The sequence below is a fragment of the Melanotaenia boesemani genome, chromosome 17 (genome assembly GCF_017639745.1).
Source record: "Melanotaenia boesemani isolate fMelBoe1 chromosome 17, fMelBoe1.pri, whole genome shotgun sequence".
Classification (NCBI taxonomy): domain Eukaryota; kingdom Metazoa; phylum Chordata; class Actinopteri; order Atheriniformes; family Melanotaeniidae; genus Melanotaenia; species Melanotaenia boesemani.
In genome coordinates this window covers 14607917-14680005 of record NC_055698.1, presented here as the reverse complement: position 1 = coordinate 14680005, position 72089 = coordinate 14607917, and the positions used below count along the sequence as shown (strand labels likewise).

General features: G+C 38.5%; 4 protein-coding genes across 5 annotated transcripts; 1 reads left to right on the top strand and 3 right to left on the bottom strand.

Moving 5' to 3' along the window:
* Positions 1 to 7816: 7816 nt before the first annotated feature.
* Positions 7817 to 13799, bottom strand: sla1a (Src like adaptor 1a). The gene is made up of 8 exons (XM_042011299.1): positions 13648 to 13799; positions 13087 to 13180; positions 12701 to 12800; positions 12445 to 12531; positions 12128 to 12231; positions 9800 to 9931; positions 8853 to 8982; positions 7817 to 8776 (listed from the first exon to the last, which is right to left on the bottom strand). Exons 2-8 carry the CDS (start codon positions 13154 to 13156, stop codon positions 8575 to 8577), a joined length of 825 nt encoding a protein of 274 aa, XP_041867233.1. The 5' UTR covers positions 13157 to 13180; positions 13648 to 13799; the 3' UTR covers positions 7817 to 8574.
* An 18147-nt stretch (positions 13800 to 31946) lies between these two features.
* Positions 31947 to 38310, top strand: ccn4a (cellular communication network factor 4a). The gene is made up of 5 exons (XM_042011478.1): positions 31947 to 32219; positions 34150 to 34438; positions 35391 to 35645; positions 37367 to 37560; positions 37665 to 38310. The coding sequence occupies exons 1-5, from the start codon at positions 32151 to 32153 to the stop codon at positions 37962 to 37964; spliced, it is 1107 nt and encodes a 368-aa protein (XP_041867412.1). The 5' UTR covers positions 31947 to 32150; the 3' UTR covers positions 37965 to 38310.
* ndrg1a (N-myc downstream regulated 1a) lies at positions 38264 to 50113 on the bottom strand. 2 transcript variants are annotated; one of them, XM_042011475.1, is made up of 16 exons: positions 49966 to 50113; positions 46549 to 46623; positions 46101 to 46136; positions 44400 to 44505; positions 43973 to 44093; positions 43626 to 43688; positions 43462 to 43522; positions 42843 to 42929; positions 42672 to 42728; positions 42450 to 42553; positions 42268 to 42324; positions 42125 to 42176; positions 41616 to 41663; positions 40452 to 40487; positions 40075 to 40126; positions 38264 to 39835 (listed from the first exon to the last, which is right to left on the bottom strand). In XM_042011475.1, exons 2-16 carry the CDS (start codon positions 46603 to 46605, stop codon positions 39576 to 39578), a joined length of 1197 nt encoding a protein of 398 aa, XP_041867409.1. In that variant the 5' UTR covers positions 46606 to 46623; positions 49966 to 50113; the 3' UTR covers positions 38264 to 39575. The 2 variants fall into 2 exon arrangements, with proteins under 2 accessions (XP_041867409.1, XP_041867410.1); XM_042011476.1 differs by lacking the exons at positions 46101 to 46136; positions 46549 to 46623; positions 49966 to 50113 and adding an exon at positions 44804 to 45212.
* An 18513-nt stretch (positions 50114 to 68626) lies between these two features.
* si:rp71-45k5.2 (uncharacterized protein LOC560783 homolog) lies at positions 68627 to 69675 on the bottom strand. The gene is given in 5 exon segments (XM_041966971.1): positions 68627 to 69247; positions 69345 to 69375; positions 69377 to 69400; positions 69402 to 69436; positions 69520 to 69675. Coding segments are annotated over 5 exon segments (867 nt in total).
* Positions 69676 to 72089: the final 2414 nt, after the last annotated feature.

Genomic DNA, 72089 nt, shown 5'->3' with positions numbered 1-72089 from the left:
GGCCTCCTTGCCAGCTATTTTAAAACCCTCCATTCTTTCCCTTTTAATCACTCTATTGTGCTGGTTGAGATGTGAAAGACCCAAAGCGTTCACCTCAAACAGTTTTTCTGAGTAACACTAAAGTTGCTGTGTTAATCACCATGGAGACCTTTTTCACCTTTTTTTCTTTTGTCAAAAGGCTTCACTTTACAATGGATGCATTGCATTCCTTAAGTGCTCTATTTTTTTTATGCTTTGTCCAAACATTATCTCAGAAAGACTTGCCCAGGAAAGCACAGGCCAGTTTCAGACTTGTTAACTAGAACAGTCAGTTCTGGTGTGGTGTCATGCCCAGCTCTTCCAGGGTAAATTATTGCATCATAAGCTACATACCTTTTGGCTGATAGTCTCACTAACAGACCAATCAGTAGTTGTGTCTCAGCTGTGTCCATGGAGTCCACATTCAGCAGGTTCAATGAACAGAATTTGGTACTTTGTGAATTGACAGTCTCAAATGTTATATTTTCAGGTGGCATTACTCTGATAAACCTGTCAAGTAGTTATTACTGCAGCTTTCTGCGAGGAACTCAGCAGCCAAAAGGTGCAATCCATCATGTCAGAGCTTTTGTTATTTCTGGGCTTTTTCCAAAAGCAGCAAAGCCTCAAGTGCTGCGTGTCAGAGTGCATGTGAGCTCAGTCCTTTTAGTGGCTATGTGCTTTCTCAGAGAACTGTTTTACATCAAGTGGTGCAACCTTCCGTTGAAGTTGTAACAATACATTTAACAGGATGCAACTACTTAAATTACAAGCAAAACAAGATTACATCTTGAGCAAGCAATCTAAGTTCACTGTCACATTATATGTTAAATGTAGATATATTGTTTTATATTTGTCACTGGTGACAAAACAGAAGTCTGTTTAAATTTTTCCTTTGTCTGTTTTACCCATGTGTTCTGTAGATGTCGATTAGGTGTACCCAATACTGAAGCATCTGGAGATTCATTTAAAGAAGATATATATTTATATATGTATTCATATTGCATTCCAGTGAATGCACTCTTTACGTTCTCTTAGAAGAACTTTAGATTGTTGTTTCCAGGCTCAGTTAATAAGTTGTGGGTTGGATCAGGTAATCTACCAGAAAAAAAGATTACATCTGAAAAAACTGGAAAAAAAAAAAATTAAATAAATAAATTCTGCATTTAAAAATGTCGATGTTTTAGTGAGTGATATTCTGAAAGACAGTGAGTTGTTATATAATGGAAATAAATTAGATGACCTTGGTGGCAGGTGTTGTGTTGGGATTTTGCTTCTCCTAAAGTTGAAACACTCACATATTCTTGTTATATCTAGAACAACACAAAAATACTCCCCACAGAAGTCAGCATTAAAAAAAAGGTTTCCACACGTCATTGATGTTATCTCTGTTAGATCTCTGCCATAAAAAAGAAGGAAAAGCCAAGTAACCACGTCCTTCAAATTTTTATTTCCTACTTTTGTGTTACTTTCAGTTTTATTAATCATATATCAGCGACACAGCCATTATGAACACTCTCTGACCTGTCTGTCTTGTCAGAAAGCGAGCCAGTGAAAGTTATTTCACTGTCAGGTGCTTCTGACTCATTCTTGATACTTGCTTGTTCACAGTTGCTGCATTCATGCTTCTCAGGAGACAAATGCAGGGTGAAGGAATGGAAAGAAAGAAACAAATCTTTATGCAGATTTAAAGACTGCTTTACTGGCTTTTACAGTTTTATTATGACTGTGTTTACATCTGCCAAAGCAGTAACATTTCTGAAATGTGTCTTTTTATGGCACACTGAAAGGGACATATGCACAAAAGCTCAAAGTAGCACGCTACCATTTTGTAGCAAATGTCACAGTGTTTTCTTTCAACATTTTTTTTTCTTAATCTCTGCAACATTCTATCTCAAGAAATGGGAGCAGACATGGATTCCCACCAGATCACATCAGATGACCCCATTCCTTGGCAAAGATGTGGACCTTTAGGAGTTTTTATTTGTCATGAATCTTTGATTTTTATTTGTTTCCCCTGTCTCAGATTGGGTTGTGTGTATTGGCTCCATCTCCTTGTTCAACATTAAAGGCCATGTTCTCATGTACTGCTTCTGCAGCAAACACTTCATCCTGTTGACAAAACTCTCTGGGAGAGGTTATATGCAGGATTGGGTAAAACATCTAGAAGCATTCTTTAATGTATAATCATTTGTTAAACCCATATTCAGTTTTGTTGAGATCTCATGATTTGTAAATGTATTTTTTGTCTGTCAGTCTGTAGCTGCCATATTGTTGTTCACCCTGAGCAAAATAGAAATCTTCACTCTATTCAACACCAACAGGAAGTGGTCAAGAGTTCAAGTTAGACCAATGTGTCACATTTTGCACTAAATTAAGCTCGAAGTATCTTCAGCTCACAGCATGAGATTCTATGATAGGAAGTCAGCACCCTAACGGTTCTTAATATAAGTCTTAAAAGCAGAACAAAGTGAAGACAAACATTTAATAAGAATTAGCCTAATTTCTGTGTGATTAAAGCTATTGTTTGGAGAGGAAGAAGTTGTTTTGATTAAAGAAAGGCATTTTTGATCTAGCAAAGCAAACATTTATCTGGATGTTTTGCTGCTCACGCAGGAGTACTGAAGCGGTGAAGTCAGAGGTTTGGATAGCTGGGTCTTAGGCTGCAGGGGAGGATGTGGGAGATTTTAGGAACTTGATTAACAGAAAACAGAAATCTCCTTCCATCTCTTCATTTCCTTGACTGAGCCTCTTTTTCTTTCTGTTCTTTGATCTTATTCCTTGAGATGTAGCAAGGGACAGGCATTACCTGACCCTCACCCTTCTTGTTTTCATTTAAGCAGAAAAAGTAAGATCAGACCACTTTGTGGGAGTACTTTTCTTGGAGCAGATATCCCCTTGTAACATCAAACAAAAAACAAATGGAGAACTGTGACCTTCTACTCAATTTGGAATCTCATTTGTTCATCACAAAGCCATCTTGAACATGAGGTTTTCTTGTAAGACAACATACACTTCGTATCTGGTTGTGTTACGTTTGAGCTGCACTTCTTCCGCTCTGCACCCCACTGAGGGCTTTTTTTTCACCTTGCACACACCCAGATTTGTGTTGATTGGCAGAGTGATGAAGTATTATCTTTCCTATCTACATCAGTATTACTGTAAATGGCAGTATGATTTCGGGGAAGAGTTGTTTTTGTTGAATCTTTGCTGATGTAAATCTAGATTACCAGTGGTCAGAAGGTGAGTTAAAGTTTATTTTGAATACATTAGTCATCTTTGATGGACCACAATCCCCATAACTTTGTTCTCTTTCTGATTCTGAAAAGATATTTTCACTCTTTGCTATGCCCTAATGGTTAAATATATTTAAGCTAAAACTAACAGGGGATTCATGCAGGTGCAAAAAAGTTCCTTGCAGACATTTTCCCATGGTTTGTCCAGCCTTTTCTTAACAGGTTTCACAAAGAAAAACAGTCTGATGTGAGTGACTAATGCTGACCAGGCAACAATCTCAGCATGGTGCAGCAGTAGGCTACCAGATGTGTGTATGTGTCTGCATCACTGACTGTTCCTTTCAACACACACACACACACACACACACACACACACACACACACACACACACACACACACATGCACGTCCTTTGATTTTCTCCATTTGGATACTTGCAGATATTTTACAAGACTTTAAAACAAGCTAACACAACTGGTATACCATCTCTTAAATAGAAAAGAAGTGCTGATCTTGTTTTGACTGATCACACACAGTTGGCTTGTAAAGTTAATGAAAATATAAATGGCAAGATTGCCAATTTAGAGGGCACATGTTTGGGAAAGTAGACCAACATCCTGAAAGTATTCTTTGTCAGCGAGTTCTCTGTAAATGCACCCAGAGGTGTCTTACATGCTCTCATCTTTTCTGCAGGGCTGTGTACGTAGCTTCGATCACCACGCAGATGCTTAAAATTAGAGAAGCACATGCAACAAAATTTCCAATGAAGTGTTTACCACAACTTAAATTTAGTGGATGGTTTCTTAGAACTAATGCAGTCAAGACAATAAACCCCTGAAACCTAGGGCTGTGCATCTTCACAGGTCTCACGATCCGATTCGATTACCTTTACGATTATCTTGTGAACAATACGATGCAACAATGCATCGCAGTGCATCACAATGCGCTGCATCTTCAATTTTCTTTATTTTTTTGCAGTAATTTAATGTGTTTTGTACCTTCAGTCTTTCCGTAGTCAGTTTCATGTTCTCCGTTATGGCCAGAAAACATTTGCCTGTTAAGTGTTCTAGTTAATTGTACGGATGTTTGGTTTGTGTTGACATTGTTTACTGAGTATTTATATTACTTTGGTTTGTTTACGAGTTTTGCCAGTGTTTCTACGACAAAAACAGTGTGCACTCCCAACAATTACTCCTGGCAGTTGACCAGTCAGGGGCTCAGGGCGTAAGGGTCTCATCCTGTTTGCTTCTAGGCAAAGCTGATCTGAGGGCCTATGGAGAGGATCGGTATAAAATAAATAGGGTTTTGTTAAAAATGCTGGATTGATTCCTGCCCTTGTGGACTTACATATTAAAATAAATGAGTCTGAAATGATCATATTATAGCCACTTTAACAGGGGTTAGAAGCTGCCAGACACAGAGAATTGCAACTTACCTCAGCTTACTGTTTTAATAACGATTCTGCAGAACTTGCCAATAAAAATCATCCAGCCCCAGGGAAATTCATATAGTAACTACCTTTCAGGCCAAAATGTGCACTCTTTTTTATGAAACCCATTGATACTACCCGACTTTATTGAATTATCAAAAATATGAATGGTATATTCAGAAAAATCCTGATAGCAATTATCACTCTTCCATGGTGTTGTGCCAAAAATGATTAAAATTGCTAGTTATTCCAATTTACAAATCAGGAGACAATAATAAACTCTATCCAAAGTACTGGAGAGAATGGTCTATAATAGACTAAGCGAATATTTTTAATAAACAGCATATTCTGTCTAGTTCTCAGTATGTCTTCAGGAAAAAGAGCTCAGCCTGTATGGCTGTTCTAGACTTCATTGAAAATATTAACAATGCTGTTGAATTGGGAGATTGCATTTTTTTTTTTTTTTTTTTTTTTTTTTTTTTTGGACCTCCAGAAGAGTTTTGACACAGTTGACTTTAAAATCCTACTGTGGAAGTTGCATCATTATAGCATTAGAGGAACGATGCATGGCTGGTTCAAAAGTTATCTTTATGGTAGGCAGCAGAATGGGAGCATAAATATTCAAATATCTCAAAACAAGGATGTCAAAAATGGGGTCCCTCAGGGATCAATTCTGGTGCCATTACTATTTATACTAATGACTTTGCTAATTCCTCATAAAATCTCCATAAGATTATTTTTGTTGATGATACTAACTTGTTTTTTTCACACTCCAAAGCATCTGAATTACAGGAAATATGAAATACTAAATTACAGAAAATGGATATATGGTTCAACTGTAATAGGTTATCCCTTAATATCAGCAAGATATTGAAATTATATTGTGTTTAATTCTACCAAAAAGATGTACATTGCATCCATCTTAAAACAATAGATAAAGAATTACAAGTAAACTCTACTTAGTTCCTTGGGTCTTCATAGGGGAGTTCTTAAATTTTAAACTTCATATAGAACAATTAATCTTTTTTTGAAGATAAGACATTATCTTTTTTTAACCGCACTACTCACTCCATACAAAACTCTGTTTGAGCCACACATTAACTACTGTAATGTTATTTGGTGCAACACTTACACTTTCAGATAACTTACCAGTTATCTAAAAAGATTAGAAAGCCTCCAAAGGAAGATTATTCGAGCTGTGTCATGGTCCAGATACACAACCTTTTTTTCCATTTCTTTGGTCTCCTCCTATTAACTGAAATAAATTTATTTTGTAATACCTGTTTGATGCACCAAATCATCCATAAAACTAACTCTAGACTGTATGAGCTTGCTTCAGTTCGCAGTCCTCAGCACGAGTATGATCCCAGAAAGAAACATCTAATTACTGGGAAAAAAAAGAAGACTTAAAAGTACCAGCTTGTCCCTTGCATGCAGATCTGGAATGAGCTTGATGAGTTTAAAAGTTGTGAAGTCCATCTCCACCTTCAAAAAAAGGCTAAAAATTAAACTGTTTAGTTCTGATTGAGCTGCAACCATAGAACAACTAATCGATAGAAAATTAAATATCCATTATATTGCTAACTGTCTTATTGATTGATGAACGTAGTGATTGGGGTAATACACAAACAGAGGAAAGGGTTGAATGATGAAGAAAAGAACAGTTAGTTGCAGCTACATATAATTAACTACAATATATAACTATTGTGTCATACACTTAGATGTCACAAGCTTCTGTTGGTATGTATGGGGTCCATGATTGTCTAATGTCTGTTAATGTTCAGTGTAGTGTATTGTTTTGTTTTTGTTTTTGTTTTTTTTCTCCACACAATTATTTAACTCTCCTTCAGTTTAATATGATGACAACTTTGTATGTCAATATGTTAGGTATGTGAATAAACTAAACTAAACGGATGCTCCAGGGAAAACATTATGCTAGAATACAGGATGTGTTGCAGATCAGTTGGGTTACTTGGTTTATTCATAACAAATAGAATTATTTTACTTGGAAATGAGCTAAATGATGGGTGAAAGAACGAAGGAAGGAAGCGAAAAACCTCAATAAATCTTCTGGTCTACTTCATAAGCTGGAAAGGATAACAGCTGCAATTAGCGATGTATGTTTAACAGTGAAAGGCAGCGATTCACTGCGCTGCTTATAGAATGCCAAAAATGGAGAAAATAATCCTGAGGATGACGAAACGTTGTGTTTTAGTTAACTTGTTTGATTAGCAGAACTTAATGAGTAGTATGAGTACTACTGTGTACACTCTTGTGGAATTTCACGTGAATTCCTTAAACCAATTGAAGAGTTCTGACAATAATGACTGCTAATAAAGCTGGTAAAATCGAAGCTTTGTGATGCACTTAATCACTTTGACATGTCTGCTGTAAATTTGACTCCCTGCTTTGAAGCATTTGGGCCAAAGAGCGCCCTCTGTTGGCCGGGTGCATGTAGTGCATCTGAAGGGAATCGTTGACAGTTCTTCTTTACTCCACAGATGTCACGGATCTCTGTGTCTCAGCTTTGACTAAGTGTTTAATAAAGGAAATATTCTTAACTCCATGTCACAGTTTCCATCTGTTGTTAATGTAAAATATAAAAGGGGTCTGTTAATTCTATTTTATACGAATAACATGATGTTGGTTTAACTTTTTATTAGTAACTCATCTGTAAGTTCTTCCAGCTAAATAAGTGTTTTTAAATGGGTAAAATAAATATGAGGAAAAAGCTGCTGATGCAGCTGGGATAATTACTGTGCTATTATTAAATTTAATGTGATGGATTAAGACACTGCAAGACCAGTTGGTTCAAAATCCCAGAAAAGTAGTTGGAGACGTGACTGATGGGCGCCTGACATAACGAGGCTTCTGTACGTGTGGTCATGTGACTTTTAAACTGCTGAAGCAAAAAATCAAAACCGTGCTCGCAAAAACAGGACAGTTTTATACAGTTCAAACTTTTTTATATCTCAGATATGTTGTAGATATGTTGCTTTGTTGATTCTTTAATAAAGAAGTTAAAGTGCTTCATAAGGTTGAGGAGTCGAGCAGACGGAACAAGCAGCAGAGCATCACTGGAAAATACCCTAATCTTCCAATTTCAATTGATTTATTTTCTTCTCCCTGAATAATGTCTGTGACCCCGTAACCTATTTTACCGTTTCTTCACAGCTGTGGTTTGTCAATTCATAATGAAGAAACCGTAACCATAAATTACATTTTGTATTTGTAATTATTGCAGTTGTAACTGATCAAATCATATTCTGACAGACAAAATACACAATGACATTTTATGTGTGATTTTATACAGACCAAAGTTTACAAACTTTAGATGAATATGCACGGATATGTGCTTGTGCACACAAATTCTGACAGCTATCTTACACCATACTTACAACCCACTATTCACTAAGACATTCAACATATCAGCTTCATAAAGTGAATATGATTGAATGTAGCTCAAAGAAATTGTGCAAGTAAAGTTATATTATGGACATCAAACATTTAACATTTATTAACAACACAGAAAAATAGTTTGAGAGGCACATAAATTCATATTTACAATAATACTTCTATAGTACTGATAGGCTTTGTTGTTTAGCTCTGCGTGAAGCCTCCACACATCAAAAAGTGCACAGTCACTGATTTTAACTCCACACTGTTCCTGTTTATGATTTTATAAGTGAGTAGTCATGCTGTTTACATTACTGTTAAAATACTTCAAAGTGCTCACATCATAGCACACTTTGATGTCTAAGATACTTGGAACAGTGTTGGGTCAGCGCACCCCTCAGTCGACAAAGGGGATGTGTAGTCGATTTCAGGGAACGATCCCCACTTTGGGTCTCTGGTTGAAGCCAGTTTATCCATTTTTAAAACCCAGCTTCTGTTTTTAGAAGTCATCCTCATAGTCGGCGTTTGTGTGGTTGCTTTGGGGGGGCACATATACAGATTTACTTTTCTTCTTCCTGCTTTCAGCTTGCAGCTGTGTAGAGTTTTCATGGCCAGAAAAGGACAGGTAGGCAGCGATGCTGTTCCTGACACCGTAGCTCACCATGTTGTCACCATGGCTTTCTGTGTTGACCAGCTGTTTCCTGTAAAGAGTAAAGACAAGACATAAGTGCTGCACACAGCTTCTTTTATCAATGATGTTGTTAATCTCTCCCATACTTGTCTACTTTCTTCCAGTCAAAATTGCGTCGCATGACTACAGGTGGAGGTTGAAGACTTGGATCTGATGGCTCTATTGTGCCCGACAAACAGGGGGAGGTGAGCGAACAGCAAAGCCCATCTGCAGAGTCTAAAAATGGAAAAAAAAATAGAGGAAATGAAATACAGCATTTACTAACAAACACACATCAGGAATTAATTTGCATAATTTGCACTTAGCAGTTGCATGATTAACTGCTTGAGTAAATACACAAACCAAACTTATAAAAGTAGAGATGCATACCGGCCCAGAATATACCCACAATCAGAGATCAACACTGAAGCTTTTTTTAACTTGTTTTCGCATGAGTGGTCATTATCAGAGTATCTCATATCCTGTTTGTTCCAAAAATAATGTGTCAGTGCAGGAAATTTATAAAAGGTTAATACTGATGAGAATAACTTCTGTATTAAAGACGCCTTAAATAAATTTCCAACCTTAAAACTGGATGCCACACTCTGCAATGTGTAGCATACATTATGTGTATTTCTGGAGCCATTGCTGCCTAGCAGCATCCTGAGGATGAGAAATCGCACCATACAGCTTTCTCGTCCAGGATGCTGGACGAGAAAACACACTATCTGCTATAAACACACTGTCTGCCTTCAGTAGCTGATTTAGTGAAGAAACAGAGAAAGACATTATTGGAGGAAAAGAGGAAGATAATAGATAGACAAGAGTCAAGATAAGACTGTCTTTTAAGGTCTGGAGAGAGCTCACAGTACAGGTAGAATGCAAGCTGTCGATAGCCGTTGATAGCGGGGTGCGTCACTAAGAAAATCTGCAAAAGTTCTGTCTTATTTTCGCTAACTAAAACACACATGGTTGTCTGCTTGTAAATGATTCTTTGTTTCTCACACTTTTCTCTTTAGCTAGATTTTTATAAACTTGTGCTTCATTCACCTACCAGAATAGTGGTTGATCATATCTTCAAGGCACTGGAAAGTGAGTCGTGGGGAGATGTAGTACCAGCTGTTGTCCAGTCTGAATATACGATAATGCTTTACTGTCCTGTGCTTCACTGAGAGTGAATACAGACCTGAGGATATGATACACAACATTAAAAAATGACAATCTTAGATTAATAATTTATATACCAAGAACCAGTCCAAAGCTTGGACCAAGTGTGTCCAAACTTTTTTGACTGTTACAGTATAAACTACCTTGCATTTCACAAGGATAATTCCTAGTACCATAAATTAGTTTCACCACCTGAAAAGTCATCATCTACAACAGGGGTGCCGAAGTCCGGTCCTCGAGATCTACCATCCCGCAACTATTAGATGCAACCCTTCTCCAACAGACCTGAATTAAATGTCATCTGCATGTTTTTCAGCTCTGCAGAGGCCTGGTAATCATTTGATTCAGGTGTGTTGGAAAAGGGTTGCAACCAAAAGTGGCAGGATGGTCGATTTCGAGGACCGGGCTTGGGCACCCCTGCTCTACAACAAGAAGAACGTCCCAAACTCCACGTGGTCACATTTCTCCCTGCGCCCAAGAATACGTCAAACAAACCAGCTGCAAATCAATTTACTCTCAGTTTAAATGCATATTCTATTACAGCTACATGACCCTGTATAGAAGCATTTTAGTACTGGACTGACCTACATGCAGTCAGGATATTTCATCATCTGCAAACATTTGGCACACCTTGAAATGCTACATATGACTAATAAGTGCCAGGACCGTTGAGCAGCTTGAATTTTTCCAGTAGTGGTTAGTAACACGTTACTGTAACGCTGTTACTCCGGTCAGTAACTAATACTCTAATGCATTACTCTTTAAATAAAGTAACTCAGTTACTGTTACCCTATGGTGTGTTTGTCTGTTACTAGCTAAATTAATACATTTTGGCCAGCAGCTGTGAGCTTCTTCCTGTTTACAGCAGTAATGCAGCACAACATGGACAGTGTTGCAAAGTGCACTTGTTGGGCTTGTCCGAACTGGCACACTCCAACCCACACACACCCGCAACTTCACTTGACAGAGAGAGACAGTGTCAATGGCCCCAAATAACTCAGGAAATATGGAAATATGTAGTGCATTGAATGCAGCATGGATTTATTTTTTGAGCAGCTGTTATTTTAGTTTTTATTTTAAATTTATTTTATATAATCTGCTGGCCTGACTTAAATAAATTATTTTGTATTCGCGTTTGTTTTATATTTTGTACAACACTTTAATTAAGTTGTAAGGATATTAATGGGGGGATTTCTAAGAATGTTTTACAAAAGTAACTAAAAAGTTACTTTTAACGGTAGTACATTACTTTTCGGTGTAGGTAATCCACAAAATAACTGAGTTACTTTTTTAATGAAGTAACTAGTAATTGTAACTAGTTACTTTTTTCTATAACTGACACAACACTGATCTCTTTTCAGACAAGAATGGGACAAGATTCCTTCTCAAAGGTCCAGCAGCTGTTCTATCCATTTCCCAGAAATTCACACACTGCTGTTTAGAAAAGAAGCTGCAAACATCGCCCTGATGCAACTTTTATGATACTTGCTACTGCCGTCAAATTCAAAATGAGCTGTCATGTAAGTCAAAGAGACTGTACTTGAAGTACATTTAAAATAAGTTGCTTTTCATTTCAGTTGAGAAGATTTCACACAAATCATTTCAATTCTGTCTAGGTTCATTTCCATCATCGTGGCAATTTACCTTAGAGTTTGGTCCTTTATACATTTGTGATACACAAATGCTATAAAAGGTGTGGTAAACGTCAAGGTCACTGCTGTGGTACCATGTCAATCCCCTTCGCTGCCTACGCACTCTCTGGTATTGTATCATAACACATATGAGCACGACAAAGAAAATCTCAAATATTAACAAACCCCCATTCTTTCCTAAGTCTTTGAAGATTTGGAAACTATGATAGTTTGTGTTCCACGCTCATATCTGTCCGTTCAATTTAAAGCCAGAGGCGAGCGCTGTTAGGCTGAGCTTGTCTTAACAGGTTTTGGCCAGCCAATTGCTCAAGAGGATTTTTGTTTCCACATTTTGTTGTGAGATAAGCTAAGCAGTCACTGATGTGACTGAGTTAAAGCTTCAGTTCTGTAATTTTGTCTGTTTTAAGGTTTAGGGGTTCTTTTCAGTACTTGTTACCTTGCTCTTCTATATCAGGAAGTCTTTTAACATACATATAATTTCTTTCATTAATACTATACAGTCTCATCTTAACATGAAAGAAAAGTTTCTTGCATACTCTGCAGTCAGGTGTACATGCTCCTACCTCTCTCTGTGGCGCTCTCCCGCACCAGAAACGAGCCCACTCTGTTCCCAGGCAAAAGCAGCAGCTCTTCAGCCTTCTGCCTCTCCACCCCCTCAAAAAGCCAACTAAAACACAGGAAACATATGAGTCTCAAATCTAAAATTAAATCTAATACAATGCACACATCTGAGATCTTAGGTTACTAACAATTTCAGTTACATCCCATGCATTAGACAAATCTTAAAAAAAGAAAAAGAGGCACTTTATAATTTTTTATGGATCTTTTTTTTAACATTTAGGACAGCAATGGAATTTAGTTTCACAAAACTTTTACTCACCCGTGATAAACTTTGGCCACATGGCTGTTGGGTATATAGTTCTCCTTCCCTGTCTGAACAGAGCGAACTCTCCACCAATAAGCTTCCCTAACCACCCAAAAGAGACAGAGAGGAATTAACAACTGAACTTTTGTAATCACTTCTCTTAAAATTAAACTTAGAGCATAGAGTTACGTCTTTCTGTCTTTTTTTTACTTTATTTCCTCATCATTGCTGAAACTAAATTGAGACAAAAAAAACAAAAAAACAATCATACTGTGCTATGACTCGGAGCTTCTCTCCTATTCTGTAGATGGGCTCGCTGATTTCAGCAGAAGGGTAGTCCTGGAGCACCACCACTATATCATCGTCTGAAACTGGTGTAAGAATAACATTAACAGCATTTGAAAACACATAGAAATGCTGACACAAAGACATTGTGATTTTGGAATAAACAAAAATCCCCAAACCCGGAAATTGATTTCCCATCAATTCAATTTGATTGTTTGTTGTAATTTTGCTCCGGAGTTGTTATTATCTTGTGGCATGTGTCGTAAATATTATCAGTGAAATGCAGAAAATATGTAAGACTTGTTGCACTTCTACATATACTTGCACTACAAATGCTCATCTCCGTGTTATTTCGAATTTGCAAGATCTTACCTTTGCAAGTGCTGTCAAGGTTATTGTCGGCCTTGTTGTTGGAACTCACAACTCGCATCATATTCCCCATCCTCCAAAAAGACCAGACTCCAGTCTGAAGTCAGCGCAGAAAGAACAAGATAAATTCCTTTTTTTTTTTCTTTACTTTTATAACACTCAACTTCCCTCTGCTGCTGTATAATACAGCCTGCACCTCTATAAGCTGACCATTGAGCTATCTCATTTGACACATTCTGTGTAGATTTTGGGGAAGCTGAGGCTAGATGGTATCAGATTAAATTTTCCATTGCAGTGCCTAGTCTTTCGTACTGATAACTAAAAGTGATACTCTATAGTATCATGATATATTGCAAAATCCAGTTCCTAAACTGCCAAGTGCAGCTTGTCTCATGCAATTCATATTATAATTAGCAACAAAAGAAATCTGTCTGTGTAAATACATTTCAACAGATCCTGCTCAACTGTTGAGTAGCTAAGTCACAAAGTCTTCATTTAGCTTCCTTGGTGGACTAATAGTTCCATCCTTACGCAAACAGCAGATGTGTTAATGTAGACACCTACCTGTAGAATTTGTTGCTAAACACATGTGACGGCTTTAAGTGTGGCGATGGAGGTGTTGGCCCAAATGGGTCATGGTGACGGCAGCAGAGTCTGGTACGTACTAGGTTCGCGAGGCTTTACAACAATGACATGTCACAGAGTGTGGTGACAGTTCTGCGTCTGTCTGCAAACTTACTTCCTGTAATGAAATGAGGAAGAGGCAAGGCAAATGTACTGTTGAGACACACAGCAAAACATGCAAGAACTGAGTTCACAACCATCTTCTTCATGTAGTTATTGAAAGTAAGTAAAAGCGCTATTGTATTGTTATTGGGTGTTAAATGAAAAAAATCCCTAATTAATGTAAATGGTTTTCATTGTAAATGTTCCATATAAATAAGTTTTTTTTACCAAATGTCAGATGATTAAAAAAGTCAGTTTAATAAACAGGTGAAACATAACACTAATTAGTATTAGCCATACACTCTCAAAGCAATCATTTTTATTCCTGCAATATAATTAAATACTAAGCCAGATGTAAGCAGTGATGAGAAGTCATCATGGCAAATTGGTAAGTGTATTAGAAGTGTGGCTTTAAGCATTGAGAAGACACTGAATCCATACACCAATTTTGACAATGGTGCATAAAATGTGTGTTGCGATATGATCTCACTTCCTGTTGTGCCAATTGTGACTGTCTGTAGTAGACATTTAAAAAGTTCCAAAATGATAAAATTGCTGTATAGCAGCTCCTAAACGTATCTAGTTTACTGATTCACACAAACCCTTGTTATGTGTTTGCACGCTATAAATGAATATATGCAGTGCTCAGTGTTTTACTGAACATAATCTTAAAGAATGTCCAGCGTGTGAATTTAAACTGTAAAAAAAATCCAAATATTATTATTTGTTAAAGCTTAACGTATCAATATATTGCAGCACCCATAAGTAGCCATGAATCAATGTACCTGTTTCAGTTTTGGTACTACAAAATGTTTCTTTTATATATCTATATATAGAAAGATATTTTCTCATCTCCTTTTTGACAACTCTGCCACTGGTTTCTATTAGTCTCGACAGATAAACAGAAAAATTTGATAAAAATCCACATTGATCCAATGGATTTGGCAGATGGATTTGATATGGTTGTGACTAATAAAATTATACACCAATCACTAAAAACATAATGATGGTGCTCATGAATTTCTTGAGATCATGAAGGCATTGGATGTGATTGGATATGACTGCATGTCATGAAAGCATGTCAACATATAATGTACTGTATTCAACTTGACACCACTGTATGCAAGTGTGTTATAAGTGCTGGTCCCTAAAACTCAATTCATAGTTCATCATGTTATAGCTGGTGTTTTAGATGCCTGGTTGTGTAACCGTATTTCTCTGCTGCGTGTTTTCTATTCTCAAAATATTTTTTTATTCCCATATTAATATCTAGATTAATCTGATCCACACGATTAGGCCTCTTTCTCCTGCCACCTTCCCTTTATAAATGCAGGTAATGATGCAATGAGGAAAGATCAGGCTCATTGTTTAAGTAATTTAAATTTGTGCCACTATGGAAATTTTGAAGTTCAGACATACTGTATATCTGTTGTTGTCAGAAACCATTGCACAGTCAGTTCCTGCTGCTGGCTTCCTGATGGATATTTTTGAGTGCATGAGGAGAGAAAAGAAGTGAGATTCAGTCCTAAGAGCAAAATACAAATTGTAACACACATTATGTTCACATTATGTTTCAAGTGAATAACAACTAAAGTGCATTTAAACGAAAATAAACCTTTTTTTGGGTTAAACAGTTACTGTGGTTTGGTGGCTGGAGGGCAGTGACAGAACAGTTGTGGTTGCCAGGAAGGAAGGAAGTCGTCATTAGCTTTAGGTAAAAATAAATTCAGTCACCATGCAGCTTGTGTAATGATGGAGCTACATTTTATCTTTAAAATTTTGTGGTTTTTTTTATACTACTATATACTTTTATTTATATATATATATATATATATATATAAATTATATGCACTGCCTCTAGCACTGCATGATAGCACCTGGGTCCAACTGGACTCACAGCAGTCTGACTACCACTTAATTATGATGTCCTATCTTGTTTGAATTCTTGCTTGTGTTGTTCTTACTCTCAAATGTAAGTTGCTTTGGATAAAAGTGTCTGCTAAATGACTGTAGAATAGAATAGAATAGAATAGAATAGAATAGAATAGAATAATAATATGACTCATTGATGGTCTAAGAAGAACTAGATGCAGGTACCGCTTGTAAGTAGCACACAAGAAGGCATTGGAGGCTATATCCCATCAAAAGTCCTGTTACTAATATGGTAATTAATAAGCAGACAGTAACAATCTGTCTATCAAATGACAAGGCAACTATTCATTATATCAGCTGGTGCCAGCTCTCCTGTCCAACCCCACGACATCAGCATCTGTTATGTATTAGCATGCTAATGCTTAATTGAAGCTAGTTCCAGCCCATTATATCATATTAGGCAGCAAGACATTCTTAATTTTTGGGAGAAAATGTCAACTTCTTTTTAACTATGCATTGAAAATTGAGTAAAATAGTACTTAAAGGGACAAGAAAGACTAAGCAGGAAAATATACTGTTTAATGTCTCAATTGAGTTGTTCTCTTTTTGTGGCTTATTATCACACTTCTTCTGCTAACTAAGTTTGTGCTACAGTAAAAAAAAACAGTTGGGTAAAGCTTATTCAAAAGTTAGCACGTAACAACCCCAAAATATCACTAAACTTCTGCTAATTAAATCTGACTCAATCTAACTGGGGCAATGGTGGTCATGAAGACCCAGCATAACCTACCCTCACATTTTCTATAGTAAAGTGGAGAAAAGCTTAAGATACGATTACAAATGTTGCAGAACAGTTGATTAGTGATCAATACAGTTTTCCACTCACCACTGGTTTGGTATGCATGTAGTCCCCAGATTAATTGGAAAATATAACAATGTTGTTGTGAAATACAGTTTTACTGTGATTAGCATTTTGATGTTGATTACCCACACATCTCTACAGAGATGAAGTAGAAAGACTGTTGAATTGTAATCCTCAAATGATGTTCATTGGTGTCAAGTAAACAAAATATCAGTGACATGAATTTCTTCCACCATCAAGCAATGAAGCAGCAACTGTAAGACACAAACAAGGAAGAACAAAATCAAAATCTGCTAAATGCAACCTAAAAAAGTTAAAGAATGTAAAATACAAATTTAAAATGTTATGTCAAAAGTGTTTAAATAAGGCAACTGGTTTGTTTTCTTTAGAATATTTTCTTTCTTGACTACACAGTGTTTTTATTTTCTTTTTTTCTACTGAGAGCCAGTTCCTGTCACTGACACTGTCAAGGCTATTACAGGGAGTCATTAGCAGACATTACACAGGTAAACTCAATACACTCTTTGTTAGATGGAGATGAGAAACCTATTTTAGTTAAAGGAATTAATTGAGACTTTGAATTGCCTCCATTAATAATCGTTGTCTGAAATTGGATTATGCATTTGTTTATTTGTTAAATTACATAAATAGCATGATTCATAGTTTAAGTATAGCCAGGAATTACAAGATTTCAACTTTTTTTCATGGATCCGTGTCATGGGAAAATACAACAAGCAAAATGTCTATTAAGAAAAGTCACATAAAAGCACACTGACAGGTGTTGGCTGATTTTACACTGTCAGGAGCTTTCCTCACATGGATGATTGTTGAAGAGTTCAACAATGATTGATGTCCCAGAGCTGGTTTTATAACACATGTTGGGAGTTGTGAGCTCCAGCTTTGATGAGTCTGTCTGGGCAACTTGGTCTTTCTGTCTCTTAAAAAGATACAATTCTTGTCTGTGGTTGACTGGCCACTCACCAGAAGTTGCTGTGGCATAGCTTGGATGTGTTTTAACATTTCAAGGAGAAGTGACTCCCACACCCTCCGTCTAAACTTACTAAATTACTAACTGTAAGGAATTCTCCATTTCTTTTTTTTTTTTTTTTAGGTTTAAAGAAAGAACCTCTGGCAGTGATTCGAAGCAACATGTTGTTATAATGAAACTCCACTTTTTTTTTTTAAAACAATAGACATTCCACATGCCCGGACATGCAGTTAGGCAACATGTGGTTGCCGTGCTCTCACGGTAATAAGTAGTATCTAAATTCAGAAGTAAAACTGACCCCACTGGACTCAAAATCACAGCTCTGAGTTATTTACATGTTCTTGCAACTATTTTTTTTCTGGACATATTTTTGTCCACAGACCTGGAGTCAAAAATACTACAACAAAGAGAATAAAATGCTTCACCATTGCAGCTGTAATCATTAATGTAACCTGGTTACTTTGTGTGGGTCTTTCAGACATCTGGAGCATCTTATCTATGAAATCATCAGCAGACATAATCAGCTCTCCCTGCCTCTAACATCCATTTATGCGTAAGAGCTTTTCATTAATGTGCTATGGACTAATCCATGAAAAAAGCAACTGTGCTATTTATTTTTGCTTATTTAGTGATTTAAAATAATTATAATGATGGTATATTTTATCCCACTTCAGCAGAATCATTATGGTTACATAATTTAACAAAATTGCACTGAGAAATCTGAACCTGTGTTTGCGAACCACTTCATGTCACAGAGTTTGTAAAAAGAGAAAGCGCAGAACTGAAAATTTGTCATCTAACATTCCCTGGCAGTGAGGCTCCAGCAGAGTTCCTCAGTAAATCAACAGCAACAGCTTTTACACCTAAAAGCGTTTCCAGACTTGAAACATTCATTCCAGTCTGCTACAATAAATGAGGCCTGACTTAATGACTTTGGAAAGTATTACTCATAAGAATTACTTCACTGACATTACTGTGAACTGCGACCACCATTAAAAACATCCAGTTCTAGGCCATGGGATGCCACTTAAGTGGTGGCATTAAAAGAACTGACTGAAATGCTGTAAATTTAACAATATGGTCTGTGCAGAAAAAATGTGGCACCAATTATACTCACAAAAGAAAAATTCAAAGGTATTTTTGTTTGACTGTGTCATAAACGCGTAGCTTGCATTCTATTGTGCTGCTTTCATGTAATGAGTTGGCTGTAGAAATAAAGCAATACTACAATACTAAAGGTCAGTAATGGTTAGACACCATAAGATATTCATATTTATAATTTTGCACATTTTAATATTCTAAAAAGACAGTTTTTCTCATGCTTCACATTATCACACACCCCTTTCTACTCTGTCTAAAGGACCACATTTAGCCCCCTGTCACTTTAAGTACATTTTTCCACAAAGCTAAGTTTCCTCTGATTGGTTGGATGGCCCGCCAAAAATAAAAAGATAAATACATTAATAAAAATAAAAACGAAGAAAAACAGAAAAAGCTTCAACTTCCTCCCAGCTGAGGTTTGAACCAGCAACCCTCTTGCTATGAGGCCGCGGTGCTAACCACCACACCACCGTGCAGCATAGAGTTTTAGATATGGAGTGAGTAAAATTACCAGCTCAAGTGAGAAGCATAACTAAAAATGCTGGATTGTCAGGCAGCTGTGTGTGCGCATGATACTGAGAAACTGAACTTTCTGTTTTAAGAAATAAAAATGAGAACTATTTACAGCGTCCTTTTAATTCTCAAAGGGAGTGAGGTTGGCTATGGTGCTTCTGTATCAGTAAATGTAAAAGTTTTTTTGCAGTCTAATCCCCTGGTCTATACTACTCTGCAGCAAGTGAAAGTGCTAAGTGTCAGAGCAACATTCAAGCTCTGTAATCAGTGACTCCGTAAGTTCCACCTGTGTATTCTGCCAGCTCCGCCCTCAGCGTTCACAAGCACACTCACACATGCACACATCAAGGGAAATGCCAGCTTTCACATAGAGGGCAGAGTAACTATCAATTACCTTGCCAGCCAACCCTGTCAAGCCTATAATGACAGTATGCATCAGTGGCCTCACTTGTTCTGTTCAGCAGTCCAGATGGGAGTTAACTGTTTATTGCTGCGTCATCTTCCCTTACCCAGTCATTACTGAGCAGTGAGCTATTTTCACCTTGTGGGTATTCACTAAGCACCTGTAAAAGTTGTGTATACCCATCTACTAACATACATGAACACTGCTGTTTTTAAGACATGTTATATCCCAAAAATGCCTCAAAGCCAGCTCTAATTAAGAAGCTGATGCTGATGTCATCTTCATTGTGAGGATGTTTGCCAACTGGAAACAAAATGTGAGTGATGTTCAGCTATGTGGAATGTAATCACCATCCTGAGCAGATTGTGTCATGTTGTTGTTATGTTTATTGACTGTCTTAATGAAAGGGAATGTCTCGTCAAAGCAGTTTGTAAAAAATGCAACACACAGTCGTTTAGTTGAGGGCAGATAACAAATAGCCAATAATCTAATCAGGCAATCTAGTGAGAGATGAAAATAAGTTGAATAGTCACAAGTCAGTTGCATTAGTGTATAAGTCAAGCTGGCATTACATAATGAAGGAAATCTACAAAATGTATTAGTTTTCCTGACCTGGTTTTCACAATCGTTCTAGTCTTGCTGACACTCAAAACAAATTATTTGGTTTCCAAAAAGGAGCTAAAAAAACAAATCCTTCATTTATTGTCCATTTTTTGGGATTTTGTGAGATTCTGTCATGAATTCAAGAATGAAGAATACCTACAGTGTCACTCCTCCTGTGTGTTAATGCTTGATGAGAGGGAACATATTGAAATTTAAACTGTAACACTCAGTGACACAAACCTCAAACCAGACTGAGAGGTCCTACACGCCTAAAAGAATTGAGGAAGTCTCTTAAATGGGAGGTGTAAAGTCTAAAAAAAGTTTAGTTGCCTTTCCTGTCAGCCCATTGTTTACTATGATGTTCATAACTGTAGTACTCTTGAGTCGCTCTAAGCTTAACCTAGGGATAGGCGATAATCGATAAAATAGATTCCCACGTTTATGTTCACTTAAAACATCATCCTTGGGGTTTCATAGCTAGCAGTGGACTCAGCCCTCCCTTCCGCACCAGGACAGTGTTTGTCTGAAAACACTAACAGATATACATTTAAGCCATCATTCATCATTGAATTTAGCTTTGCATATAACAGCAGTGATGCAAAAGACAACTTCAGCCCACAAACTCTTGTTAGGAAACAACCTACATCAGGGGAATTATTTACAGTGGATCCCGTATGATGAGGATCCAGATGGAAAGAGATCATGGATGCAGTTGTGTAGCATGTCTCTATGCAAGATATGAAGATGTTAATACCGTGACAATTTATGTTATTTACTGTTTTTGCTGTCATTCATTCATATAAATAAAACACATTTTGCATGCAAAAGCTTTAAGTCAATATTGTTTTTAATAAGCTTAATATGTTTTTAAGAAGGAAAATGAAAGAAATCTATTAAAATAAAAAATCAGATTTGGTTTGAAAAAATCTGAGATTTAAATTTTAGGCTGTATCGCCCAGCCCTGGCTTAACCCAATGGCAGTGAACGTTTAGGTAAAACTGTGTAACTTTGAAGAGAAGAAGCAGTTTGTCCTTTCCTGAATTCATAAGAAAACACACCCTTGCATATTTCTGTGCACTCTAGGGTTTTGTTGACGTACAGCCTTACTGGGTCTGGTATGTCCACATGTTGCCTGGTGTCTAATTTTAGGGCTAATGTTTTGTAAATGCTGATAGCTTATTATTGACCATGATTTAGCATTTTCCAGAGACATGCAAATGCCATTTGTGGCTGCTTAGCAGATAAATGTACAAAGTTGAGCTTGAAAGAGGCCTTCCTTTCCATTAACAGCAGGGCAGGTTAAATGGCTGGAGCTGTAAAGACAATTTCTTGCAGCTTTGTAGACTTCGCTTTTACACATGCAGAAATGGTTTTGTAACCTGTGGGTTTTGGTTGTTTTTGGTTTAGTTCCTGTTAGTTTTCTATTTCAGTTCTTGTTGTGCATGTTTACCAGCTTTCATTTGGGCTTCCTTGAGTTTAGATTGATGTTTCTGTATTTGGGATTTATTTTGCTCTGTTTTTCTGTGTTCTATATTCCCTGGTCCTGCTTTCTGTTTTATTTTGTTCGCCTCTGGTTTACTCTGCTGTGTTTACTTCCAGCTCTCTTCTTACTCTTACTTTCTGTTTCTAATTTTCACACCTGCTCTGCATTTGTTCATTAGCTTCCTAAATATAAATTATCCTTGGGTTCCTTTGTTCATTGCCAGACACATGCTACTGCCCCAGTTTGTCACTGTCTGTTAAGAGTTTAGTTCATTTTGTTGTGGTTTGAGTCCTTTGTTATCCAACTGTTGGGAGCAGCTTTTGTTTCTCTTGATAAACCATAGTTAGGTCCATAGCTTCCTACCTCATAGTTCCTGTGTTTCGGTTCTTCCTCTTCATTTCTGACCATAGATTATGACATATGGAGCAATGTGAAGGTCTGAAACCTGGCCAAACCTGGACAGGACAAGTCTTCTTCTTCTTTTTTTTTTAAACTTGTCCTGTCCAGCATGGTAGCAGCAGAATGATGGTCTGGCTGCTCTGTTGTGCCGAACAAATTTGCTTTGCCAAGGGGAGCTTTATGGGTATAAGGCTCCACTTGATAATTAGAGCTGACCGGAGGGGACAGAAAAAAAAGGAGAATAAGACTATGACCCTTCAATCCAACCTAACACCAGACAACTAACTGCTGCATCTGTACAGAATTACATCAGAGAATTTCCTACAGCTTTTACAGATAAACTAAACTGACAATCATCAAGAGTTCCTTAAAAAAATAACCAAGACAGCAACAACATGTATCACAACAACAACCAAAGTACCGGAAACACGCACACACAATAAAACCCTAAACAAAGGTATCTCTTAGTGTATAAATCCACTGGACAACTCAGTGACTGTGTCAGCATGCAGAGTATGAGGAATGAAGAGTGAGCAGAGATGAGTGTGACCGTGCAGATGTGACCACACCTCTATGGAGGACAGTGGGAGAACTCAGACTCATGACACATCACCCCCAGGCCCACCCAGGCCTCCCTCACAAGTGCATGTAATCCCTCCCTTCCCCACATACACACCTATATTCTTGACCACTCCCACTAATCCTGACACACATACACACATACGCGCGCACACAGCATAAACACACACAGACACAAACCTCCCAGTCTCACCCCTAATGCCCCGATGATGCCCCGAATCCCACTCAGCCCCCTTCCAACCCCTACACCCCTCCTGCCCCCGGGCCATACCCTGGGTCCCGGAGTGGCAACCAGACACAAGGGCATGCACCAACCAATGCCGTGGCAGCACATCTGGGCATGCCCAGAACCAACCAACTCCTCCATCCCCAAGGGAGGGGGCCACATCCAGGCACCAGAGCCCAGAACCCCCACCCACCGACCCAGGCCCCAGCAGTGGCCTCTTCGCCATGAGGCAACCTCAATAGCAGGGGGGTCTGCTTTTGGGGATGCCTCATGGTGGTGGTGCATGGTCACCACAGGGCTGGTCTTCTCTCTGAATCTTACTCACTTTTAAAAAATCCTTTCAGCCACAGTGGCTTCAAGATTCCTTTTAAATTTCTCAACAGATGGAGTAGCTAAGGCTACCTGGAGTTAGGCCAACTGCAATCTTTTATCTTACCTTTTTCCCCATTTGTACTTGCTACCATTGACTTGATAATATCAGAATAGGGCTAAACACCTGCAAAAATGTCAATGATTTAATACATAGCTAATTAGGAGATTAGTTCCCTGTGTGAGGGTTCTTTTTCTTTTTGGCCTGTCACATGAAATGTATTAGAAACAAGCTTGATTGTGCATTGTTATGTCATGGAAACCACTGCCTAGGCTTAAAACCACTTCCCAGTTTAATCTTCTGTGACTAGTTTGCAGTGTCATGCTGAAATGCAGACTGAAGTTCTATTGTGCAAAGTAGAAGCCATTTGTGACCATAATCAAGAAAAGCTGTCATCTTTTCTGAGTGACAGTGAACTAAAAAATGGGCTGAAGAGTAATCTGTGGTCAGATGATTCAAAATGTGAAAATTATGTCCATATTCTTAGAATGAAGAGAAGAGAGACCATGGAACTGAAATCTGGAAATCTCCACCAGTACTGAAAGATACATGTTTCAGAGCAAGATTCTCCCATTCAGATGATGGGAGAACGTTGCTCTGAAACATTTACCCATAATTAATTATGGGAGAATGTAATAATTATTAGCCATGTGGTTTGCTGAATATTAGATCTCTTTCATCTCCAAGTTTCTGTTAGTCAATGACCTGGTTGGTGATCATTAAACTGATTTATATTGTCTTACCTGGCAGCAGCAGGAGTTTAGTATTAATGTATTTACTCCACCTAATTGTTTGAATTTTCATTAACTACAGGCTGAGGAAGAGGTGTGTATCTTCGGAAGCTATTGATCCATCCTAGATCTAAGATTAGTTATAATTCCTTTGAATATCTGACTCCCATCCAAAATGGAAATCAGAGAAGCAAGTTGTGCTAGCAGTAATTTATAATCCACCTGGACCTTACTCACATTTTCTGACCGATTTTTCTACTAAACTAAGTTTTTTCTCATAACCTTGTTCTGTCTGATAATTTCTTAATAACTTTTGAGTTAACTTCACTTGACTGCATAATGGCTGAGAAGAAATTTCATTATAGCAGATGTTTGTCAGTGTTGTTACTGAATTTAATGAATAAATTTCATCAGTATTTCTTACAATGCTGTTTGTCACTATGACAGAGAACATCCATCTGAGCTCTACTCCTACACAGGCTGATTAACTTGTTGACAGAATGACAGCTTTAATGCATACAACATTAAGACTTTGTTCCTCTGAAAAAGAAGATAACCAGCCAGAAGAAGCTCCTTGGTTAAATTCACAGCTTCGAGCTTTAAAACAGACATCCAGGTGATTGCAAAGGGCATGGCATTCATCTGGTCTAGAAGAGTCTCACTTAGTCTGGAAAGAAAGTTTAATATTATAAAAGAAAGCCCTGTGTAAGGTTAGAACAGATTATTATTCATCATTGATAGAGGAGAACAAGCACAACTCCACCCCAAGTGGACAAGGCAGATGGCTACCCTTCCTGAGAAAGTTTTTGTTGGAGGTTTTTCCTTCTTGTTAAAACTGAGTTTTTCTTTTCCACTGTTCATGCATGTTCAAGATGAGGGATTGGAACGAAGTCAAGATTCAATGCAATATATTGGTTTTCCCTAACCAGGCTATTATTTATTATGAACTGGCTCATGTTGATTTGACTGTAATGTGCCCTGAGATGACATTGTTGTGAAGTGGTGGTATACAAATAAAGCTGAATTGAACAGAATTGAATTGAAGTGAATTGAATTGAATTGAATTCAGTTCAATTCAATTTAATTCAATTCAATTGTAATGAAGGTTGTACATATCGATGGCCTGCAGCAACGCTTAACATTTTGCTTTAATATGTACCCATTTGCAAGTTAGACTGGACCAGTTCTTAGCAGCAAATAAAGGGACTTTAAAATGACCTATCCTAAAAACATTCTTTCTGTAGACTGAACCCATCCATCAAAACATGACACAGCCTCTAACTGGGACATATTCCAAAACAGTGACATGTTTGCTTTTCAATCATACGAGTCAATGTCCTGACAGAGCTAAATGAAACTCAAGCCAGTGTTTGGGTTGAATAATAGCCAAACTCATACTGAGCTGAAATGAATATGCCTCACCATGCTGCTGAATGTTATCATACACGCAGATACTATAAGACAGCTTTTGTTAAAAGTCATGATCTGGAGAACAGTTGGGATCTTGCAGCATCCTAAATCCCTCACTTCAGTTGCATGTCACCTCATGCCTGCTGACAGCCAAACAAACACTGTAAAAACTGAGTGCAGGCATGTTGTATTGTAAGCTGACCCAAAACTGCACTTAGCCATTTCCTAATTCATGTATGGAATATGAATCTTAACCTGTGCAGGAGTGTGTGCTTTATGTATTTCATATCATGGCTGCATGTGCACAATCAGATATTGTTTTACACAATCACATATGCCTAAAGGCTGGCCCAGTACAGGTTTGTGCTGTGCATGCATCGTGTATGAGTCTGGTCTTTACTCATATGATAAGGTTAATGTAATTTATAGAACTTCAATTTAAGTTTCACACAAATCTTTGTGTTATTTTGGGGGGATGGTAGCCTAGTGGTTACAGAGGTGGGCTTGGGTCTGGGGAATCCAGGTTTGAGTTCCTTGCGTACCAAGAGGGGTGAAGCACTGTGGGCCTCTCCCAACTGCTCCCTGGGTGTTAAAGCATGGCTATAAAAAAATAATACTGCCGTATTATTGTCTTTTTAAAATATTATATTCATTTCTTGTCATTTCTTTAAAGGTTTTATCTAAAGTTTACAAAGAAAAATGTGCTAATGTCTGCACCAACATATCAAAAACTGACACAAAGCAGAGAGAATAAGATAACAAGCTTCTAAAATACTGTTTGTGGACAGAAGATTTTGTTCTTAAACTTATACTTATTTCTATTAGCCTGCCTTGCAGTGTTTTCTGATCTGTTATGATGAGGGTGCTGGAAGAAAGGATTATGACGAAGGACTTTGATGGGAAGACAAAAATGTTTCAGCAGAGGTATAAATCCAGACTTACTGTCGCAGACAGAGGAAACGGGTTGCATGGAAAGAATATGTATAAATCATTTTAATCTCAAGCAAATTATGATTCAGGCACCAGTATGTGACTAGAAAACTCAGCATATGGTTGCTAATGAATAATAACATACTACTTTCCATGCAAAACATATTACACTAAGTCAGCAACCCTGGACATAAAACTAAAATAAAGGGGTTTTTTGGCAGGTTCATGACTCACTAAATGTTTGCAAAGTATGTTTTTCCACAACTACACAGAAAGTAATAGAAAATGGACACTTTTTTTTAATAAAGAACTCATTTCAAGAACAGCAAGTTACATCAAAAAGTTGTACTGTTTGTTAAAAAATCACATCAATATTTCATTCTCTCATTTGCTATTTATTGTACAATTCTTAATGGTGTTAAACATGGTAAAGCCTCTCAAATTATCAGTCAACCTTTTTATTTGAAGAAAAGAAGAGGTTTTATTATCAGTCAGTCTTTGTTTTTCATTATCATTTTCCCTCTTATGCTCAAATAGCCATGAAGAGGAAAGGAACGAGCCTGAAACCTGAAACCTACTCCTGCTCATTGTCCTCTGATCCTCCTGGAACATAATATTCTGCCAGTTTTTTCTTTTGTTTTTGTTGTTGTTGTTGTTGTTTTTTGTTGTTGTTGTTGTTGTTTTTAGCAAATAAATACCAAATCCGATAGCACTATGGGGCTGATTTATTTAATTCTACCATAAAAGTGTGAGATTGTCCACAGACATGACTGTTACTGACTGAAAAAAAAAATACAACTGATGGGACTTTAATGGACTTTTCTCTAATTATTATCTAATTTTATCTAATTATCCAATAATTGTAATTGTAATTATTTTACTCATTTTTTTCATGATGTGAAATCTTTGCAAATTTTCAGTCTAAAGAGGAAATGATTATAACTTAAGCTGATTTTGAGTAACACTCACTGAAGTTGCTTCAGACTTCCTGTCTGTCTCATGTTCATTCACAGTGACCTGTTTGTTACTGCGTGTTTTTTATTGCATGTTTGTTACATTTAATTTTAGCTATGAGCTCATTCCATCTGTTTAGGCCTAAAAAAGATTAGTCCAAAGCCAATTTTTGGCTGTGGCTACTTTTTTTCTGTTTAGTTTTGTTTAAACCCTGCATGTGTTCAGGTGATAAATAGGTCCATAGATATAAGTTATTCTGTATTGGATTGGGACAACACTCATAAATACTTCATGTGGATTCTTAAGGACTTCATGTTGGATTCTTGCATCCATGGAGCCCAGCAGATGTTTTCCCCGGTCCAGAAGTCTCAGACCACAGCTATATTAAGACAGTATAATTACTGGACCAGTCTGAGCACAGTCTGCCATGCCTCTGTCTCACACAGAAATACATACACTTGCACAAGACATTCATATATATTTAGGCACAACCCACATATGGCTCACTAGTTTATGAAGTTTTAAGGGACAGATTTTCAGTCAGAACAGTTCCTACATACCAGAGAGAAAACTGTTGAATTGTACCTTTGTCTAATTTGCAGATATTACTGTATTTGTCTTAATTGTTACTGTACGATCCAATAATTACACATAAACTTTCTCTTTTTTTTGGAGAAAATGCATACAGTATATTCATTGTTTTGCATTTTGGGATTTTTTCTCAGCAGGGAATATGATTTTGTGCTGCTTTGCTTTTATCTGTGCAGAAAAAATACAGTTTTAAGCTGTTTACAGTCCATAAGCACCACTAGCTACAAAGCACTGATGCGATGTTCAGAAAATGTTCCCACACTCTATGAAGCAACTTTTTTTTTTCTTTTTAATGTATCACCTCAAGGGCTTCTGATCGCCTTAAGGTGTTGTAAACTCATTCTACCATTCTAAGGGGGATTATCGACTCCACTTGACTTTGAAGCTCTAAGATTTCCAAAACATGGTTTGACTTCCAGGCTTCTCTGTCAGTTGAAGGGATTTTAATGAGGAGATTTTCACTTTGACCAGCTATGCAAGACTGGAGTCGAAGATGGGCAGCTCCTATAAACAGTCCTTCTTTCAGACTTTCTGCTCTCACGATACTACATTGTATGCCACAGTTTGGTCTTGATACAGATCACTGAGTCTAGGGTTTACTGGTAGCATTCAAGGTACATAGTCGATCAGTAATGGTTGTCCTCTTGTGTGATTTTAACTGTGTGCATACATATAAATATTCCAAGGTTAAAATAAGCAAAGTTCACCAGTAAAATGAATGAATGATCTCCTGAACCTTGTCTGTATTGTTCCACATTCTTTGTCTAAAGAATTTTGGGATGAAATATGCAGACTTTCATTATGGCATATGTCTGCTAAAGGCAAAAAACTAACAAACAAAAAGAAAATATTGTGTTTTGTACTGGTTTCCGTTTCACTTCATTAAGTATACTGTAGGAATATGTAAATCTCTATAGCTGTAACTAACCCCTGATGCTGTATCAGTGTAGAAAATGGAGAACATATGCAGACCTAAGACATAAAAGGAAGTTTCCTTTGCTGTGCAGTGGAGGACAGCAGGGTATTTACTGTACCAGAGAGATAATTTGTGACTGACAAGGAGGGGAAAGTTATGGTGGAAAACGACAGACTGAAAAGTTGGATAATATGCAGAAAATGACTAAATCTCCACACTTAATGGCTTAAAGGTTTTATTTTTTTTTTCCAAGACTGTTCCAAAACACTATCAGTCACTAAAGACATATTAAAAACACCACGTTAGTATTATATCTCTAAACACATGTTAGTGTTTGCATTTTATTCTTTTTGTGCAATTGAAGCATAGTGTGAATGAAGGAATATTAATTCCATACATACTAAATTTGAGTTATAAGCCTTTAAAAGAAAAATACAAGATTTTAATCCAATTCTTTGACCAGTCAGAACAGATGCAAATGTAAAAGAAAAATGTCTTCATCCTGCAACTGGATATGAACACAAGTCAAAGTTTAAGTCAAGATAATGCCCCGGTGGCTTTGATTCCTATTGGACAGTCTACATGGTTTTGTTTATTTTAAAAAGAGGCTCCAGACCTACTTTTTGTTGTTTAATCTATTTAATTATGTATATTTTACTATCTAATCATGTGTTTATTTATTTGAAAACTACCAATTTTTTTGTAACATTTTCAGTTCAGTTTTTTTTTTTATTAGCTGCTTTACCTATACTTTCCTACTTGTAGCTCTTATTTGTTCTTATCATTTTAGGTTTATTTGATTGTATACTTTTAACATTTTTAGTTCCATTGTTTCCCTTTGGGGATCCTTCATACCTTTGCCTACTTGGTCTGCAGGGTAGTTGCCATGGGCATCACTCATGTCTCAGTGGTTGGGGGTCCTGCACTGCAGCTCTATAGTTGAGGTGTGGACTGCACTGTGCCAGCATCTGGGCTGTTCTTGTGGTAGCAGCCTCTAATGTGGGTTTAAATTGTTATTTTATATTCTTTTTAAAATTCAAATGTTGTTTTTATTATTTAAAGCACTTTGTGTTACTCCTGCATGATTCTACAGTCATTTACAGTCATATGAAAAGTGCTTTATAAATAAAATGTTATTTGATTAAATGTATAAGAACCTACTAAACCAATATGAGGAAAACAGTTGCCATAAGGATACAGTGATGTAAAAAAAGTTTTGGCCCCCTTCCTGATTTCTTATTTTTTTGCATGTTTGTCACACTAAAATGTTTCTTTAAATGTTTCTTTCTTTATTATTTAGAGAGAGAAAAAATCCAAACCTACATTATCCTGTGTGACAAAGTGATTATCCCCCCTTTTATCACACCTAAGTTCACTTTCAAGCCACACCCCTGGCCTGATTACTGCCACACCTGTTCTCAATCCAGAAACCACTTAAATAGGACCTGCCAGACAAAGCCGGTGTGTCATAAACATGCTAAAAAAAAAAAAAAAAAAGAAAGAAAGAAAGAAATCAGGAAAGAAATCAGGAAAGAAATCAGGAAAGAGGCAAACACTTTTTCACACCACTGTATGTCAAAAGAAAATGCCAAGGAATCACAAAGGAAACAAATGAAAAGCGATTGAATTATATTATTGGATATTAGATTATATTCATTTTATTTATTTATTTATTTTTTGTGAGTAAACTAGAGGTAGACTTGGAAATGACAGTATAGGGGAGAGGTGCGCAACAAAAAGATAAAGATGGAAAAGTTCTTAGTGAGAGAAACTGAACTTAAAGTGGGCTCATTGTGTTGTGAAGGGTTCAGGTCGCTCCAGTCAGAGGAGAGGAGGTAACGCTGCTCAGATCAACTCAGTGGCTGACAGCTTTCTGACAGAGATTAGAGGACTGCTGTAAATAATAGGGGTTCAGATCTGGGCCAGCTTGCAACATACCGATCACTCTTTCCCGTTCTCTGTTGCCTCTGCGGACCAAATTCTCAGTTTTGGTTATTTAGAGTGATATTTTCGTCTGCAGAGCAGTAGCTATGTTGGCTGTTTTCCATGCAGCTGAATAGCCGCATTAAGTGGAATTCTTTTGGTCCTCATCTGCTTCATCTCAGTGGATCATTCAAATTTCCATGAAAATGGAAGGAAAGCAAAGTAGCAGACTGTGATGACATCATTGATTTAAAGTGAACATCTGGGGGCCAGACAGAGTCCCAGCGCTAAAATAGATAGAGTAGTGCACAACCTGTAACATGTGGTTAAGTGACACATCAGCAACTTGAGGGGCCTGATCAGAAACTATCACTCATAAGCATTACAGTAATACTCCAAGCAGACATTAACATGTAGGTTGTCATTTAGAATAGGGAATAACACAAAAGTGTGTATTGCCCTAATGGGGATGACTATAAGCATGTGGTGTATTTGATGTTTCATAAAGTATTAAATGTTAGGGTGTGTCTCAAAACCATGAACAGATTATAAACCAATAGACCCCAGACAGATGTGTAAAATGACAGGATGACTTTAGAATCTTTTTATGAAGATGGTGTGTCTCTTGTGAAGTTTTGTATCTATATATTATGTGATCATTTCCAACTCTTCGTTGTCTTTATATCTGTTTATGTTTGTTTTGCAGTTCCTTTATGTTATTTCCGTGTCTTCCAAAGTCCTTTTTACTTTTATTCTATTTCATTATTTCAGTCTCTGTATTTTTTCATGTATTTTTTATCTTTCTAACTCTAACCCTCTTGTCATTTTGTTACATAACAAAACATAAATAAATAAATAAATAAATAAATAAATAAATAAATAAAAGGCCCTGGATCAAGGACCTTGTCTCTTTGCTCTGGTCCTTTTTAATAATCATTTGCTTAAAATAAGACTCATATTCCCATATATGACCTGCTGGTTTGGATTGCTTGGTTTGATTTTCTAATGACTTTATTTTATTTTTTTTTTATGACTTTGGCACAAGTTAAAGTTGATGGTAGGTACTCCTTATTTTTTAATGTGAAGAAGAGCAATGAGTAGCTTTGTGTGTTCTGTTTCAAGACTGAGTGGCTGGACCTACCCTTTAATCTTAAATTAAGCAGAGTAAGTGTCAGGGAGTCCTTCAAGAGAATCTTCCACGGATACGCCCTAAACAACACGGGTGCTCGCGCTGTGAGGAGGAGGAAGAAGAGGAGGAGGAGGCTCGGGTGAAAGTGGAGAGGAGGGAAAGCTAGAAAACTGACAGAAGTATGCGGGGCTCGTCCTTGCAGACCTGACGTCACCCCGGGCTCTTGAACAGTCACCTGCAGGTCCAGAAGCAAACAGTGCCGCGCGGAGGTGACAGCGCGGGGACGAAGATGTAGCTCACCTGCGGAGATCCGCGTGCTGCGCGCCTGACGGAACCAAATCAGTTCTGGATTCAATGCATGTGCGGTTCCTCACTAGTGATGAGCTGGCTCCTGTTGTGGATTCTGACAGCAACTGGGCTTCAACAGGTGGGATGGAAGAAACATTTATTTTTCCAAGCTGTGTAAGCTGCATTTTTTTGTTCCAATTCTGGGATGTAGGAGTTCAGCTATTAGGCTTTTATTAACAGGCAGAGCATAAATAGCTATCATTGGTATCAGGTTATTACTAAGCACATTACAAAAGACAACTGGAAACTTCTTACTGCTTTTTTTAAAATAGGGGGGTATTTCCTCTTTTGCACATCCTTCCACATATAAATGAGTTGCTTAAGTTTTCAGGTCTTGCAACAAAATGGTTTCTGCCACCTTGTGGTTATTTGAAGCAACGCTTCTCAAATTATTTCACCCCTGCCTCTCTGTCCTCTGTTTTGCATGAGTGGTTGGGTAAAATATATAGCTACATAAATAAGTCACTTGTGTTAGAATTTCAGCGATTATTTTATAATTAAAAATCATCATTAATGTTAGGAAAATTTTTCAGAATTTACAAAAAAGTAATAAAATATATGTCGTCCCCCCAAATGGCTTTTTGTGAATGTTTTATACCATATATATTCATACTTGTGATTTTTTTACTGCCTTTTCCAGACAGTGATTTTTTTTAAATACCATCTTGCTGAATTTAGTGACCAAAGATAAACTGTATCAAGGATGACAACTGCATTAGGCTACACCCAGTTTTCATAATCAACTTCTGAATCACCCACACCTCTCTGATCTGCTGTTTTCGTCAGAGAAATAATTTTGAGCTGACATTGTGTTTGCATCTTTTTTTTTTTTCCCCCCCTTCTCTCTTTGCCGGATGGCTGCAGGCTAAATTAACTCTTCAGAGGGATGGCTTAGTGGTGCAGCTATGATTAAAACTCATTTATCAGCATTAGCTTTGACACCATACAGAGTCATTATTAATATGACTATAATTCTACCAAAGTGCTATGAACAAGCTCAGAAAAATGACTTGGGTTATGATGTGCTTAAGATTATTAAGCATGTTTTCTCACAATTAACTGCAGATTGCATTTGTGTGTGTGAGTGTGTGTGTGTGGGTCTTTATTGGATCTAAAGCTCTCACCAAAGTATCCTACTACTCTGAGCAATCACCTCATGTTGCAATTTATGACCTTACAGAAAATGTTGGACTTGCAGTCAAATGTGCTTATTCTTGTCCAGACCACGCCCCACAGTTGTAATTATGATGGGCAGGGGTTTTCTCAAGAACACCCTGTTCTGGGAACAAGTTGGATTTGCAATCTTATGCATGGCTTGCTTTGAAAAATCAACTTCTTAAATAAAAAAGACAGGTTTCTTCTGCATCCCCCGATCAGAGCTAACCTCTGAGGACTGGGTTGTTTATGCATCTCCTGTGGCTTGTAGCAGTGCTAACATCTGCTTTTAAGAGCTGCAAAGCTTTTTACTGTGTGATCTTGGCTTCACAGAGCAGCTTGTAATAGTCAAAGCACAGAGGGGAAGTGAAATTAAGATTCACTGGCTGAATTTTGCAACTGTTCAGCACAGTTGCAGCTGTGTTAATTACATGGAAAACTTGACCCTAACATTTATTTAATAAGATTATCTACCCTGAGTGTCTTATTGAATTTATTGCACAGTGTGACCACACACATTAGTGATTTTGTAGCTGAAGTTAGCCCCTGAGGGATTTTAACCTGTTCAGATCAGTTGCTTAACATGACAGCTGTAAAGAAGGACGGATACGAAAGAAGTCAAGAGTAAGGATATTAGGGAGTAAAATATCTTGTGCAATAGAAGATTGTAATCTTGAACAAACACAGTACTGATGCCTGAAGAGTGGCACATTTATTTATTACAAAAGTACACTCATAATGTTGTAGAGAACTTTGCACATGGAAAAATCTTTGGCTATACTGTCAAAATCTTTATTTCAATAAAACTTTATCATTTTCTTTGGCTTACATTCTGTCCATTCTCCTTCCTGCAGGCCTACTCCCTTAATTCCACAGTCATGCCACCGGCTACCGCTGTCACCTCCCTACCTGCAGACCTGTATAATCACACGCGGTACTGCAAATGGCCCTGTGAGTGTCCGGAGGTTCCCCCCAAGTGCCCACTGGGTGTGAGCCTCCTCATGGATGGCTGTGACTGCTGCAAGGCCTGTGCCCAGCAGGTGGGCGAGGTGTGCAATGAGGCTGACACGTGCGACTACCACAAGGGACTGTACTGTGACTACAGCTCGGACAAGCCTAGGTACGAAAAAGGATTGTGTGCATGTAAGTGTCACTCACAACAAGAAACCCATAGTGAATACCATGTGAAGAAGAGTAATTAAAACTAGCATGTAGCTGGATAATAACAAATCTTTTAGGCATTATTACAATTAAACAAATAAAATGAAGAGCAAAACATGAGTTGCAAGAAGACTTTTGTGCAGCAGGGATTACATGACTTCAAAGTTAAGGATCAATATGTTCTGATGATATCTTCTTCTGGCATTCAACATGAATTTATCTGAGTGGAAAATCTCACTCTTCACTTACATTTTCCCTCTGCTGGTGTTGTGCAACACTTGTGCCCTCTCCTCCCATGTCATGCGTAACTAATGCAGCAATCAGCAGTGCATTGGATGGCACAGAGCTCAGTAAGTCGCTGTTTGTGAATCATGGGAATAGTTTTCCATTAAAATATATGCAGCAGGGCCTGGTGCAAGAATCTATGTGTCCTTGCATTTAAGGAACTTAACACTGTGCCTCTTTAGTAAAAAAAACAACTAACTTTTTAGCACCGAAACAGAGTTTGCACATGGTGAAAAGTGTCCTGAACTTGGACAATATATAGACCTGGTTCAGCCTCAGCACTTAAACTAAGATTGGTCAATCTGGGCATTTTCTGGGCCATCAAACACAATAATTTTTCTCTCCAGCCTGTTGGATTCTTTCATGGACACAAACCATTTTAGCTACCTGGATGAGGATGAAGCAGTAATCCTATCTTAACATTAAGATCAAATTCAATAACTCCTTTTTATTAAGTTTGAAATGTTAAGTTTTTGTCTAAACTGCATGAGAATACTTAGGTGCAACTGCTATTAATTGAATTGCATTGTAGGTTGTTCTTATTCTATTAGGTCCACTCCATCAACTAAGTAAACCAAAACATCACAGCCTTTTATGCTTTGACCTGCACATCTTTTTAACTTGATTGCTTGTTGTCCCTCTCTGCCAGATATGGTTGGAAAAGGCTGTGAGCATGATGGTGTCATCTACCGCAATGGTCAGAGCTTCAGGCCCAGCTGTAAATACCAGTGTCTGTGCGTGAACGGTGCCATCGGTTGTGTGTCACTGTGCACAGAGTTCCAGCCTCCACGAGTGTGGTGCCAAAACCCTCGCAGGGTCAAAGTCAGGGGTCAGTGCTGTGAGCAGTGGATCTGTGATGAACCCAAAAGAGGTCGCAAGACAGCAGTGCGACATGCCGTGGAGGGTAAGAATAGATAAGTAGATGGAGCACTGCAGTACAGTAATATATGTGTAAAGAAAAGGCTTTGTGAGGTCAACCAAGGAAAAGTTTTAAAATTTAGATTAATCTTGAATAGTTTAAATTAATCTTTAAATAGTTGTATTTTATCTGTCATTTTCCAGTAATATGGTAGAATTTAAAAACTAAAGCAGAAACAGCTGTGTTCAATCATGGCTTTCACAAAGCATCTGTGTGAGTAGTATGTTTTTTGTCCAGGAGGATCATGAGATATGTGTGTATGTGTGTGTGTGTGTTTGTGTGTGTGTGTGTGGGTACAGACCAAGCCTTTCCTGTGGAAGCCCTCATACTGTTTTTGGGTCACGTCCAGTTTCCAGTCATTTAGTACAGCAGTGATGTGGACGCAGGAAAGTGAACACCGTTCGAGTTGTGTTGCATAAAGGGACAAATGAGATCCAGATTGCTGCACAGACACAGTTTAACAACTTTAGTACACTAGTAACAGATGCTGCTTTTCTTTTTTTGTCTTTTTGTTTTGTTTTTTATTCTTAATCAAGACAAATGTTGGAACAATAAGAATTTTAAAGTAGGATTAAGACTCTGCAGAGTTTATGTGCCTGTTAATGACTTTCTAATTCTTTGTGTCCATTTAGTTCATTTTATTGAACGGCTAACCTTTCAGCACAACAAATTTACCACTTTTTTGTTTTTTCTTTTTGGGATGAATACATGTTATATCATACAGCCAAGAAATCCTCTTTGCTCCTAGTTTTCTAGGAAACGTGACACAAAAAACGGATCTTATGAGGACAGCCAAAGTTGACAACTCAGTCAATATTTAAGCAAATTCCTTTAGGGAAAACTAGTTCTGATGTGCTGGAATCTTTGTTAAATTAATAGAATGAACTTGTTGCCGGGCCTGTGATGGACTGGTGACCTGTTCAAGATGTACACTGCTTGTTGCCAAGAAGCACCTGGGATAGTCTCCAGCCCTTGGATGACCCTGCATTGGAATAAGCAGGTGTAGAGGATGGATGGATGGATGGATGGATGGATGGATGGATGGATGGATGGATGGTCTGGGGGTTTTATGGAGACGGTTGATGAGATGATGATATATAAATTCTGAATTATGATCTAGAACATGGTAGAGATGATTTGGAACAACGTATAGAAGTACATTACATGTTGCATTTACTGACCTTGGACTTCTGACGTTTACCCAAGGGAAGGTCAGGTAACAGCAAATATTTGTAGTATTGGCTCTTTCTGTTGATACAATACAGTAAAACCGAGCAAACTTCAGGCATAGTCTTGAATGGTGATTAATCATGATTAATTTGTAAGCTGTGATTAATGATTAAAAATGTTAATAATTTGAAAGCCCCAATATATATATACACACAGACACACACACACACAAAAAAGGAATAATTTGCATAAATTCTTATCAGATTTCATATGACGTATGATGATGCAATGTTAAATGTATCATACAGTCAATAAGCTTAAGTTATTAATCTTCAACCATTAAGAAGAGTGAAGACTGACTTGATCCTAGAAGAGAGCATAATGCTTTAATGTCTGCACCTCACTTTAGAGGTAGAGATGCCTCAGTCAGGTTTGCTTCCACAAATTCTTATTGACTATTGTGATTACTACCAACAGAACAGAACATTTACACAATATGATTCATCAGCCTTGCTTTTCTGCCTTTGCTTATCCAGCTTTCCCAGCTGAGACCAGGAGCTGGCACAAGAACTGCATCAGTCAGACTACCTCCTGGAGCCCATGCTCTAAGACCTGTGGCCGTGGCCTGTCCTTGAGGATCTCTAACACCAACAACCAATGTGAGCTCGTCAAAGAGTCCCGTCTCTGCAACCTGCGGCCATGTGAGGTTGACATTACCGAACACATCAAGGTTGTTAATTTGCACCTCCAGCAGTTACATAAATGGCTCTATTAAAAACGTCATCCTAAAGTCCTCTTGCCTAAATCCTAAACTTGAAGTCTTTTTCTCCTCAGCCAGGCAAGAAGTGCCTGAATATCTACAGGGAAGATCATCCTTCAAACCTGACCATCTCTGGCTGCATCAGCAAGAAGCAGTACAGGCCCAAATACTGTGGAGTCTGCACTGACGAGCGCTGCTGCATCCCTTATAAGTCCAAAACCGTTGATGTGGAATTTGAGTGTCCTAATGGCTCCATATTCACCTGGAAGATGATGTGGATCCAAGCCTGCTTCTGCAACCTCAGCTGCAAAAACCCCAATGACATCTTTGCAGAGCTGGAGAATTACTACGGTTACCCAGAAGTCACGGACTAAGAAGTGCCAGTCCCATTGTTTTCCCTGACATCTTTTTCAATGTTTTGTATTTCCAATGTTTGTTTTTTATAGTCTTTTTTCCTATTGGAAATATATGTAAATATGACATGTGTATGTGTCTCCAGAATGGGTTTTTAATTCATACTGTGCTGTCAAATAATATTTTAAGCACTACCTATGGGAAATATTCAAGTTTAATTTATTCGTATAGCTTCAGAATTCAAATGTGGCCTTTCAAACTTAATGTAGAGAAGTTTAAAAAAAATTAAGAAATATGCTATAATGACACAAAAAGGGAATCTGTTACAACTTTTTATTGTCATTTTTTAATAAATACAAACTGTTACATCTTTTTAATGCTTTTCTACAGCATTAGATGGTTTGTGCACTGCATCTTTACAAAGCTTTGTATACCTCTTCTACAAAGTAATATGTTGCTGTAGTGCAAGTCAAATACAGGAGTAGAAGGTGTCGGGTAAGTGCTATGGATATCCTCATGTTAACATGTGGACCCTTTCTTCACTCACCCACAAATCCACAACCACATAGGAGCATCACATCTAAAGAGTGAACAATTCCATGGCACTTTTTTTTTGTTCCATTGTGCTTGATTGCATAGAAATCATTAAATAAAAGAGAAGGGGGAAAAAAACGTGAAGTCAGGATTAATCGTGGTAGAAAAGTGTTTTAAATTTGCATTTCAGAATAGGGTTTGATTAATCATGAAGCATAAGCTCAATGGAATGTCTTAAAAATGATCATCTGGTTCCCAACACAATTTAAAATGCATCGTGTGTGATGAATGGGAGGGAGGGGGGGGGGGGACTTCGGCAGGAGAAAATTTGCATATTTACAGGATAATCTAGATGTCTGTTCTTAAATTGCAAAGTTACAAATACAGATTGAGGCAAAAAAAAAAGTCATTTTTAAAAAATTTGTTTATCCAAGCGCCTCCCTGTTTCTTCTTCACATACAATTCTGCTCCTATGCACAAACAACATTCAGACATGAAAATAAAAAGAAGAAATGATCAGACAATTACAGTGTGAACAAGAGAGAGCTTTACAGTCAGGTATATTTGAGAAAGCTGTGTCAATATGGTAAAAGTGGATAAAAACAAAATGACCATGATGAAATAGATTTTTCTCCTATTTTTTTTATTTATTTTTTAAGTGTATAAGAAATGTTATAAGCTGGTGTACTCCCTAGCCACAGCTTTCTCCAACATTCTCCACTTCGGTATCGCCATATGCTGTGTTGCCTCTAATTACACTCCAACTTGACCAAAGAGCTCAGCAACATTTGTTGTTAAGATACAGTAGGTGTAGATCCCTGAATGACCAAGCATGCACACAGCTGACCTCACCATCCCACTCTAAAGACAGATTTTGAAATTGGAGCAGCTCAGTTGCACTGAGTTGTCTGCAGCTGAGAGTCCATTGTGCGTTTTTTTTGTTTTTTTGTTTTAAACAAACCCAAGTGTGCTCTCTTAGTGTCCCTCTCTGCATGAAGTATGTATTTGCGTAAGGAATGTGTGTATGCTTGAATTAGAGACAGCACAGAATAACAACAGGGCCTTGAAAGGTTTGTGTCTGGTGAGCAGCAGCTCACTTAGCAGGACACTTCAGTGGACTTGGGCACAGCCTGGTCCACGTTGTTGTTGCCTGTGCCGTCCACGGCACCATCCGTGTGAGAACGGCCGTGCTGGTTGTCAGTCGTGTGACTGCGGCTGCGAGGTCCCTCATTGGTGTGCGAGCGGGAGCGGTTTCCCTCAGTGGTGTGGGAACGTGAGCGGTTGCCATCGAAGGAGGTGACGCTGGAACCGGAGGCAGTGCGGGAGCGGACCAGGCGGGTCATGCTGGCAGAAGGCACTAAAATAATAAAAATAATAATAAAAAAAAGTGGGGGGGAGGGTTAATTTCTCCAGGATACTTAGCTGTGTGGTTGTAAGAACAGAGTTCCTCATCTGACCACAAGGGGGCATAAAGCTCACAGGGAAAAACCTGCAAACACTCGCACTGCAGATTTCCCGAAGAACTGCGAGTTACACCACAACACATCCAAGAGATGCCACAAAGCCACTAAAACAACAAATATTTTGAATACTTACTGTATCCCATGCCCTGAATGAAGTACTTGAAAGCTTCTGTCAGTTTGCCAGGCTGCAGAGAAGAGCACAAGATATAATCAGCCCTCTTATCAGTAAAAATCCCTCATGTTTACTAAAAAACCCTGACAGACTCATTTTCTCATCCAGCAGCTTACTACCCTGGGCCTGCAATATGACAGCTGCTACAAACAGGTGCTGCTCAGTGTGAAGGATTACAACCTAACAACTGTGGGCCATATCTGCTTCTTGTTAATGCTCTTAAGTACCACCTTCTTACGCTATCCACCCTTTCCACCTGACTATCTGTGCTGATTACCCAGCCACATCTAGCCTGCTCTGCAACATTACAGTCTGTCTCACAGAAGAGACATACACACCTGGTCAACCTGGGGCATGCCACCACAGTCAGCCATCTGGAAAGGAAAGAGAAATGGAACAGGTCATTAGAATGTTGCCATGGCAGTGGACACATCTTTGCCCCAGTTATACACGTCTCGTTCTGTTTGAACACCATGTCCCTGATAGCCCCAGTTTTTGTTCCTCTAGACCCTGACCAGTGAACTCCAATGACTCCAGTTTTAAATCTAAAAGCCATTAGGTTTCAGCTCTTGGGAGAGGTGTAGAAATACTTTGTTAGCTTACTTAAGTAGAAATTTCATGTATGTATACTTTACTGGAGTAATTAATTTTCAGCTGACTTTTTACTTCTTCTCCTTACATTGTCATGCAGTTATCTGTACTTTCTACTCCTTATATTTTAAAAATACCGTTACTCCAATTTCATTCCAACTTATTATTAACCCCCCCCCCTCAAAAAAAAAACAACAACAACATACAGATAAATTGCACCATCTGGACAGATTAAATTTGACTGTACCTGCACGACACATACCATGTCACAGTCCAGCAAGGACATAGTAGATGCATGTTGCCTAATACAAAGATGTCCATGTCAGGGACTCAAGAGGACAGGTAGCCTATAACACCCCAAACATCCCAAATTTTTCAACATTAATATTTTAAATATAAAATTATAATCATTATGGCCTTTATATGAATGTTTTTGGGGGAGGTGGGGTAGTGCACTATAGGTCCCTCTGGCACAGCCAAAGCTTTTGACCTTAATGGCCTTTTTTGTCCCCTTACATTACTTTACTTTAATACTTTAAGCTGTTTTGAAACATGAACTTTTACACTTTTGGAGTTAAAGTTGATACTTGAACTTCTACAGAAGCTTTTTTTTAAGCCCTAGTATTGATACTTTACCCAAGTAATGAATGTGAAAACTTTAAAACACCTCTGGTTCTTGGTAATGCACCATTGCCACAAGCAAACATAAGCAGGTCAGCTGCTGGAAACTGCACATCCAAAGTGCTTATGCATGGACACATTCAGCTGTTGTAGCCGTGGTTAATATATCACCAGGTAAATGCTGAGCCACTGGAAACTTATCAGCTGAAGCCTTATAAAACAGGACCTAGTATCTGGGACAGGAGGTCCAACCTGGGGGTTAGGAAGAGGCCAGGAAATGGGTCACTCACCTTGAGCAAGGTGGTCTTTGTTGGGTCCAGCCTGGTGTTGCACTCAACCTGTACATACAAACCAAACAAATCAGTTAACTAAAGCATCTTATGATGTATGTTCACATTGGAACACATTATCTCATTCTCTGACTAACACTGAATTGACAGCATGGTTTTAGTTTACCACACACGCACACACACACACACACACTAACACACCAACAATGCTTTTGAAGAGATTTGAGGTCTTTCCAGAGCTTAAAGCAGGAACTGCCACACAAATCTCTTGACTTTAACAGATTACATCTAATCTGAGTCACTTGAAATTTCTTCTCTAATCCCCTTTTTTTTGCCCAAGACATGTTCCAACTGTTGTTTTAAAAAACACGTAAGCATGCATATCTCTTATTCTTAACACAGACAGCTGGAATGGAAAAGCATGTCCAGCTTCAGTTAGGAGTACTGGAAAGTACAATCATTAGCATTAGGGTCTTGTTTTAATGGCTCTGTGAACTGCCTGAACTCACCACAGCATCCACAGCAGGAGAACTGTCACCAACCACCAGCAGAGAAGGGCACCTGGGTGAGGGAAAATACAAGTCCCCCATTCAGCAGTGATCAAATATTAGAAGTCAGTTTCTTTGAACAACAGTGTTGCTGTTGAACTCACTTGAGGGATCTGACGTTGCTTCCAGGGACCGGCCTCTCAATTTCCAGATCCCTCCGACTGCAAAGAGACAATCCAATTAAACAAATTAAACACAAACTCTCCCATTTTATTTTATTAGACTTTTTATACATTAACTTTTTGGTTCACATTTTGTGCATGTAGCCCAGTTTTTCAGGGTTTACCTTTCATAGGACTTGACAAACAGATGCAGGTTAAACTGGTTCATGTCGTTCAGGATGTGGTGACGATATGTACCGATTAAAGCATGGTTGTTGTGGATCTCCTCCTACGGGACCAAAACCAAGATATTTGAAACTCTATACCATCTTAAATACATTTAAAGAAAAAAATATATACAAGTAAGATTCTACGCAGGTTTGTCATTACAGAATATGAATCTTTACCTTTCCAAAGAGGTGGGAGATGATCATGTCAGGCATGGCATGGGTCCAGCCACTGATCTAAAGTTATACAAAAATCACACTTAGTCACATAAAAACAGTTTAAATTTGGGCCAAAAATTTAAAAAGCTTTTAGACATTCTGTAGACAGATGCATATATGAATGTTTGTTACCTTGTGAGCAGCCCAGTCCATCCAACCCTCGGCACATGGGTTGATGTTGATGAGCACCAGGCCCTCAACCATATTTGGGTTGTCCAACTAAAATGAAAAAAAAAAAAAAAAAAAAGAAAAACACATCCAAAACATGAATTTTATTTCTTTATGCCAACACAAACTTTGCTTAAGTGAAAAGTGAAAATGAGCCCTCATTTCTGGCCTTTACTTTTTTAGTGTTCGCCAGTCATGATTGCATCTCATTTATTAAAATCCAGTAGTTTTATATTTCAAACTGTTTGTTGTTGGTGCCCATCTCAGTTAAGATCAGTCTCCATAATTTCAGAGATTACAATTATTTATGGGTGATGATCTACAAAATTCATCTACAGAGGAGTCTGCAGCAAAGAGTTAAAAGCTGCATCTCTGTCAACCTTGTGTCAACAAAGTGAGACGTCCTATTGAGTACAATGTTAGTGTTGAGCTGATGTGGTGCATTCCTCAGGCTTTCATGGCTCAGCAGGCTCGAGCAATAAGCAGCTGTATTGCCAAAATAAGCAAAAGGCAAAAACATATTAACTGGCTCTGCTAATCCAAGAATGATTAATTTTCAAATGTCATGATGGTGTGAACTTACAGCAAATCTGGTCAGGATGTAGGCCCCGGCTCCGATACCCATTCCAATCACACTCTTCAGGCTGAGGTGCAGAAAAATACATGGATACTGTTAGAACAACCGGTTGGAAAACATCCTAAAATATGACAGTGGGGTGCGAGTGTAAAAACTGCAGTTTAACTTACCCAAAGTGCTTCAGCACCAGAGGGAGAGTCTCAGACACCTGGTCCATGGAAGGATACTCGTATCTGGAAAACAAAAGACACATTGTTACAATCTTATCACCATTTTATGGCTCCTTATTATCAGCATGTGGCCATATGAGGCTAAAGCAGCATTAAAATGAGCCAAAGTTCCACCATGAAAGTAGAGATTAAGCTAAGATAAACACCTGCACAACACACTTGTTAAATTAGGGCATCTTAAGAACATCCGCAGTGATCTATCTGCTGCGTCAAAGGTCACAGACTGCTTGACACAAATCCAGTTTCTACGAGGGTTAACTGTGTGTGTTTGTGTTTATCTGGCTCACCCAGTGGAAAAGGTGTTTGATCCTTCATGCTGCCCCGGGGCATCAACATGACACACGGCAAAGTGCTGCATGATTTCTGACATGTCCTCATGGTTAAAGAGCGTGTCCCAGCAAGTCTTGTCTGGAATGGTAAAAAGAAAAAAGCAGAGGATGAGTTATTCACACTATAAAGATTAAAAAAGACCTCATAGAACCTGAAAAGAAGCAAAAGGAGGGTTTGGTTTTGTGTTACAAGCAGGTGTGTCTCATCACTTATCAACAGAGCTGTGGAGGAGTTTAGCTGTTGCATTGTAATAGACTTAATATAAAGTTAGCTCTGCGACCGTAATCTCACCCCACGTGGTACGGTCATTCAAAACGCCCCAGGCTTTAGGCACAAACAACAGATGTTTCACCCAGATAGAGCTGAATATGGAGCAGTTCTTACGGTTCAGGCCAATGTCATGGAAGGTGAGGATGACTGGTCTGTCCCCTTTGGGAGCCCCCTTCATTGTGCAGCGAACCCGTCCAAAAGGAGTCTCGACATCATGCTCCTATAGATGCAAAAGTTGTCAAATTAATGCAGATATTAAGTAAAAAAAAAAACTTAAAATGCCATTGCACATGCAACAGGAGACCATCAAGTTGAATAAATAAAATTAATATATAGAACATTAAACTCTGTCAGTCTGATCCATTTTGCCCAATGAGCACCAAAAATGACAACTTCTATTCTCCACGTTGCACCTATCCATTGGTTCTAACCACAGAGGCAGCATAATCCTATAGAAAAAAAGCAAATCCCCTCAAAACTTTGTGCAAACATTTAAATAAATCCCAGTCTCTACTCACGCTGACTTCAATCTCAGCAACAATCATTTCCACGTCAGAATCCTCCAGAACCATGTTTGCAGGAGACAAGTCGATCGGCGCTTGCTACCAAAAAACTCTTGTCAGAGTGGCTCCCTGAGCTATAGATCCAACACTCGGTAAGTCTCTGAAGTAGTTTAGCACTGCACTGAGAGCTGCATTTTATACCCCTGCTGCTTACCAGTTGGCTCTAAGCTCCCCGGACTCCCATGGTGCCTTGCAGGCTGGTCAAAACAAGCTAATTCTAGAAGAGATCCTTAAATTGGATCAGCCAATGTCAGAGGGGCATCAGCTACTGCACTGACATGATGAGTAGGTGTGGGTGTATGGTCAGCGGGAAGCATGTTGAATGAACGAAAGCAAGATGGCAGCCATTACTCGACAGTTTATATTGTCGAAGTAAAGGCTGGATAAGAAATGTCTTTAAATTGGTCTCCATACAGACCACTAAGACAGGCCTGTATAAACTGAGGCAATCTAAATTAAAAAGTAAAAACTTTTTGTTTACATTTACAAAATATTGTGCAAAATGTATGGATCATTTAATTTAATGAAGAAGACCATTATATATTTTATTTATTACAGAAAAGATGCCAAATTATGTTCCTGAAAGAATTCAAAGATTGAGACTGTAGTATGTTGACATGACCTGCGGGTCTGAAGCACCAAATGACCTTTCAAATTTAGGTTTGTTATCCAGCCAGTTTTGACTCCATCTGATGTGCTCTAGAAGAAACATTCAAGGAGGAACAAAACCTATTTACTGGATGCAATGACCAGGATTCCCCGCATCTTGCTCCTCCTACTTGCCAACTTTGCAAGGCACACTTTTGCACGTAGGCTACCCCGGCAGGATAATCCTCCCACACGTGTATGTGCCCTTGCTGCATTCAGACGCATCTAAAAAAACTTGCAGCAATAATATGCAGCTGTGTGACAGCACTCAGGAGCACATCTACATACACATGTGTGCATGTGCCTGTTTAATCTTACAAGCCTGGTCCAACCTGTTTAATCACTTCCAGTAGATGAGTGAATAAGCAGACCTCTAATTTGATTTCTGTCTTAATAAAATCATGGCCCAGAAGTTAGAACCTTGATATATGAAGCTCTACAACAGGTATGGTAATAAGGCCACTATATGGTGATAAAAAAGCTTAATAATTTAAATAGTACACACACCCTTTGTCATATGTTCATAGTTATTAGTTATATTACAACAGGTGAGGACAACAATAAATTATCTAATTTTTGTGAATTTGTACATCTGGAGCCGTACCTTGACAACAAGCTGCTGTATGGCCTCTCTCAGTCCCTAGAAGGAGAGCACAGAGCGATGAAAGCATAAACCTAATGTAATTACATGACATGATTTAATTATCTGAGGGCTTCAGGCTGCAGTTTTGCAGTCATGAGTGTAATTTTAACAATGCAACTTGGTAATTGTGGTCAAATTCTGAGTGATCACATTTTCTTCACAGTACAAAAATGTATAGAATAATAATAAATTATTATTTTTTATTATCATTATTATCATCATTATTATTATTATTATTATTATTATTATTATTATTATTATTATGTGCAGGCTCAGGATTTATCATCTTAATTTCTCATGTTTCTTGTAAACAAACTATGCAAACAATTATTCTTATTTAAATAGGTCAAAAATCCATTTCACTTATTTCTCCAGCACTTATTGGTTTGTTGCATTTCAGCGTACATACCGGCAATTCCCTGTCGACCAGCAGGGGTTTGGATTCGACTACTTGAATGTCATCCATTTCAGAGAGCTGATGAGCCTGGGGAGGCAGATAAAACACAGTCAGATTTGTTAAAAAATAAATAAATAAAAGTGTTTTAAGTGGGCTAACTTGGGAGTTTTCAATTTTCAATTCCATAAAACCATAAAGTGTTTTCTTTTAAATGATCTTGCTGGAAATCATTTTTAAAGGGAAACGTTGGCAGACGTTAGGAGGCAGAGCAGCAAGCAATCAAAAAAAAACAGACATTCTGGACTCTGGTTTGGTCGGGTTTCTTATCTGCTCTTCCATATGCAGCCTCAGGTAAATACACAAAAATATCCAGAACCTAGCACCTCTGATCTGCAGTACCACACAGGTCATATAAAAGGACCACACCCAAGAATAAAAAGTAGAGATAATGAGGAAGAGTGAGAAAAAGCAAGAGGAACCAAACTGTGTAGATCATGCTGCTTTCTTGGAGTAGAGCAAGCAGAATGTGACTGTGAATGCAAATCAAATTAGCCAGTTGAGAGGACTCTTTGTCCACTGGCTTGGTGGCTCCTGAGAGCCAGGGGCTTGCCCTCTTCTCTCTGCTGTTGAAGGAGGGCACGACTGACCAAGACAAACATCCACAGGAAGCAACAGATTCCCTGGTTCCCAGCAAAACATCCCAGCTCCCTTTCAGACTCTGCTGGCTGTCTAGCTTTGTGAATTCTCCCACTTCTCTCTGTCTTGGTTTCTGCCTAGTTGCAGTCACGATGTTTGCCCTTTCCAGGCTTTCACCATTTGCTCTCAGTGTCTCCATTTGTCTTTGTGTACAGAAAATTAATGAGCCTCCAAAACTGCTGGGAGCTTGTCAAAGCAAGACGGGTTATTTAGAGGAAGTGATCCATTAGGTTTTAAATACGGTTTTGCAGCAGAATACGCCTTCAACACACACAAACACGTACACACAAGCCCCTTTGACTGAGCGAACAGAGTCCAGCGCCAGCCAGATCTCACAATGGTGCAGAGGAAGACGAGTATCAAACAACAGGTTCATTTGTCTGCTGCAGCCCTCTGAAACATGGCCACCACTGCAACTGCAGGAGCTTTGTTGAAGAGGGCAAGAGATCAGCCCCCACTGAGATTCCACAGCCACGTGAGGAAGAGGCATCTTTATGATCACATTGAAAGAAAGTGAAACATGAGGAAAAGATTTGTTGAATAAAACCAGAACATTAGGAACCTTGACAAAACCAACCTAAATTAAATTAATTAAGAAGACATACAGACTTCCCCTGCAGTTAGCTACCATCACCACCTGTTACCATGTTGCAGCAGAGAGGCCCAGCTGATATATGTAGGTCACCTGCTGTTTACACCTAGAGTGCATCTCAAACTGCTTGTTGTGCAGAGCTGACATTTCACCTGCACTGAGGGGAGATGTTCTAGTTCGTCTCACAAGCTCCATACCCAAAATGAGTGTTTTTAAGTCATATAATGATTTCACAGATGTCAAAATGATAAAATAATAAAGCCCAGAAACAGTGTTCAGATTTAGCAGAATATTATTTGTATATCATGCATGAAAGTAGTTTGTTTTGCAGGGCGACTTTCTCGCAGGGATTATATTTCAGTGCTGCAGCAGTAGGTTTTTCTTTAACTGTTCAGTACACACTAGTTTCGGGATACAGGTATATACCACCTATCATCAAGTCAAACATGTTTCCACATGCAAATTTGCCATTAGGACATTGGAGATTCTGTTCCCAAATTGGCACACTAAAAGGGGGTGGGGGGGTTACGATTCCATACGACTGGAACGAGCCAAAATTGTGTTACAGAGGTCCAGCTCTATGCTTGTTGATTCTGCATGACAGCATCTACTTGGCTTTTTTGATTCTCAGGATTTAGTGGTCAGTTCCTAAAAAATGGATTTTTTGGAAAGAAAAAATGCTCTCACTTGACAACAAGATAAGTGGTTTAAGATTCAGTGGGGGGAAACAAAAATCCGGCCTGCATGACACATTAGTGCTAGTTTCCACTGTGATTCCAATTATTTGACACAGTACACTGTCCAAGCTAAAAAATAAAATGAAATAATAATAAAAAATAAATAAACAAAAAAGGGGGCTCAAACTGTCTTTGTTGAGTGGAAGATAAGCATATGTACTGATTAGATTTGGACACTGAGACACAATTTTAAAAAGAGACTCAGTATAAAAGGCCAGGCCAACCTTCTTTAGTTGCCTCCATGTGGTTTTAAATCCACAAGCTTGCAATGTCCATCTGCAGAAACAATGATTGCTTCTCTAATCTTTGGGAACGGCACTTAATCTGTCAAATCCATGGTTCTGAAATATCAGCACGGCAGCAGCAGCCTGCTGGATTAAGCTGCCAAAGACCTACATTTTCCAGCAATAAGAGATGTATAAATATTTGAGTATTCATTGTAACAGTAAGTTAGAAAGCAGAGAAGGGGAGTCACAGGGTTGCAGCCACAGGAACCCCACCCCAGGGGATTCATTAAAAGAAAGAAAGAGACACCGTCACAATGGGTTGTTCAAACTGCAGTTGCTGTTTATGGTGACATGCATCCTCCTAAACCACCACAACAGACCAGAGATCAGATTAGTAATCGTTTGCACTGAAGAGTGGATTGAATTTCATGTCAACATTTGAATTAGCTGAAAATCTAAAAGAAGGCATGTCGTTTTGATAAAAGCAAAAAGAATATGTGCTTTAAATTTTGACTAGATATACTCATTTAGAAAGATTAATAATTTATTTTTCAAATTTTTATTAAGGAACTTCACACGTGCCATTATAATTCCCCTCCCCCCCACAATCTCCACACCCCCCTGTATCGCGTTTTGTCTTTTGTTTTTAACGTTAAAGCTAGTCAAATGGAAAGAGGATTGGTTATCCAGCACTCAGCCTCATTGTGTTGTGTTGGCAAAAATTGGCTCACAAAAGTTTTGCGTTTTCTGTGTGCGCGCGCGTGCCTCCCGTGACACGTGTGAAAACATCTCGGAGTTCCAACACATTAACTGTGCTTTTAAAAATATAAGAAAACAGAAATACAGAACAAAATATTAAGTGCATGGTGCATATGTTCAGACGTGCGTTTTTCTAAACTTTACCCAAAAGCTCGTTGACAAACGCAAAATCTGTCATTTTTATTTATTGTGCAAATTATGCAAACATAAAGACAACGCAGTTCGTATCTACATAAAAATAATAATAAAATAATAATAATAAAATAAACAAGCTAATCCTCGTTTATTTCTTGTCAGCTTAACAAAAACTTTTAGAGAATTTAATCCAAATACGGATAATATGCTCAGACATGCTGGGAGTCTGACAAGCTTTCCCTTTAAAAAGACTAAAGCAATAAATTAACTTGGAGGAGCCTACCTGTAGTTTCAGCTAGTGATTGTCCTGAATGGAGTAACCCAACTTTTAAAAAAAATCCACGATAACCTTCTTTTCCTCTACTTTAAAACTGTTGTCGTGACAAAGGCGTCGTTTTGTTTACAACGTGAAGCGCAAAGCGGATGTATGACGGAAATTTATAAAGCACGGAGAGGGGGGCGGCGGCGTGGAGCCCGGCCCACTTTCTCCCCTTTGGTCTCTATTGGGCAACAGCAGATGTGAGATTACTACTATTTCCAGCGGTTGCATGATGAGGAAGCTGCGTACAGTGTTCCAACACAATTCCTACTGCGATCTAGTTTTTCTTTTTCCTAATTTCAATTTTATTTCTTGCAGAAAAATATCAAAACTGAATTGGTCTTTAGACAGGTTTACTTTCCTCTTCAGCTGCATCTAAAACAGAGCTCCTTCTCTCCACAGCATGTATCTGCAGGGTGTGGATAAGGATCTTCAGACTCTACAACCTCTAATTCAGATAGATGAACTTAGAGTTGCAACAGCTGACACAAGTGTAAAATGTATTTGAACTAGTAGGCAAGGAATGCAGCCAGACTAGCAACCTTGATTTGTCGCCAACAGGAAAGTCTGTACAAAGGGAAGCTCTTACCTCACCTTGGAAAATAGTGCTTTTTCTTGGCAACATGCTGCTATTGTTTAATCAAAGCTGGCCTGTCATTCAGAGGCAATAATCAATAAAAGTGTAGCAGTTCAGTTTGTGGGAGTAGCGGTATAAATTTTACTCTAACATGTTCTTTGATATACACCTTTCGATAAGTAACTTTAAATAGATTCCTAATTTGAAGAAATGTATATTAAATTGCCTTTTCATTAGTTGTTGGAAACCACTGAACATGTAGTATGACATGTTATCAGAAATCTGACACTGTGCTTTGTGTAAATGTATGCATCAGCACCTTTTGTTTACTATCCCTTGTCCTTTAATTTCATTGACTAAGCATGTCTTGCAGTGCAGGGATCCTGATGGAAATTTCCACACCTGCAACAGCGTGTCTGTTACACTGTGAATCTGCCAATAAGTGCTAGTATTGGCAATGAGTGTGAAAGGTCCTTTTGAGGAAACAATAGCCGCTCTGTGGACTTGTAATGTGAGGCCCTCAATAGGAACACATCAGACAATAGCCACATTGGAGGGGAAACTATAACGGTCAAGCAAATTTTAATGTTACTACACAAAGCATCACAAGCTCAACATAAAGACTGGAGTCAAACTAAAATATCACTATACAGTATAGAAAACACTGCAGCGTTGTGTTCGGTAAGGTGAAGATCTGTATGTGTGTATGGTCTTTAGCATTTGCAGGCTTTAAGAGACAGCATTTGAAGCCTGCAAGGTGTATATACCTGATAAGGCCAGTGGACTTTCACCTGGGTGACTATTATTCTTGCAGGAGAGACTACCTGCTTCTACAAAAGCATGTAAAGCAGCTTTTTAGTTCTAGACCACACCTATGCACACATTTTAAGACCATCAAATGTTTTTTTAAGACACATATTTAATTGAATCACTTTATAACATTAATAAAAAGTTGTTTGCATTGAGATTGTTGTTCACTCTGTCAGTAACGACATGAAGAACTTTACAGCATTTATAGCAGTGTTGATTTAAGAGAGATAAAACTTTAGTTGTTCTAAGGACACAGCATGTAAGCTCAGTCATAATCAGAATGCCAAAATCTTAAAAAAATAACACATTACAGCGTTGTTTTTTTTTATTTTTGTTTCCAAATTTTCTAAAACCTTAGACCTGTAAGATAAAAATGTGTCCTGGTGTTGTGTATCGATTGGCAGCTGAGTTCATGCGTGTTTGCTTTCTAAGTTCACGACCACTGTGTACTCCCGTTCAGAGTAGAAAATTAAAGAAATTACACAAGGCTCTGAAAGTTAGCACTGAGCCTGCCAGCTGTTGCAATGCAGAAGTATTTGCAGTAATTATAACCTGACAATAGTCCCTTTCCTGACATCTGTTTCTTTCTCATGTTAATCCACTGCACATACCCATCCCAGTTTATTTGTTCATCTCCAAGCTAGATTCAACTGGTCATGAAAGCTACTGATGCAACAGGCAAGTCAAAGGAGTGTGTGATTCACACACACATGACAGTGAATGTGTTTGTAGGTCACGTAGTACGAGGTGTGTAATGGGATGTAGATGTCTGACTAATACAAAAAAAAATGTCTGGATTGTATCATTAGCTGATAAGTAAGACATCAGTACAGCTGGTACTCTGAATGGTGTCCTGGACTCCAGAGTTAAAACTTAACAAACATACTTAATGAAGAAGTTGAAAAGTTAATTTCCAAACTAAAGTGGGTTGTCCTTTTCAGACAAATCATTACACACATCTTGAAGTTTAGTTTAGTTTCTTAAATGTCAGGGAAAAGTTCAACACCTGGGGACGCATGCTTGCTATGTTTCCAATGAGAATATATAACTCTTATATAAATGTACAATGTTTGAAGCTCAAAAAGAAGAAACATGGCTTCCAGTTTTCTGTTCTAACCAAAATCCTCCTCTAAACTTTTTGTGTTGCAAATATATCCTCTTTATGAAACTTTCAACTTCCTTGCAGCAATCAAACAAATATTCACCAGGCACTTATTGCACAAAAACAGTGGATTCTTGGTTTTCTGGAAGTGACTCTTTTCAGTTTGTGGTTTGGAAAGTTCCCTCAGCCTGACCTGTATTCAATACTGATTGCCTTAATAATGTGCAGTTACTGCTACGATAAGACTGCTCTCTTTTCTCTTGATGTTGATAAGATTGTTACTGAGTGACTAAGCAGGCTTGGTAATGTTGCTGATATATAACAGCCATGACTGAGCAGTAAAACCTTAATAACATTGTTTGTTTGGTGTGTCAGTTGCCGGGGGGCAAAGTTTGAAATAACTTGGCATCGATGTTAGGTTTTTATTATTAACAAAACTGTTATTGCAGGTGAAAGAAATGATCAACAAATTGTACATGAAAGAATGCAAAGTTTAAATAATCTATCTTCTTGTTATTAAGGTTGTTTTTCACATATTCCTGTTATAAAAGCAGTTTAGAAGAAACACAGGTTTGATGACTGGCTCAAAATGGCCCTCTTCCAGGGGTCCTTGCTGTTTGACATCTGACTTGTTTGTCAAATAAATGACCATAAACTCAAAACACCTGCAAAGAGGTCAAAGGTCATATGGGCACAAAATATTTCTAAGAAGTTTAAAGTGACCCAAAACAAAGAGACTAAAACTATATAGAAATGGTAAAACAGAAAAAAAGCAGAAAAGAAACTCAAGCAGAAACAAAACAATGACAAAAGTTCTTAAAATGATTAAATAGACACTGGAGGAAAGTGTCTGGCAGGGGAAAGGGAAAGTGTAATGCTTTTCACAAGTGTGTGCCCAGGGGCCCCTTGGCTCCATGTTAAGATTTACATACTAATTTGAGGGTAATAGTCACATTGACAGCCAGTTAAAACATTTTCAGAGGAACGAAACAAACAATGCCTGTGTAATTATTAAAGGTCTTATCTTAAAACACAATCAACAGCCTTCAGCTTTTTCTCTGCACAACACGGCTACAAGAAATTATAGAATGTTAATCTGTCAACTCACTGCCCAGGCATTCAAAATATTATATGCAGTGGTATTTTCTGCAAATCCTAAATTCAGTAAATCATTAAGGAAAAACTCTAATAGCCACTTTTCAGCTTTGCAGTTGAGCACAATGGAGATGGCGTCCGTATGAATGACAAAGATGCACCTCATTGCGTGTTGCGTAAGCAAACAAACAGTGTGTGGTGCAGAGTTAACTCTAATCCTCTTAGAGGCAAAGTCACTGTTCATCTTGCTCACCATCATCATGCTAATATCTTTATCACAAGTACCAAGTATAGATGCGGTAAACATGCCAGGGCACAGTGGGTACTGATGACAGCTACCAACTGAGCTGAAGTAGCACTTTCAGTACCTGTTTACAAGCTGGCACACAAGCTTACGATGGATACAACCCAGGGAATCCCCTGTTGATTCACTCTGTTACATTACTGTCTTATCTGTTACTTATGTGAAAATCCCACCTAATTAAATCTTTTTCTACATCCAGGCCTGGCAGCAACAGGACATTCCAGAAACAGAGAGGGTCAGCCTCCACAAAAAAAAAAAAAAAAAAAAATGGACTGATTCCCAAACTGCATTGCATCTAATCAGCCTCGGTTTTGATTCTTGAGAAAAAGTATGTGAGGTCAGGCTGACAGGACTTCAGCTCCTGGGCCAGACCCACAGCCCATTAGATTCATGGATGTGGAACACTGAGCACACATTCATTCCACAGAACAGTTTGGTCTCTCGGTTAAAGTGTCATCAGATCCTAATGGCAGGACATAGGAAGCTAAATCTATGTTCGAATTAAATAAAATAAATTTTTTATTAGAGCTTTTCATGCACAAAGCAACACAAAGTGCTTTACAAAAAAAAAAGATTTTATGCACGTTTAAAACAAAATTCAAAAAGCTGTCACACACCAGAGTATTTAAGAGCAGTTAAAAACACACCCCTCATTATAGTCTTTCACACACAATCACACGCGCACTCACACATACAAACAAAGCACATGTACCTATATGTACCTGTAATCTATCAAATCTATAGCAATTATGATAAAACAAATAAGATAACAAAACAACAAAGACTAAAACAAAATAAAATAAATTTAATCTATAAGCTGAGCTAAAAAGGTAGGTCTTGAGCCTCTTTTTAAAAACATCAACAGTTTCTGCAGCCCTGATGGCCATAGTGGTGGAACAAGGCCTCAATAAAAGTTTTGGTTCTGACTTTGGGAACAACTAAGAGGCCAGTAAAAAATGATCTCATGGTTCATGAGGGCTCATAATTTAAAAAAAGGTCAGATAAATAAGAAGGCCCAAGACCATTAGGACATTAATAAACTACTGAAAGAACCATAAAATCAATCCTGAAACACATGGGAAGACAATGAAGTGATTTTGAAACTGGTATAATTCAAATGTAAAAATAAATAAATAAAAAATACTGATTTAATGCGTTCCTGCCCTTTGGTCCTCGTCAGCACACATGCTGCTGAGTTCTGGAGTAATTGAAGGTTAATAATGCCCTTTATGGAAAGACCAGAGAGCAGTGCATTACAATAATCTGTTCTACTAGAAATAAAAGCATGCATCAGCACTTCCGTGCTGGCAAGATAGAGAAATGGGCGGTCTCTGGTGATTTTTTTAAGATGATAAAATCCTGTCTTTGTGACATTTCTAACATGAGGAATAAAATCCAGCTCAGAGTCAACAAAGACACCCAGATTTCTCACACACTGAGAAGGTTTTAAGTTTAGTAGTTTTGGTAAAATGATCTCTCGCTTGTCTTCTTGACTCCTCTCTTGTCTTGATTGAGTTGTAAGAAATTCTCTGTCCGTGACTTTATGTCTAAAATACAGTTTAAAAGGAGATTAACTGTTTCCAGGTCATCTGGAGCCATGGTGATGTAAAGCTTTGTGTCATCATGTTGACAGTGGTCTGTGTCCTGGTTACTGTAATAACAACTTCTCTTGTGTCAAAGGTGGGATTCTGTTCTATTTCGTATAGGTCTGCCCTTTAAGGGCTATTGCTTATTCGTGCATGCACAGCACTGAATTTTTTAGTCCATGCTCATCTACTTGGTGGGCCCCACCTTGGTCTCAAATTTAAATTGAAGTGAGACTGTACAATCGGCTCGCATTTTCGTCAGCCTGTACAGCACCTAGAAGACTAGATAGGTGCTCCTGGCTAGAATAAAGGTTTCTCAGCAACATCCGCCAGCATCCGGTCTGCCAGACCAGCGACATCCTTGACTCTGACCTGAGTGGTAGGAATGGTGAAACCAAAGCCTTGTGAAATACTGAATCACTTTGACACGACTTGAGATCAACTCAAATGTATCGAAACACTGATCCATTCAAAAGATCTCCATTAAACTCTATAACTCTATAAAACTCTATATCTCCACAAAGCTCTATACAAGACAACAACATATAAGAAAATAAAATATAGCCTGTCTGTGATGTTGAAGGCACCACCCACTCCATTCTCATTCTCTGAGCATGCTCAGTAGTTAACCTTGCAATGGCGTCTCGCGCAGATGTTAGAATCCCCAAAAAACTAGGAAAATTTTATCTCTAAAACCTATGGTTCACAATGTGATTGAATTCCATGCATTATTAGATTGACAAGCTCAGCCCCCTCAAAATTCCTATGACCATTCTCAACACACCTTCTCTGTGTTTCCCTCCCCCACAGCAACCTCTCTCTGGTTTGATGAAAAATCCTGAATCTTTCTCTGTTCAACTAACCAATCACCAAGTTTCACATGCTGACGATCAGACAGGTGTTTAATTGTGTTGACAGGGATGACTGATTCACTTCCATCTACCTGAGAAATGCATATTTTCACATTCAGATGAGGGTTCTTTTTTATCTGGACAACCTCCTTCTACCAGCTCAATCCAGAGATGAAGCAGCGGAGCAGGTGCTAAAACTTGTGCGCACTGTCAACCTTGGGTTTTTTCATAATATGGAAGAAGAGCTCCCTCTTCCTATCTCAGCTCATAATCTACTTGGGACTCCCAGGCTGGGAGTGGAATTAAACTCAGTCACCATGAGATTTCAGCTCTCAGCAGAGAGCCTCACAGCTGACCACTTATATCCACTTTTATCACTCCTCATAGCACTGTAAAAGTCCCGGGGTTCAACACAGAAGAGGGATACACAGACAGACGGACACTTTCGTCTGTCTCCTTCGTTGTTTAAGCACATAATTGGTGCATTTTCAGGGGCCTTGTAGGTCCGTTGCTTGACGCAGCAAATGGAGTAATACCACCCGAAACCAAGGGGTCAGTGTTGGGCAGTATAGCTAACATGCACCAGACAACAACAAACCAGAGAAAAAGAAGACAAACTGGAGGAGGAAAAGGAAGAAGACGACGAGGACAACAACTGTAGAGATGGCGAGATATTTTGAAGAAAGGCTGTATGAGTGTGTTGGGTGCTTCCAAACAGTATATAGCAGTGCATCACTGCCAACAACTGGTTTCCAAAGCTGATGTCAGAAAGTGGGAGTGAATTCTCACCAGAGGACCAAGCCTACTCTCACCAATCTCCAGGTCAGCCTACCAGAAGCAGTTGATTTCTCTCTGCTCTGTGTTGCAGTAGCAATCCAGAATCTGGAACCTTTTCAGACAAAGGAAAGTTTCCCTCCAAGAGATCCACTTGGTTAGCCTGCTGGCTTACCTCTCCAACTGGGAATAAGTGATCAGTCACAGCCTTCTAAGGAACACTTAGCTCAACGTAGCTGAAGCCCAACTGGACATAACTGGATTTAACTGGACAAAGGATCCCTTTCCAGCTCCTCAAGGACCAACCCAGACAGCAAAAAAAGTTTGGCCCAAAAATGGATCAAATTTCTGCTTCACTTTTCCATTTCCACCTTTAATGGAACTATAGACATATATACATCTGTGGGTGGAACCGTAACCCCTTTGGCACAAAAAAAAAAAAAAAAAATCAGACTCATAATTAATCATAACCATAATCTTTACATATCTAAAGTTACAAATTTTACAGCCTTCTCAATGGCAAAGTCTGATCCAGGGTTGTTGATGATTTATTAACAGTAAGACACAGACTGCCGTGGGCCACAAAAACGGCAAAAACAAAGAAACAAAACAGCTCCACTATCAGTCGCGAACAGCTGTAACATCAGCTGTTCCAACTCACTCAGTCTTCTACACAAACACAAATAAAAAACATGAAGAGAATCACCCCGCTTAACTTCCAACCAATCAGAGATTTTAAATGAGATGCGTCATAGTTCACTGCATTGATGTCCAATGACACTCTATACAAGTCACTACAAAAGCAACAGAAGATTTCCGTCTCAGCTGAACTGAATTTGTGAACATGGTAACATTCTTAACATGACAGTTGCATGTAATATGTCACAGTCTGTTACAATATAAATAATGTTAACTGATATAAATGATACAAAACTAATATACTGTAGTGGTTGCTGTGGTTGGTCCTTTGGGGGTGGATTTGTTTGCCTATTTCCCGTCATGCTTTGTGCACTCCCCGACTTTGTTCTGTACTGTAAGTTAAGTGTATGTGTAATTCCATGAAACTCTGCCTGAGAGTGAATGTTCACAATGTTCATCAATTTTTAAGAAGAGTTGTGGGCCTGTCAAAACATGTGGCTTGACATTGTGTTGTAAATATATATTATGATGATTATAGAGATTATTAACCCATACATGACGTGCAAAATTTAAACAGTCTGTTGGTATTAATTTTGCCTCAAATTCAAATTTGCCAGACAAAGGTGTTCAGACATTGCAAAGACCTTTAGTCATTTCCTTTTTTTTTTATTTATTTTTATTTTTTTGTTTGTTTGTTTGTTTGTTTTTTTATGTTTTGAGGCATTGTTAATGCAAAAATAACTGTTAATTTATTAAGATTTTATCTTCTCATTCCACAGTTCTATGGTGTGATTTATTCTGGTGCTATTGATCTTAAGCTGGATCTGGAGCTCTACTTTGAGAGCAGTAGAACATTAAGCTTTGCATCATTGTGGACCTTTTTGTTCATTTAGGCACATTTTTCCCTCTAAATCCAGTTGTTATTTTGGCCGTGTTAGTGCATATAGCATAGGGTTTTTTTGTTGATTTGTTTTTTATAAGAAAGTTTCACTCTTCACAAATTTTAGAATTCAATTTTTCATTCATCCAGTACATTCATTTCATGCATAGGCCTGTCAAGGGGCTGATTGCAAAACATGGCAGAATGCAAAATTATGTTTTGTAATATTTTTAAAAATGGGGGGAACCACGAAGCAGTGGTGCTTAGGGTACCCAAATGGCTAGCAACGGCCCTGTTGATGGCCTTTGAAGTTCTCTTCTTCTTTTTCTGCTGATGTTAGAATGCTACAGTGTGTAACCTTTGCCGTGACTTCTTGCAGCAGCAGGTTTTTCATTGTTCCAGCCTTGACTAATGCAGAGCTTTTTCTCACTCTGTTCATGTGCACAGGAGCTGTTTATGTTGCGCAATGACACAACGACTGGACTTTTTTGGTCAATGGAAGTAGGTGTGTTAATGCTTGTGGTACTGAACAGACCCAGTGAGGCTCAGACTACATCGTGCTTCACCTTGAACCCACTAGCATTAGCCTTAAAGTGCAAAACCTATACGAAATAGAATGTTGGTTACGCACCATAACCCCAAATTCTATACTCATAGAATTTGGGGTTATGGAGTATAGTATTTAATTTGTGGGCCTAAGTGGCTCCTAAGATGTTTTTTTTTTTTTTGGGAACTGATTATTTGGTCTAGTAGGTGGGCTTGGAATAAGGTTTTCAGTGATGCGCATACAAGCAAAACATAAACTCAGTAGCAATAGCCTTAAAGGGCTGTGCCTAGGGGTCACAGTTCATAACTAATGTTTTTATTGACTTATCAAATAGGAAATTAGCTTATGTTATAGTGAACACAGCTGTTTAGATTATTGGGCTGGGGTTAAAGGGATGCCTGTTGAAACAGATATACAGGACAGATGTTATGTGACAGCTGATGTTGCATTGGCAGAAACTACAATGTGGAGTTCAACCCATAAGAGCCCGACGTGACATATTTGTAACATACAGTTTCTGAGACATTTTGCTTCAATTTATGGAATAAACTTTGCTCAAAATCCTGTTGAACACAATCTGATATTCGTCTTCAGTCCCCTAATAGATATTCAGAAGCAGAAAACCATATTATAATATTTTTAATATATCAAATGGTAATAAATGGTAGCTACCCCCCCCCCCCCCCCCCCCCCCCCCCCCCCCCCCCCCCCCCCCCCCAAGAAGTTAATTTATTATTACATTTTGTTAAAGGGCCAAATAAAGACCTCATATTTAAATAAATTGGACTTTTCTTACCATTTTTTCATGGGTCAGGCCTTAACGGGTTAAGACAGGGCTCTGAGTATCTAGATTTTCCAATGCTTATGGAAAACAGAGGGTCAAATAAACACAGAAGACCGCTTTTGACTATTTAGAAAAGAAATATACAGTATTATCCACTTTCTCAGCATGAATCTCATTCTGTCTGTAGGTTAAATTTGAATTAAAAAGTTTCAGGAAGCTCGCTTACAAGAAACATGTAATTCACAGCCAAAAATCCCTAAATTGCTTTAAAGGACTTCTGCCACAGAGGACAAACACTGTTTTGGCAGGAGGCCGACCAACCACATGTCCTCAGAGTTACAAATTCCTTCACATCCACAGAAAACTCACAACTAATTAACTCGGTGCAGACTAAACCAAACTGCGCTGCTCAACCGCATCTTCAAATCAATGATTGACAGATTGTTTGGTAAAAAAGCACAAACCTGGGCATTCTTAATTGTGCAGCTGACTTCACTACCTGTGTTGTTGTTAATAGTTAAGAATGAGCTGCTGACCCAAATAGCCCAGCCGTTAATGATTCCTTTTTAACCTTATGGTGAGAATAAACAGTGTTCCTCAAAAGTATGTAATATAATCCCACTATATCACTGCAATAAATCAAACATCCCTTTCACCATGCATGCAGACAAACACTTTCTTTTCATTTGACAAAATTTAATGCACTGAAAAGTTTTTCAGACAGTTTGCCTTCAAAGACCCTTTTAGCCTGATGAATCAAACTTGGGCATATCCTACAGGAAATATTTTACACTTTTGTCTTTTCCGTTAAACTGAATCTTTGTGTGTTGACAAAACAGCCATTTTCAGTTAAACTCACCTTTAGAAACACTTGAGTCATGCTCTTCTTTTTTTTGTGTGTGTGTTTGGCCAAAACTTTTAAGGTGTCAGCAAAAGGACAGTGGGGGAGGTATCCTTCAAGAAATAAGTGACAAAACCACTGTCACATGATAAAATGCCTGCATTCAAATTTATACTTTATATTAAAAATAATAGAAAGTTAACTATATTTAAAACAATATCAAAATTGAAAGAATTGAATAAATGAATAATTTTAAATCCAGTGAGTTTGAAAAAAGTATTTCATTAACAGTAAATCTGGCCTAGCTTCTGTAATTCTGCTTTAACTTTACAGCGACTTTGCTGTTAAAAAGAACCTCTTTATGTCTCTCAAACTCAAAAGTGACCAAACACTGGGACATGAGTGGATTTTTTTTTTTTTTAATTTCATGCTGCACTTGAACGCAGCACAGCTCAGCGGTCTGAGTCGTCAGTTTAGTTTCGATCAACCTCCCCACAGTGGGCGGGGCTAGCAGGAACCGGGACGAGGAGGACGAGCGCGACGTGATTGCTCCAAGTGAACGGATGTCGCGGATGGTGCGTGTCTATCCTCTTACGTCAGAGGACTGCATCTTTAAGACGACAGAACTTAACTAGGAATAAGGATTGTACAGAAAGTTCAGTGTGTTGATCAGCTCAGTTCCAGGACAGGCTATCATGATGGGGTCTACCTGTAAGAGAATGAATGAATGAATGGTCATTATGCATGTACAATGAAATTGGAAGGCTTTTTTTTCCACAAAAATTGAAAAAAAAAAAAAAAAAAACATACATTTTATATATATACATATATATATATATATATATATATATATGTATATATATACATATATATATATACACACACACACACACACACACAAACACAAAGAAGAAACCAAAGATATATGGTACTAAGGCAGACATAGAAAAAAAGTTATCACCTGCTCATCATGTCCCACTTAGATTACTGCAACTCCCTGTATTATGGCCTTGATCAGTAATCTTTGCACCGATCGCTGCTTGCTCAAAATGCAGCAGCTCATTTGCTTTTAAGGAGGAGGTGACATGATCACATTACCTCTGTGCTGCTACTTTGTTCTGGCTTCCCATTAGTTTTAGGACTCCGTACAAAATTTTATTACTTGTTTATAAAGCCTTAAATAGTTTGGCTCCATTGTATTTGTCAGAGTTGCTGCATGCTCCAGCCAGTGCTCCAAGGTCTTCAACACAGCTCCTTCTGAAAGTCCTGTATTCTAGGCTCAAATCCAGGAGTGATAGAGCTTTTTCAGTTGCCCCTCCAAGCTGTGGAACTGTTTGCCATTTCACATTAGAGCGGCCCAGTCTGTTTCTGGTTTTAAGTCCTTGCTCAAGACCCACTTCTTTGCACTGGCTTTCAAACATAGTTCAGCTTGACATTTTCTTACTTTTACTTTTTATTCCAGTTTTATGTCATTTTTTTACTGATTTTTATTGTTCATTGTTTTACTGTGTAGTGTTGGTTGAAATTGAAATATAACTGACGTTCCACAGATATTGCACATATAATATTGCACAGATTATTTATTCTTTATTTAAAATTGGTGTTATTAAGAAAGAGCTTTATGAATTACACAACATTGACCAACCTGTGGCATGTCAGTCTCAGTGCTGAGTTCAACTGTGACTGAAGCAGTTTCAATCAATACACACAAATAATTCAATATTCTAAAATGTAAACACAAGTGCATGTCAAGTTAAAAAAAAAAAAGAGAGAGGAAGAAGACGCCCTGGAGACGTCACAGTCAGATGGGAGGAAATAGAAGCTTGAGAGCTAATATTAGTTCATTTGTCCTGTGCAGCAGGCTCCTGTGGCTCACATCATGTAAACAAGCATCAGAACAGATGTCTAGAGATTAGCCTGAAACATGAACAAACACACAAACAAACAGTGATACAACAAGTTGTGCAGAGACAGGCAAAGACCAAAGGCAATCGGGCAAACACTAATGCAAGAGTAATTTAATTAAGTTACAAATCATCTATATAACAGGATTGGCTGATTTAAATGTGCATATGTGTTGATATGTCCAAACAAAATGCTAGCAAAACAACCCCCACACAGAGAATCTCATGTGCAGTGTAACAGGTCATATTAGGAGCAGCCCTATACTGCCATGTCAGGATTGTCTGTACAGTACAGCAGTCAGGGGATTAATGCTGAAACCAGTACATAATAAAAACCAGCAGGTTAATCCTAAAAAATAGACAAATACCCTTTGATTTGGAATTTAAAGGAAATCTCATGGAGCCTCCTGGTATGTTATTTTTTTACTTTTTCTCCAAGTGTGTAAACTAAATTAATTCTTATTTGGGATGCACTCTTGAAGAATAATATTGATCTTGCCTGGAGGAATCAAAAGCATTAGTTACACAAAATAACCTAAATCTGTGTAGAAAATGAGAGGCAGTGGGAATAAATGGAAAGAAAAATACTGTTTTGTCTCCCATCCTTCTATCACTGTGTCTCAGTCACTTGCTTGGTGGTTCGGTCTGAGTGCCAAGCTCACAACTCTAGTGTAATCTCTGATCAGTCAGAGGAGGGAGGGGGGGAAAAAAAAGGAGGACAGGAGGGCTGTGTTGCAATCTAGGTCGTCCACTAGTAATCCCTCGGGATGGCGGTATGTTGTTGGCATCCAGTGCCAACTGCTGAGCTCACCCAGCTTGTCTTCCCCGCTCTCTGTTTGTAAAATTCTTGTCTTGTGACAAACCTCCTTCAGTTTGCCCCCATCTCACATGACCTGATGTTATCTGATAGAAATTCTTGATTTTAGCGAGCTTGTCAAGTAGGGGGTGAAATGTTTAAGAGAGAACGTACAAAGCAGACTTCTCATTCAACTAACTGGAGTAAATCAATGTCTCGCCCAAGATATATATATATTTCAGGTGATCCGAATATGAAACATATGTATACCATGTGGTTTAAAGTACATACTGGCTCCGGGAAGTGAGATTAAGCAGAGTGAAAATGAACAAGTCCAAGAACAAGGAGATTTTGTAAACACTGTTGGAGTGAGAAAGGGCGGATCAAGTTGCTGAAAGCATTTTTCAGCTGGAGTTGCATCATATGTTTGGTTTGACTGGGATATGGACATATTTTATTGTGATCTATGTACAACTGAAAACTGTATATATATATATATATATATATATATATATATATATATATATATATATATATATATATATATATATATATATATATATATATATATATATATATATATATATATATATATATATATATATATATATATATATATATACACACACACCCCATAACATTATTAGAACTCAGGTGCTCAATCAGTAGGATTCAGTCCAGAGATCAATCACAATCCGATCTTTTTAACACAATTGTGGATTTATGGTGTGTGTATAGATCTATCCCAGAGCTTCAGGGAAAGGAGCTGTAGATCCTCATCAGACTGGAAAAGCTTACAAAATCATTTTAAAGAGTTTATCCTTCATTGACCCACAGTTTGAAAAAAATTCAAGTATGCTGAGCCTCTCCAGGAGACCTCGACCAACAAAGAGCCAACAAAGATCTCTTCAAAAGCAAATCAGAGTCCAAGAGGATGAAGTTACAAAGGAATGCATGGTGACAAGTAAAGGTCTCTCTCACATTGGCTCAAGTTAATGTTTGCGAATCGACTATCAGTAGAGCACTGAACAACTATGATATGAACGAACTGCAAGAACAAAGGCCTGGTAGAGAGCATTGCTGAACAAACATGGACGAGCAAGAAAACTTGGAAAAAATGAAGCAGGACAGATGAGACCAAAGCTGATTTTCTTAACTGAGAACTATAAGGGGGGGAAAAAACTCAACATTCAAAAATCAGAACCTTACAGTGGTGGTCGTAACATGGCTTACGTTGATAGTATGGTGGGAACAAAAACATTTTTATTTTACTGGCAATTTCTAAGAATAAAAAATTCAGGCATATCTGTTCATGAACTAAATTAAAAAAGGGCGATGCATCATGGCTCTAAATAGTTCATGCTAAAAAAAACACACACACAAATGTCAGATAGTTTTAACTGTTTTGGTTAGCTAAAATGTGGCCAAGCTGATGTTCCACACTAACATTTACTGACAAGATTTTTCAAAACATGATTTTTTTTTCCTGGTTTTTTGTGATGAATATGACCTCGCTCTGTTGTTTGGTCTTATTTGTTTTATCTTCCTTTATCTATGCTGAAATACTGAAAATTGTAAAGTATTCACAAAAGTCCTTTAATTCACATACACTCTGGTACTCGGGACATTTACAGTCACTACTCACCACTTAGCACCGTGCCTGTGTGTGAGATTCACATGTCTAGTGTTGACTGAGTGGGTCATAAATGGCCACATGTGCTGGTGGCATTCATGACTTCCCACTGACTGAAGAGCAGGATGTAGTAACTGCATGGGACATTTCTCTTTCAGCCTGTGAATTCAGTCTCTAAAAAATGACTATTGTGCTGGTGCTGTTTGGAATAAGGCACCAAGATGTTAACAAATGACCCCACAAGTCTTGTGAGTCACAATTTTGGTGCCTTATGTTAAGGAATAATCAACACTTCGTGGATGCTAAAAGAGGCCTCCTCTATTAGAGAATACCACAAACATGAATGGTTGTTTGTGCTTTGTAACAGCTCCTACCTACAGGTGTCATAGTAACATGCATGTGAATGCCAGAGCCAGAGATTTTAGACTAGAACATTATGGACTATTATGCTGCATTTGTAGGACAGTCTCATTCCATCATCTTGCTCCCACATGTTGCTGTTCTCATGATGTAAGAGAAAACCCAGTTCGTTAGACCAGACCACCTCCCCCTTTGCTCCATTTTATTTTATTATTACCATCTAAATTCTACCTAGAATTAGAAATGTACTATGATCTAAAGACTAACCTCATTCTTAGTGTGATGTTCTCTAGCAATTTTTCTTGTTGTTGTTGTGGTTCTTTTGTGTCCTGTTTAGATTTTTTTTTTTTTTTTTTATTGATACCTTAATTCTAACAAACCTCTCTTTGTTACATAACTGACCTCTTGGGGCTGGCTGTTTCAGATGGCTTCTGATCTGTTCCTAATTTGACCATGGATACCTTTTCTAATCCTACCCTCTTTAGCCAGTCAAGTGATCTTACATTTATTTCACCTTATCCATAAAGCCCTTCCTTAATTTTAAATTTCCTGACATTAACATTGTTTTGCTTCAAACTTTTCAATTACCTTAAAAATATGCCATTAAGTTGGTTTAAGTGAGGTATATGTGTTAGCGTGTCATATAGTTGGCATGTTGTGCAGCAAATGGATCCGCTTGCTTTGTTAGATGCAGTTGTTGCACACCAGGGAGACCTCATCTCCAGCTCCAGTTTACATAGCACATGTTGCATTGTCTTGTCATTTGTAAACTCCTTCCAATACTTTCCCCATTTAACATGTTTAATGGCGATCAAATCATTGCAAATCTGCAGCCTACAGTGTGAACTATATGGTTCCTGACAGTTAAGAAAAATCCATTTTGGCTTCAGAAGTGCTTGAAATAGAAAAGCAAACATTTAATCTGCAGCATGTTTGCTCAAGTCAACCTCGCCACTGTGGTCAGTCAACTCAATATTATGTCACCCACTTAGCTAAATAGAGTGACTGCAGGCTCAACGAACAAGGTTTAAAGTTTAAATGTTAACATTTAACTTGCATGGTTCAGTGTCTGAACTTTAGCCTGCATCTTAGATACAGGTATCAAGAGATGTTTAAAACCTTTTAAACCTAAAAAAAACTTTTTTTAAATTTAAAAAAAAATAAATATATATACAGATGTGGACAAAATTGTTGGTACCTTTCCTTTCACTTAATGAAAGAAAAAGTCACAATGGTCTCAGAAATAACTTGAATCTGACAAAAGCAATAAAAAATTCTATGAAATTTAACCAATAAAAATCAGACATTGCTTTTCGACCATGCTTCAGAATTATTTAAAAAAAAATAAACTTATGAAACAGGCCTGGACAAAAATGATGGTACCCTTAGAAAAGGCTGAAAATAATGTGACCAAAGGGACGCGTTAATCCAAGGTGTGTCCACTAATTAGCATCACAGGTGTCTACAATCTTGTAATCAGTCAGTGGGCCTATATTTAGGGCTACAGGTAGTCACTGTGCTGTTTGGTGACATGGTGTGTACCACACTCAACATAGACCAGAGGAAGCAAAGGAAAGAGTTGTTTTAGGAGATTAGAAAGAAAATTATAGACAAGCATGTTAAAGGTAAAGGCTATAAGACCATCTCCAAGCAGTTGCAGATATTATTCAGAAATTTAAGATCCATGGAACTGTAGCCAAACTCCCTGGACGTGGCCGCAGGAGGAAAACTGATGACAAATCAAAGAGACAGCTAATACGAACGGTAACAAAAGAGCCCAGAAAAACTTCTAAAGAGATTAAAGGTGAACTTCAAGCTCAAGGAACATCAGTGTCAGATCGCACCATCCGTCATTGTTTCTTCTTCTGTCCTATGGACAGATGAGACAAAAATGGAACTTTTTGCCAAGGCACATCAGCTTTTGTTTACAGACAGAAAACTTAAGCATATCAAGAAAAGAACACTGTCCCTACTGTGAAACATGGAGGAGGCTCTGTTATGTTCTGGGGTGCCTTGAATCTGTGGAGGTACAATGAAATCTCAAGACTATCAAGGAATTCTAGAGAGAAATGTGCTGGCCAGTGTCAGAAAGCTTTGTCTCAGTCGCAGGTCATGGGCTTTGCAACAGGACAATGACCCAAAACACAGCTAAAAACACCCAAGAATGGCTAAGAGGAAAATATTGGACTATTCTAAAGTGGCCTTCTATGAGCCCTGACCTAAATCCTATTGAGCATCTTTGGAAGGAGCTGAAACATGCCGTCTGGAAAAGGCACCCTTTAAACCTGAGACAACTGGAGCAGCTTGCTTATGAGGAGTGGGCCAAAATACCTGCTGAGAGGTGCAGACGTCTCATTGACAGTTACAGGAATCGTTTGATTGCAGTGATTGCCTCAAAAGGTTGTGCAACAAAATATTAAGTTAAGGGTACCATCATTTTTGTCCAGGCCTGTTTCATGAGTTTATTTTTTTAAATAATTCTGTTGAAGCATTGTTGAAAAGCAGTGTCTGACTTTCATTGGTTAAATTTCATAGAATTTTTATTTACTATTACTTTAGTCAGATTCAAGTTATTTCTGTGACCATTGTGACTTTTTCTTTCATTAACCAAAGCGTTCCAGCACTTTTGTCCACGTCTGTATATATAAAAATAAAAAGTGTGACCTGCTTTTTCAGAAGGGCTATCTGGTCCCTTTTTGGTTTTAGAGACTGAATGTACCAATGCTAATGGTTTTGTTTGAAAGAAACTCAAAGAAACAATGGAATATAACAAATTTTTTTTTTTTTAAATTTCAGTATTAGACACACAGGAGATCGGATCAGCTTCATCTCAAGCGCAGGCCTTAAATACTCTGCTTCCCTCTGGTGGTCATACCATGCTAACCTTAGACAAAGATTATTTTCTATTTTCAGATTTAGAAAAACAATAGTGATCAAGATAATCCTCTTTCTCTCTAGGGTGGATTTTAGGAAATCACTATCTACTAATAAAATGGTTTAACAAATACCCAACAAGATACCTACAATATACTCTTGACCATTTCTGTGCCTAATGTCTCTGATCCCAAAGAAAAATTCATCTGTAAAAAACACTGAACATGTAAAAAGTGCAAAATTTCAATTGTGGGAACTTTACTTGCAATCAAAATCGAAGAGCATTATGGGTAAAAGCTGGTACAGAGTATGTGATGTAACTACAGTGTGGGCTGGTGAAATATGGAGCAGCTCTGGTGTAGACTGGGAATAAGGGCTCAGTGTGCACAGGTATCTTCCTGGTGAGCCGAGCAGCTCCTGTAGTGATGGGGCCATAGTGTGTGCTGCCCCCTGCTGGGCAGAAAGGGGAACTGCCAGCTGAAGTGTGTAGGAGAGACTCACAGGGGTCCCAGTTGAAGCTCCTCTTTATCCCAGCTTGTCTGTGTGCAGGCTGAGGCTGTTGCTCCGCTCTGACCTGCACACTGGACAGAGGACAAGCTCTGGAGCCTCCAGCAGAGGGACTGTCTCTCTTCAGGAGGGATTCGATGGAGAAAGGACTGTTGAACTTTGCTTCATGTTTAACTGCTCTGCAGGCATCTGGTTCAGGGTTCAGAGTCGTGTGCTTCTCCACTGGTCTGCTCTGGTTCTCTGTTGCCACTTTGAGGCTCAACTCAGGGAACAGATGCAGGATTTCCCTGAAGTGACGACGCACCATCTTTGTTGTGATCTGACTATAGTCCAGTTTCCAGTAGTTCCTCTTACTTAAATTTGAACCTGGGACGACTGGAATCTGATAAATAAAATGCTAGTTAATACATTTCATTAAAATGCATTCTAAGTACATTAAGGGATTAACTGTTTAAATGTAAATCTATATAAAAACATACCTTGATAAAACACTTGTGTGTAGACAAACATTCTGATGTTGTTCTCAACAGACTTTGTCTTTGGAGATTAGTAGTACCACTTTAACCATTATCTGCAAGGCAACATGGTGAGTTTAAAATGAGCAAATTACATTTCATATTGTATGTCAGACAACACCAAATAGTTTTATACTACCTGAGTGAAGGTGAGCATTTTGTCTGGAGCATTCTGGAGGACAACAGCAATCTTGGCCAGGTAGGTGGTGGCCTTCATGAAAACTTCTCTTTGAGCACTGCTGGACGGATCAAAGGGAGGCAGCTGAATTCCAAACTTCTCAGTCTCTCTCCGCATCTTGTTGGAGAATCAAGTTCCACAAAGATCAGCACCATCACATACCCCTCCTAGAGTTCATGATACAAGTCAGTTCTGGATACAAATCCTGATGGGACAATAGAACATTAGAGGGTCTGCACTGCGGTTTAATTAGCTCCCTTTCAAGATGTAATGAGCCATAATGCTTGAGGTGGAGCCAGACATCACAGGAATTGTCCATTTCAAAAACTTAATCTGCTTGTGTGTGCCTGCGCATTTCAGTCAACCACTTTTTTAACTTTTGAACTAATACGAACTTAAAGCATAAAACTTTAGAAATGCAGACTTTAAATGAAACACTAAAACTAAATGCAATTAGGTTTTCTTTTTCTTACCCCTGCTTCTGAAATCCTTCTGCTTGCTTTGAGATATCACCAAAAGGAAGGAAAATATTCCTTTGTGTATCCCACTGTAAATGGCTAACACACCTATGACTAACACTAGAAACCCCGGAGTTTTCTTCTGCTACCATGCCCAGAGGACAGCCAAAAAGCTGGCTTCAACAACTCAACGGCCTACAATTAGCCGCCTTTCATCTGTAAACGCAGAGACAACGTGCGTCAAGAGCTTGACTGATTGTCTGACATGGACACACTCAGATCAGGGGGAAGGGTATGCTTAAAAAGAGCCTGGTAGCCTCAGATGTCTACTGAGAGCCTGAGTACGGACTGTTTCAGTCATCACAAATAGCTTATAAGCTTTTGACCATTTTTCACATAGGCTACCCTTTATTTGGCATTGCTCATGTGTAAAATGGTTCGCACAATAATCGCAATATTGTACACATAGTCTGCTTTCAAATGAGAGACATCACCTTCTTTCTGACTTTTGTGGGAACAGAAAAGTGTTTTCAAAACTAGTTTCGGTCAACTCCACATTGTGTGAAACGTTGAAAACACCATAGACAAGTTATGTTTTTTCTTCACAAAGTAATGGCTAAACAGTCAACAGGCGTCCCTTGTCTGTTTTCCACATCTGCAGGTTATATTGTACAGGGCATAGGCCTAACAAAATGTGAAGGGATACCCAATATAAACACAGAGCGCCTTTTCTCGAGTACTGTAGGGTAAGTGTGTGCTATGTGTTTAATATATAGGCCTACATATATATATTTTTTATAACCATGCAGCACTTCATGCGACTGTGGACTTCAAACTATTCAGGAGTGGACTGTTCAGCATGAATGAGAGACGCAGCATGACAGTTGGGCCATGGCCATCCCTGAACTAATGGCTTTCACCGCCATCCTCCTCTTGCTGTTTGTGATCAAACGTCCGTCGCTGCGTGACGCATGGTCTGCAAAACTGGGACACCCAATGATCATTGGCATTATGGCCCGAAACCGCTTCCAAGACATCTACGCTTCGATGACATGGCTACGCGCAGTGAACGAGTTGGGACTGACAGGTTTGCTGCGGTCTCTGATGTTTGGGGTTATTTTGTTGCCAACTGCATCACATCCTACAACCCAGGCAGATACATCACTATTGACGAGCAATTTTTCCCAACGAAGACTCGTTGCTACTTTCTGCAGAAGTTTGGCATCAAGTTCTGGGTGGCACATGATTCGAGAACCAAGTATGTGTGCAATGCCACCCCATATCTTGGCAAGGACCCCAGTTCTCCCAAAGTGGAGAGACTATCCGAAAACGTGGTGATGAAGCTAATGGAACCGTTCATGCACAAAGGAAGAACTGTTACCACCGACAACTTCTTCACATCTTTGTCACTTGCGCGACGACTGCTCAGCCGGAAGACCACCCTCCTCGGCACAGTCAAGAATTGCCGGGAGCGGGATGTTGCAGATATCTTGTTTTATGTAGTGCTAGGATTTTCTTTTGTTGTTTTACATCAAGGGCTCGAGTGTCATCACGGTGTGTAAGTGCTGCAATAATAACGTTTTCTCTCATCTTATTCATCAGGTGTTTTCAACCTTTGGTGCCACACTGACTGTTTATGCGTCCAAACGGAGGAAGACCGTCTGCATCCTCAGCAGCATGCACAGCGTGGTTGAGAAGCCAAACACAGACTACAAAAGCAGTGCAGTGTGGATGTGATGAGCAGATGTTGCGAGAGTACACTGTGCGCTCAGGAACGCAGCGCTGGCCCGTCGCTGTGTTTTACAACATGATTGACATGGCAGAACTGAATGCACATGTGCATTATCAGACATGCACCGGGGTGCAGGAGAGACGGGTGGACTTCCTGGTGGAGGTTGCAAGCGAGCTTGAAAGTCGCATTTGGAAGAGAAGGCCGCGAATAAGGACAAACTTCTTCGGCAACAACCCCCCCATACCTGGCCTGGCCAAGGGAAAAGGGCAATGTGTCAGGTGAACTGTCGGTGCAGGAACAATCACGCCACTTTACGCTGTGTTGATTGCTACAGGTGCGCA

Excerpts from the sequence above, each read along its gene's own strand:
- ccn4a (XM_042011478.1), top strand. The coding sequence starts at position 32,151 with ATGTGCGGTTCCTCACTAGTGATGAGCTGGCTCCTGTTGTGGATTCTG. Across the intron at positions 32,220-34,149 it reads CAGCAACTGGGCTTCAACAG|GCCTACTCCCTTAATTCCAC; the intron begins GTGGGATGGAAG and ends TCCTTCCTGCAG. Across the intron at positions 34,439-35,390 it reads CGAAAAAGGATTGTGTGCAT|ATATGGTTGGAAAAGGCTGT; the intron begins GTAAGTGTCACT and ends CCTCTCTGCCAG.
- sla1a (XM_042011299.1), bottom strand. The coding sequence starts at position 13,156 with ATGGGGAATATGATGCGAGTTGTGAGTTCCAACAACAAGGCCGACAAT. Across the intron at positions 8,983-9,799 it reads TATGATCAACCACTATTCTG|ACTCTGCAGATGGGCTTTGC; the intron begins GTAGGTGAATGA and ends TTCCATTTTTAG. Across the intron at positions 8,777-8,852 it reads GACTGGAAGAAAGTAGACAA|GAAACAGCTGGTCAACACAG; the intron begins GTATGGGAGAGA and ends TACTCTTTACAG.
- ndrg1a (XM_042011475.1), bottom strand. The coding sequence starts at position 46,605 with ATGGATGACATTCAAGTAGTCGAATCCAAACCCCTGCTGGTCGACAGG. Across the intron at positions 46,137-46,548 it reads TGGTCGACAGGGAATTGCCG|GGACTGAGAGAGGCCATACA; the intron begins GTATGTACGCTG and ends CTCTCCTTCTAG. Across the intron at positions 40,127-40,451 it reads GCATGCCCCAGGTTGACCAG|CCTGGCAAACTGACAGAAGC; the intron begins GTGTGTATGTCT and ends TCTTCTCTGCAG.